Source organism: Acomys russatus, chromosome 29 (genome assembly GCF_903995435.1).
Source record: "Acomys russatus chromosome 29, mAcoRus1.1, whole genome shotgun sequence".
Taxonomy (NCBI): domain Eukaryota; kingdom Metazoa; phylum Chordata; class Mammalia; order Rodentia; family Muridae; genus Acomys; species Acomys russatus.
Genome location: NC_067165.1, coordinates 17,408,308 through 17,478,737, shown reverse-complemented (window position 1 = coordinate 17,478,737; position 70,430 = coordinate 17,408,308). Strand labels below are relative to the sequence as shown.

The 70,430-nt window shown below is 49.8% G+C and overlaps 2 protein-coding genes across 2 annotated transcripts; both read right to left on the bottom strand.

Annotated features, from left to right (window-relative positions):
* Positions 1 to 16,920: 16,920 nt before the first annotated feature.
* Nt5c1a (5'-nucleotidase, cytosolic IA) lies at positions 16,921 to 34,526 on the bottom strand. Its single transcript, XM_051171369.1, has 6 exons — positions 34,035 to 34,526; positions 26,678 to 26,845; positions 26,207 to 26,336; positions 22,328 to 22,450; positions 19,379 to 19,563; positions 16,921 to 17,772 (listed from the first exon to the last, which is right to left on the bottom strand). The coding sequence occupies exons 1-6, from the start codon at positions 34,158 to 34,160 to the stop codon at positions 17,383 to 17,385; spliced, it is 1,122 nt and encodes a 373-aa protein (XP_051027326.1). The 5' UTR covers positions 34,161 to 34,526; the 3' UTR covers positions 16,921 to 17,382.
* A 9,685-nt stretch (positions 34,527 to 44,211) lies between these two features.
* On the bottom strand, positions 44,212 to 53,127 carry Hpcal4 (hippocalcin like 4). The gene is made up of 4 exons (XM_051171383.1): positions 52,972 to 53,127; positions 47,409 to 47,577; positions 47,062 to 47,277; positions 44,212 to 44,835 (listed from the first exon to the last, which is right to left on the bottom strand). Exons 2-4 carry the CDS (start codon positions 47,568 to 47,570, stop codon positions 44,638 to 44,640), a joined length of 576 nt encoding a protein of 191 aa, XP_051027340.1. The 5' UTR covers positions 47,571 to 47,577; positions 52,972 to 53,127; the 3' UTR covers positions 44,212 to 44,637.
* Positions 53,128 to 70,430: the final 17,303 nt, after the last annotated feature.

Sequence of the window (70,430 nt, the reverse complement as noted above, 5' to 3'; positions counted from 1 at the left end):
TCAGTATGTTGAACTGATGTTGAACTCAGGAGCCTCTTTCTTTAGCTTCCTGAGAGCCAAGAGTACAGGTGTGAGCCACTGTACTTATACCTGGCTTTTTCCTACCCTCATGGTGGCTACCAGAACATCTTTAATTGTATCTGCAGCTCCCATGATGCTCTTGTTGGCTAGTGCTAACCCACCACAGGCCTTCACAACCTTTATACTACCAACGTTTGGGGCTGTGTAACTGCTGCGTGGGGGGGGGGGGCTATTCTGTGGCCTATAGAATGTTAAGCACTGGCCACTTCCCACAAGATGTGAGTAGTATATTCCAGAAAAATCTGCAGATAATACAAATGGGAGACATTGCCCCCAGCTGAGATGTGCTCATCGAGGAATCCCCATTCAGGCACGTACATCCTGCAGATCATGGGCCGTTTGCATCCAACGCAAAACTGAACACTTACTTAAAACATTGGATTTCTCTCTGTGTGTTTAAACAACTCTATTGCACGGTTCTTGAGTGTTAGCTTTGTAGAAGACAGTGTCATGTGTAATGTAAAAGACTGGGTGCAACTGAAAGGCTCTGGAGACGAGTCACCAGAGCAGATTGCAAGCCTTGGGAGGGGAAGACAGTCAGAAGGCTAGGAGAACCAAGAAGGCACAGCTGGAGCCCAAGGAATGCTGCCAGGACTTGGCTGTAATCCTTTAAAATGTCGTCAGAGCGTGTCACCTCCTGCTCAGTATCGCCCGCAGGCACCATAAACCACATCACACCTTAAGCCAACTGCTAGCTGCTCCCCATGCTTCTACACGGGGTAAGTGTGTAACTGATGCCCTAAAGCTCAGCATCTTTAGAATCGAAGGGAGACAATCCTAGTATTGATTCCCGAACGGTCCAGAGTACAGCAGAGGTGTGGCCACCGAGTTAGTACTTAACTGTCCAGCCATCCCCGGTCTATTTCTGATTCACCCCTGCAGCGACCTCAGCCTTCCTGCCTTCCTCTCCCTGGTGCTCTGAGCCTTGAATATGCCGACTTTTCTTCCCAGAATCTCCCCTTGCGTCAGATCTTATCAGATCTCACTCTATCCAGTTCCTTTTGTTTGTTTGTTTGTTTTTTGTTTTTGTTTGTTTGTTTGTTTTTTGAGACAGGGTTTCTCTGTGTGGCCTTGGCTGTCCTGGACTCACTTTGTAGACCAGGCGGGCCTCGAACTCAGAGATCCGCCTGCCTCTGCCTCCCGAGTGCTGGGATTAAAGGCGTGCACCACCACGCCCGGCCTCTATCCAGTTCTTTGCTGTCACATCCCCAGAGAGGACTCCCCTGGCTGTCCAAAAGTAGCCATCAGCCCTGCCTCAGTCTATGCCTTCTACCTTCTACCTCTCCATATTATTTTTCACAGCGTACATCAACATAATTTACATCATATATGTATTGTCCCTGTCCCTTAAGAAGGTAAACTGGACCCAAGGGAGCCTGCACAAACTGATGCGCCAGTCAAGGACAGTGCAAGCAGAGAACCTAGACCCCGTGTTCACGTTTAGCCAATAGACAGCTCATTCTCCACATGGAGAAGGCAGGGAGCCGGGTACTACCTCTGACAAAATCTCAGGGGCGGGGCATGATTGGATCACTGCCCTTTAGCGGAGAGGTCCCGTGGGAACACAGAGGAAGGGGATGCAGGCGATCCAGATGAGAGCTGATAGGCCGCGGTCAGGTGGTGGAGGAAGAGGACCCCACTGGTCAGAGGTCCAGGGGAGGGGAATAGGGCAGAAGAGGGAGGCAGGGTGAGAACAGGAAGATAGGAGCGAGGAGATTACAATCTGGATGTAATGTGAATAAAATTACAATGATAATAAAAATTTAAATAAATATATATATTTTTAAAAGAAGGTAAACTGACTGACGACAGAGACATGTGTCTTGTGCCTACTACTGAGTGTCCAGCACCTGCAGCCATGTTTGGCAGGTAACAGGTATGTAATAAATATGTGCTTTCTGAACACTAGTGTGAGAAGCTTGACTGGGACAGTACACTAAGCCAGGGGGAAGAGAAGGATGGAGTGTCAAGCAGCCCCGGTCTAAGAGAAAGGAGACAGGAAAAGGACTGCCATTCTCCCCACTTCCCTTGTCACTATACTCTGGCCCCGAGCAAGTAGGAGCTATTCAGGGACAAGTTTCAGCTCTGACTGTACTTTCTCAATCCCCGAGGCCATACTAGGTCAGTCCCATCTCCTCTCAGATCGCCAAACAGCTGTGGCCCAGGCTCCAAATGGTTAGCCTCCATGTGTGCTACACACAGGACCAGCAGCGTTCCAGAGCCCTCTGCTGAGCTGACCACGGGGCCTCTCATGCTGTGGAGGAAATGGCTCTCAGGGTGGGGTGTGAGAGATGCTCTGGCAGCAGCTGGTAAGCTAAGAATTGTGCAATAATTTATGTCTGTCTTGGGGACAGCTTTGGAATCCCCATAAAAGCAGGAACTGTGTCAGGCTTGTCACTGTTAACTCCTGCCGTCTGGCAGAGTCTGACACGTAGTAGGTGTTTGGTACAGGCTGCCTGAATTGTCTAGTGATAAGACAGAAGTGGGGGGTGTCCCTGAAGGTCTCCACCTTTTCCGTGGAACAGCGTAACCACAACCAGGGTTGTTCCTTTGTCGGGAGCATCTTAGGGCCATGTGGCCTCTTTGCAGCGCCTTGCTGCTGCTCCCTTTGTGTCTGAGGCACTGGCATCCACAGAGGGTCAGGAGCCTTCCCAGTGCACACAGTGAAACTTTGATTTTCACATCTATAGAATGGGCAAATGATGAAGTGCTTGTTGCCATGGGCTTGTGAGGGTGAAATGACTGAGACACAAGGCAGTGCCTGGTGTAGAGAGGGTACACCTTCCGGTCAGCCTTTGTCTCTCTGTCTTCTCCGTAGGTGATTCGTTCATACCCATGGCTTCACCTCCTACAAGGCAGTCATCCCCAAATCTGTGCCTCTTGTGAGGCTTGAGATTCAGGCCCACATAGCTCTTTGCACTCTCATGCCAAGCACGAGTTAGGGCATTCTTGGGCTGCCCTGACCTCTCTAGACTCTCTGCGTCAGGGCCCAGATGTGAGTTCCCTAGCAGCTGCTTTTCTGCTGTGTCCCGGCCTGAGAACACGATGGGCTTCTTAGTCTCACTCCCTGACCCCTGCTCATCTCAAGCCCTTCCTGTCCACCGCCTCCCTCCTGGGACCCATCAGAGCTCACTCCCCACCTCCACACCTGCCACCACAGCTGGTCACTGATGGAATGTGCAGCTGCTGGGAGCCACATGTGTGGAACAGGCGGTGCACAGCTTCCCCTGGGGCTGGTGGGGTTGAGAGTGAGACCATCTGTCTTTGTCTGTTTGTCTGTCTGGACACATGCACATGAACAAAGACAAACACACTCTCTGCTTATTTTCCCTGTAATGTGGGTGACAATATGGGCTTGATCACTTTTTCTAAGCCCTGGACTTTAGAGGTCACCAGGGTCCTATTGTCCCTTGGGAGGGTTCCTGAGAGTGACCTGCAGCCCTGCTGCTGGATGCTCACCCATCCCTACTCCCATGTTGAGATAACACAAGACTTGAAATGGCTGCTTGGAGCTGCAATGGCTCTCAGAACCTCCTCAGCTTTCCCAGGCCCTTGGGGACAGCCTTCTGTGGAGGAAGCCAGAGGTTGCAGACACATTCCAGAGCCCCCTTGGCAGCACCCAGGGGCTCTGGAGTAGTCTCGGCCTGGGGCAGTGCCAGTAGCATCTGTCCTGGTTCCCACACTCTGGCCCCACTGGAATCTCACAGATTTCTCTTCCTTGTGTGCATGATGTCAGCAGGACCGGGATGCTGTGGGAGGCTGGGAAGGGCTTAGCTTCCTGAAGCCAGATGGCTATGGAAGGGGGTCAGGGATAGAGGGACAAACCGGGTCCTTGCCATGCTCGTACACAAGGACAGGGTGGTTTATTCCCCGGCTCTCCGACCCAACTGGGTCCCAGAAAGTTGCCCTCAGATCTGAGCCTTACTGGATGGGGCACAGGAGGAGAGAAGCTTTCCGTGTGTGGACATCTCTCTGGTCTGGTCCTTTCTTGTTTGTTTGTTTTTGTTTTGTTTTTTCTCACACAGGATTTTGCTGTATAGCTCAGGGCCGGCTTCACACTCGTCATCCCTCCTTCTCAGCATCCCCGAGAGCTGGGATTGTAGGTGTGCATCACCACAATAATTAAGTCCTGCCACCATAATTAAATCCTCTTTCTTTCCTTTTTTTTTTTTTTTTGGGTGGTGGTGATGGTAGAAGGAACAGGGTCTCAGGTAACCCAGGCTGGTCTCTAACTCACTGTGTAGCTGAAGATGACCTTGAATTTGTGATCCTCCTGCCTCCACCTCAAAAGTAACGAAATTAAAGGCATGTACCACCAGACCTTGTTTTATGCCTGTGACCAAACACAGGGCTTTGGGCACATCTGTTAAGTACAAACTGAGCTCCATCCCCAGACCACTAAGGAACCTTCCTTCCTTCCTTTCTTACTTTTCATGGTGTATGTGGGTATGTGGGTGGGTGGGTGCATGTGCAAGTGCACAGTGTGTGGGGGTGAAAGAACAACTTGCAGTTGATTCTTTTCACCATGTGAGTTCCGGGGCTCGAACTCAGGCCATCAGGCTTGGCAGCAAGTGCCTTTGCTTGCTAAGCCATCTTACTGGCCCCCAAATTAAACCATTCCTTAAAGCCCCAAAATATTTATTTCTGCCTTTCCCCTCCAGGGTTAAGATCCACTGTGCAGACAGAGTAAAAACAGCCCAGAGCAGGAAAAGCCAGCAGCAGAGACTGGGACAGCCAGAGGCCCTTTCCTCTGCCTCCAAACTCCCTCTCTGATTATTTCATATGGAGCCCAACAGTGGTGAGAGTTGAGTGAGGCCTTAGAAAGTAGCCAGTGTGACCGAAATTGGAGCCCAATGAGTCGTCTGTGTTGTCATGGGAACCACACTTCTGCTCTTCACCTCTTAGTGATGATGGAGACCTTTAAGGCCCCAGTGATGTGTTCTCCTGAGTGTAGACAGACATGGGTCAATGGCCTAGGAAGGCTGTGCCATGTTAGCTCTTCTAGGAGACAGAGGCTGAGCCCAGTTAGAGGGACAAGAGATTTCCTGGAGCACCAGCTTGGAAGGCTAGATGGGAGGAAGGGGGAGGGAGCAGAGGGGCCCTGAAACTGTGGTGGGGTGCCCTGGAGCAGCTTCCTGGAGAGTAAAACCTTCCATCCTGGAGGGAAGCTTGCTCAGACACAGGATGCTCCAAGGGGAGGTGAAGCAGTCCGCTCTACAGGGGAGCACTCCTTAGACAAGATGAACTGCCTAGAAGAGGTCCAGATGGGCTGAGCCGCCTGGAAGAAACACACAGCATCCGAGCTGCCTGGAAGTAACCCACAGCACTTGAGCTACTTGGAAGAGACAGAGTCTAGCCCAGCTGCCTGGCAGATAGTCAGACCAGACCAGCTGCCTGAAAACAATCTTCCCTCCCCTTGCTGAGCTGCATGCGCAGTGGGCAGTGAGCTCCAGGTCTCCCACTTTCATGAGCCATCACCCAAGCTGGGCTGGGCTTTGGCTGTGCTGCTGTCTTTGAGTCATTTCTGCTCCTGTAAGTAACCCCTCACCCATACTCCTGTGGGTAACTCCTCACCCATATGCCTGTAAACAACCCCAATAAAACTCACTGCTTCACCAAGACAGACTCTCTTTGGGATCCTGACTTGTTGGCCTGGCATTGCTCGTTCCTGTCTCCCTGGGGATTGTGTGGCACACCGTGGGGCTCTGGCCTATGAATGAAAGGAAAGAGGAAGGAGGCTTGCAGAGTAAGAGCCACTGGCAATCTTTCGGGTCCCGAGGAGCCTCGATCTGGCCTAGAGTAGACAGAAGGGTCTTCTTTAGTGCAGAAAGTGCATTGTGGCCGGGAGGTGGCTCAGTAGGAAAGTATTCTTGGTATATATATGAGACTCTGGGTTACAATAGCCAGCACCCATGTGAAAAGCTGGGCACAGTCACACAGACACTGGTAACCCTGGCACTGGAAAGGTTCTGTCTTCAGGGAATAAGGCCGAGTGCGATAGAGAGCGACCCTTGATGACTTCCTCTGACTTATGTGTATGCTTGCACAAATGTGCGCACACACAGTTATTTTACGAAGAAAAGAAAGAAAGAAACGCCTGGTCTTTGTGTCCCTAGCATGCCCAGTCACTCCTGGCAATATCTCAGGAGAAAAGATTCAGCTGTGCCAGGAAGCTGCAGATCTGAAAGTGTGTCCCCTGCAGCCTATGGGCGGGGTCACTCCAGGAGCAGGCTCTTCAGGAAGGGCGATCCCTGGAGCATCTCTTCTTGGCAGCCGCTGCAGAGGTGTGCTTTACAAGCCCACCCAACAAGCAGGTGACAAGTTCACACCCCTGATGTGGCTGCATTAGCCTCACAGGTGTGTGTGTGTGTGTGTGTGTGTGTGTGTGTGTGTGTGTGCACTTCACACCACCTGGAACTTCCAAGGCTTCAAAATAGGACTCTGCTGGACCAGAGAAAGAATGAAGGTTCAGACTGCTGTCGTCTGAATGTCGGTGTCCCCACCACCACCCATTCCTATGGTGACACTCAGTCAGCAGTGGATAATATTAGAACGTGTGGCCTGTGAGAGGAAATTAGCTCATGAGGGTCTGCATGAATGTGGTCAGTGTCTTTTGAGAAGAGGCCCAGACAGCCTCTTTGTCCCTTCTACCACACAGCGAGGTGGCCATCTCTGAGACAGGAAAGGGCACTTAGCAGACACTCAGTCGGTCTGATCCTTCATCTTGGATTTCAGCCTCCCGGATTTTGAGGTTTCTTTTTTGTTGTTTGCTCATTTGTTTCTTGGTTGGTTGGGTTTTTGCTTTGTTTTGTTTTTCCTGAGACAGTCTCTCATATGGACAGTCATGGCCATCTTAGAACTTGCTATATAGACCAGGCTGGCCTTGAACTCATGGAATTCCTCCTGCCTCTGCCTCCCAAGTGCTGAGATGAAAGGTGTGGGCCACCTAAGCGTCCCAGTTTATGGTAGTATGTTGTAGCAGCTAGGGCAGACCAGCACACACATGAAGACGGGTGAAACATGGCATTTCGGAGAGAATGGCCCTGAATTTGGAGCAACAGTTTAGTGTTCAGTTTCCTTTCTGTATCTGACAAATGTTTTCCTTGGTTCAGCAAAACGTGAATAGAAAACCCCACTAGTGTCTCCAACTCAGGAAAAAAATATACTGAGGGAAAGGCACTAATATTTTTGACCCTATACAGAGGACCCTGGCTTCTCCCCAAAGTACCCGTAGGACAGCACTCCACACACTGCTGCCCAGAGTCACTCAGATGAAGAGGCCGGTACCACTCTCAAGGTTTTGAGACACATAGTTCAAAACTAACTTAATGGCAGCTCAAAACTTCTGAGAGAGTTAAAATTCGTTTTTGAAGCCAGGCATAGTGACCCACACCTTTAATCTCAGGACTCAGGAGGGAAAGGCAGATGGAGCTCAACATGAGCCTGCTCTGTGTAGAGAGTTCCAGGCCAGCCAGGGCTGTGTAGTAAGAACCTGTCAAGATGAAATAAACAAAGAACGGAAGGAAGGAAGGAAGAAAAGCAGGTGAAAGGGAGGGAAGGAGGGAGGAAGAAATTTGCTGTTGTGCATTTAACATGTATATGAGGGACTGGTGAAAGCTCACTGACTGCTCTTCTAGAGGACCCAGGTTCAATCCCCAGCACCCGCAGAGTAGCTCACAACTTAAATCCAGTCCCAGGGGAATTCAAGGCCTTCTTGGGTACTGTGTGAGAGTGGTGCACAGACACACACGCAGGCAAAACACTCACATATAGAAAACAAAACAAAACAATATATAAATAAATGTATATAAGACCTATGTGTGGCGGCACAGCACTCAGAAAGCAGAGGCAGGGGGATTGATGTGAGTTTGAAGCCAGCCTGGTCTACAAAGGGAGTCCAGGACATCCAGGGCTATCCAGAGAAACCCTGTCTTGAAAAACAAAACAGAACAAAAAACAAACAAACAACAACAACAAAAAAGTGTTGCTGCATTTTGGGGGGGGCAGGGAGGTTGTTTGTTTTTTGTTTTTAGAAGCATGTAAGAGTCAGGATAATGTAACACTTAAGAGATATTCTTTTGTCTATTGGCAAGTTGACAAGTTGATTTTTGTGGTTATGTGTGTTTTTAGTCTGGCATGCTTGCCTTTAAAAAAAGATTTATTTAGTATGTATACAGCGTTCTACCTGCATGGTTCTTTTTTTTTTTTTTTTCTACCTGCATGGTTTTTGTTTTGTTTTTTTTTAAATATATTTTATTAATCTACCTGCTTGTTTACCTGCCCGCCAGAAAAGGGCGCCAGATCTCATTATAGATGGTTATGAGCCACCATGTGGTTGCTGGGAATTGAACTCAGGACCTCTGGAAGAGAAGCCAGTGCTCTCAACCTCTGAGCCATCTCTCCAGCCCATTTCTGCCTTTTTTTTCTCCCTCCTTTTCCTTTCCTTTCTTCCTTCCCTCTTTCTTTCCTTCATGCCCCCCTTTCTTTGAGATGGGGGTCTCTCTGTGTAAACTAGGCTGCCTTTAAATTCTGGTTTTTTCCTGCCTTAGCCTACGAGTGTCAAGACCGCAGGTTGGAGATTCAGGGAGGCACATTTGGGTCTAGTCTTAGGTGTCAGAGGAAGGCTAGGATAGTCTTAGGGGCTTCCTGCGATACCAGGCCAACCTCCAAAGTGAGACGTGGTAGCCACCTCTTAAAATGGCCCCAGATTGCTTCACTTCTGTTATTCACACCCTTGTGTAGGATCATCCCACGCTGAATTGGGGCCGTGACTCCTAGAAGATGTCTAATAATGTGCTGCTCCCGGGGCGAGGTCCTAAACAGTAATGTGGCTTTTGCCTTGTTCCACCTTCAACTTTTCGTTTTACAACAGTCACGTCTTGAGGACACTTGGGCAACTGTGACAGGCTGTGAGTACCTGCCATGGCCCTGTGAACGTGTCATCTTGGGAGCAGACCCCCCTGCCCCCCACAACCCTAGTGGAGTTTTCAGATGACCTTAGCCCCACCTGACAGGTGATCACAGCCTGGTAAGAAAGACTGATCGGTAACTGCTCCATGAAGCCTTTCCTGGACTCCTGCTCGGCCATTGTGTTGAGATGCAGGGAGAGGCTAAGGTACCAGAGGAAGGACTGCGTGTGGCTGAGGTGCCAGTCAGGTTACCCTCCCTTCTCAGTCTCATATCCTTTCAGTCTACCTCCTCCTCTTCCTCCCCCTTCATCTATACCCTTGGTAGCTCCCAGCGGAAATAGAGTCCACATCAGGAACTCCACTGGGGTCTGCTAGTTTCTTCTCCTGTTGCTGTGATAAAACCCTGACAAAAGCAAGTTAAGGGAGAAAGGGCTTCCTTTAGCTGACGGCTCAAGGGTAAGAAAGGCGAGAGCAAGGCAGCCATCATGGTAAGAAAGCCATGGCCGCAGAGCATTAAGCAGCTGGTCACATCAAATCAGCAGTCAGAAAGCGGAGTGATGGAGGTTTGGGTTCGGCTTCCTTTTTTCTTTTTAGACGGTCTAGGACCCAAGCCTAGGGAATGGCACCACTCACTTCCGTGTGGGTCTTCCCACCTTGCCTTGATCAGCTAATTCCACACAAGCAAGTCTTCCCAGAGACAGCATGAGCCCTCTAGAGCTTGCTGCCTACGTGATTATAGGTCCTGGCACATTGACAAGGAGAAGCCTGTGGTTTTGGGGCCTCAGCTCAGTCTAGGTCCTATTATCCACCCTGCACTCTCCGCTCATGAAACAGGGGTCTATAGAGAGACCTCAGTGTCACTGGATTTTTGAGCCAGGCTTGGCTCTGAAATTCCAGAGCTTGGGAAATTTGAGGCAGAAGGATTTTGAGTTTGAGGCTTGCTGGAGCTAAAGGGTTCCCTTTCTGAAGTCTTTAGGATCTAAGAGAAAAGCGACAGGGCAAGCAAGGTGTAAATCCAGACAACTGGTAGAAGACAGAAGACGAAGAGAGAAAACTGAAAACCATGCCATTTGTAGGAGGCCTCATGGTGGAAGGGTGGGGGGAGTTTCAGTTAGAGCGAGGGCGCCCAGAGCATCAGGGAAAGCATGCTGAGGCTTTTTATTTTTTGAGACAGGGTCTCTCTGTATAGCCCTGACTGGCCTTGAACCTGCCTTGTAAACCAGGCTGGCCTCAAACTCACAAAGATCCAGTTGCAAAGATTCAAGGCACAGTGGCTCAACCTATATCTAAGCTTTGGGAAAAAGGGTAGAAAGAAAAAGAAAGAGCTTGTGTATGTGGGGGGGGGGGTGCACACCATTAATTCCAGCACTCAGGAGGCAGAGGCAGGAGGGTCTCTGAGTTGGAGGCCAGCTGGGTCTACAGAGCAAGTTCCAAAGCAAATGTTGGGGCTGGAGAGATGGCTCAGAAGTTAAGCTCGCTCCTCCAGACAACCCCAGTTTCAATTCCCAGCACCTACATGGCAGCTCACAACTACCTGTAACCTCAGTTCCAGGGGGGACTCAGAAAACTGGAGTAACTCTGAGAAGCAGGCCAGCCCCACAGTGCTGGGACAGAAGAAACCTGGCAATCTGTAAGGCTTGTCTCAAAATAATGAGAGAGCTAAATTTCTTACGACTTATTTCAGCTTCTGGATTCATTTGTAACACCTTTTTTTAAGGGAAGGAAGAAAACAAGACAATATAAATATATTTGAATGGCTATTTATTTGAATGGCTTTTAAGAAGGAGAAGGCCCTGTAAAAAACTAAGTCATAGGGTGAGCAGGAGGGGAGGGACTCACAGTAACACCCATGCAGCGCCCTTTGTCATGTGACCAGGAAATGAGGGGACAGAGCAGGGGCTCCCGTATACTGAGAGAAAGAGGCTAAGGAGAGGCGCTAAGACAGGTGTGCGCCCACTCTTGTCCCAGGTAAGGGGATCACACAGACAAAGGAGGCACTTGGGGGTTTATGCTAAACAGCAAGGCAGCAAGGAATGGGGGCAAGCAGGAGGCTACCACTAGGGGGCGCCAGCACACTATACGGGAGGGCTTTGCTTTTGATCTTGTTCTAAATAGAGGGTACTCAAGACACTATTGAAAGAGGAATTTGGAAGTTAAAGTTACAGGTGTGTTGATTTAAAAATAAAGTTTGTGTCCATTTATTCATGCATTTGTTTGGTTTTTGTTTTAGACAGGCTTTCCTCTGTGTTGCCCTGGCTGTCCTGGAACTCACTCTGTAGACCAGAATGCCCTGGCTGGTATTGAACTCAGAGATTTGACTGCCTCTGCCTCTCAAGTACTGGGATTAAAAGTGCAGGCCACCACTGTCCAGCTTGTTTTGTTTTTGAAGTGGGTCTCACTATGTAGCACTGACTATCCTGGAGCTTACTAAGTGGACTAGGCTGGCCTTGAACTCACAGAGATCCACCTACCTCTGTGTCTTGAGTGCTGGGATTAAAGGTGTGCACCACAATACCCAGTGTTGCAAGGTGGTGGTGGCACACGCCTTTAATCCCAGCACTAGGGAGGCAGAGGCAGGTGGATCTCTGTGAGTTCAATACCAGCCTGGTCTACAAAGTGAGCCCAGGAAATCCAAGGCTACACAGAGAAACCCTATCTTGAAAAACAAACAAACAAACAAACACAATACCCAATGTCATTCATTCCAGTTTTGTTTGGGTTTTTCTCCTTCTTTCTTTTTTCCTTTCTTTCTTTTTTTGTTTTTTCGAGACAGGGTTTCTCTGTAGCCCTAGCTGTCCTGGACTAGACTGGCCTCGAACTACAATGATCTGCCGGCCTCTTCTGGGATTACAGGCATGTGTCACCACGCCTGGATTTTTTTCTTTCTTTTTTTCTTCTTTTAAAATTTTTTTCTTTCCTTCCTTCCTTCTTTTTCTTTTTGGTAGAGTCTTGATATGAAGGCCAGGCTGGCCCTAAATTTAGCACCCTCCGATCTCAGTTTCCTTAGTGCTGGGATAAGAGGTGCCCATCTTATACCCAAACATTTAGGACACGCTGGGGGATGTTTAGCATCATCTCCAAGATCTCTTGAAGACCCCAAGCTGTGGTTATGACAGTAATGTCCTTCCATTCTCAGTTACTTGGGTCTAGAATCGTACTTCACTGGCCTGGGGCCAGCTGGAGCAAACTGGAGACCAGAGGGGTGGATTTAGCTGACAGCGTAGGCTTCCTTTGGCCTGTACAATGTTTTCTAACATTGAAATGGTTGTTAATAATTGTAAGTTCAGATGTCTAATTTCTCAGAAAACAAACAAACAAACAAACAGGGTGGAACACCAGGCCCCATCAACCCAGATTACTACATGCACTCTTAATGCTATTTTTATTTTCAAAACCTAGCCCAGTGCTCCTGTCTGCTGTGTGGCTCCTATAGACATAGGGTTTGTGGCCCCTCACCCACACAGTATGTTTGTGAGGACCTTGACAACTTTCTGATCAGTCTCAGCTACAAGCCTAGACTTGAGAACTGGCAGGCAGCTGTGAGGGCATATTCAGCCTGGGCCAGTTTTCCTAGTTGTGGCTGTAAGATAGCTCCTAATCAAACCATATTAACCCTGGCACTATCCGGGGGAGGCGGATTCTGCCATTTCCTCCCCAAAGCTGCAGAGCCACAGGGGTAGGAGACAGAGAGGTCAGACAACAGAAGAGGAACGGAAGCAGAAAGCTAGAGAAGACTGAGAGATCTGGCCTCAGAGGGTGAGATGTACATGTAACACCCATGAGATGAGAGTAGTTAGGATTAGTCCCCAGGAGTGATGCTGGACCAGCCCCCAGGAGTGATGCCAGACCAGTCCCCAGGAGTGATGCCAGACCAGTCCCCAGGAGTGATGTTGGACAAGTCCCCAGGAGTGATGCTGGACCAGTCCCCAGGAGTGATGCTGGACCAGTCTCCTGAAGTGATGCTGGACCAGTCCCCAGGAGTGATGCTGGACCAGTCTCCTGAAGGGATGCTGGACCAGTCCCCAGGAGTGATGCTGGACCAATCTCCTGAAGTGATGCTGGACCAGTCTCCTGGAATGATGCTGTCATTAGTCTGTGGGGCCCGGATCCTCAAATAACAGAGACAACCATCTTTACACACTCCAATCTTGCAAGCGTTGTCTGATACATACAGAGCCACAGACACACATACATGAGCACGCACACAGGGTCATCAGCAGAAAAATCTAAGCCATTACTCACACTGACCCATAAACACACTCAGTCTGTACAGGGGCACACATTCACAGGTGTTTCTCCATACACGCCATCACAGTGGTTTTCGGTGAGAGCCATCAGCTCATCACCCGGAGATGTTTCACAAACGTTGTCAGAGCACCAGAAGCCCTTTTCTTGGCTGCTAGAGTGGCTCCCTGTGAGAGTCTAGTACAGTGATCAGTAGCAAGGAAGGAGACAAAAGTAAGTCACGCACTACAGGCACAGCTGAGTGCCAGCCTGCAGTGCCACCTACTGGCAGGAGAGGTTCCTGCACCTTTGTCTCAGATACCCTTTCCACTGAAGCTTCCAGACATGGGGCCAATAGTCCTCCTCCTCCTTCTCCTCCACTGATTCTCCTAGAGACAGGTGAGAGGCTGGCCTCCTTGAAGCTACACCAGCATCAGAGAAGGAACATCAAAGACTGTATGCCTGATGGAAAGCAACGGTCCTCAAAGGCAGTTAGTAAACTAGGTTCCATCTTTCATGCCACCGCCAGCTGGGGGACCGGCTGCCCGTAATGCTGGACGAAGGAAGACTCCAAGGCCAAGTCCAGCCTTTGTAAGCGGGATTATGATGATGGGATGGTGACATCCACCGTGGCAGTAGATGGGGCAGCTTGCCATGTTTGTAGTGCATTTCTGGAGCCTTCCACTGTGAGGGTAGCTCTGACATCTACTAGTTGGATGGTTTGGGTAAGTTATGGGAGCCTCCTGAATCTGTACGGCCAGGACCCCTCAAGAGAGCAGAGACAGTGCTGGTACATCCTCAGGCAGGCGGAATCACAGGAAGGTCCATTCCCAGTGGAGGAGCCAGGGCAGCTGAGGGTCTCAAGGGACACCCAGAGACTTGGGGGTAGAGCTATTTACCACATGTCACTGGGGCTGGGTTTGGATGGCGGTGGGGCTTTGATAATCTGACCATCACTTTGATTTATGACACACGCCGACTGAACAGAGGCATAACGTCAAGTCTGTTTGGGATCTGAACTTCTTGCTAGCTTCTATTTTCCTTCTAGGATATTCTGCTACATTCATACTAAGGGGTGTAGCTGGGCCATCATGTAGGGGAGGGATTGCTAGGTTTTTTGTTTGTTTGTTTTTTGTGATGAGGTCTCATGTCGCCCAGACTGGCCTTGGACTGGCTCTGCAGCTGAGGATGATCTTGGCCTTCTGATGGCTCCTCCTGCCTTCATCTCTCCAGTGTTGGAATTATAGGTGTGTACCATCATACTTAGCTTATGCAATGCTGTAACTTGAATCCAGGCTTTCGTATTCACTGGGCAAGCACTCTTCTGACTGAGCCAGATGTCCAGCTACATCTCCCTGCCCCCAAAGGGAGGTCTGTAGTAATCTTAGCAGTCTCCATGCTTAATAACAAACAGAGTTACTGCCCTACTGGGTGGCAGTTCCACTGGGCCTGGGACTGCCTAGGAGGAGTGTGCTGCCAGACCCAGAGATGCGGTACTTTCAGCTAAAGGGGTCCAGTGTTTTGTGAGCGGTGGTTCCTCTGCCCCAGTGGTGCAAGTCTGAGACTGGGCCTGAGGCTTTGATGCTCAGCTGGTTTTTAAATCTCCTGGTAACATAATAAACAGTGCTTCATGCTGCCAGGCTCCTCTCTGGCCCTTGAGACCATCAGGAGGACTGGCTGGCTGCAGCCAGAGCCAGCCCCCAGGACTTCTGGCCTGTTATTCCAGCTCCAAAAGCCTTTGTCCAGGCTTGAGATGCTTGTTTGTGGTTTCAAGTAATAGAATTTGGGTCTCTCTGCACTGCCCAGCAATGTCTGTATCTGCTAATGGTGGCTCCAGTGAAACACACAGCTCTTTACTGCATCCTATCTTCTTGCGTCTGCCATGGTACCATTCTTGTTTCCTGGGAAACCTGGGAAGATTTACAGGACTCATGACCATGTCATGGGCACTAGACTTTATGTATTCCCAGAATCCAAATTTGTTAACATCTGGTGCTGTCTTCACAGTACACCGGTCTTTTCTGACTGGGCAGCCTGAGGACACTCTGTGAGCCTGTGCTCTGCACATCCTTACAAGCTTCTTGTGACCACTGACTGTGAGCCTTGGGGTGGGGGTGGGGGTGGGGGTCCTCAAGGGGGTACTGTGTGAGGCAGTAAAGATGGAAAGCACCCCAAGGCCGAGCTTACCCCCTTGCCCCCTTGCCTTTTTCATGTCCTTGCAGCTGTTTTTAGGTCACAAGGCATCTCTGGAGGAAGCCCCTTACACACTTTGCTCTACCCGCAGGCCTCCTCTGCGGGCTGGAAGGCTCCTGGCTACAACAACGGAAATGACCCCGTGCAAAGCCACCTTCACTTTATGCCATTCTAGGTGCAATAATATAGAGCCAGTGACTCCATAAAGCATCTGTGGTTGGTGTCTACCTCACATCCATCTCTGCCTTCCAGGAACAGCGACTGCATGCCAGAGACACTGACGCACAAGACCAGCCCAGCCCAGCGTTTCTCTTCTGGCTCAAGCTGGTGCCCCTTTCTTCCTTGCAGATGTCACCCCGAAACACAGTCTAGACCACGTAGTCGTTCAGATCCTGAGTCCCTGCTTGCCATCCATCCCACCTCCAGGCTCCTCTCTCGACCCTCTGATGATGCTTCCGGGTTTCGGTCACTGATGAAATCCCCGTGGGAGCCAGGCAATCAATGCGTACATGTGTGCTCACCCCTTCTCGTCTTCACAGGGGACCGACTATCCACTCTTCCGCCCTTCCTCTGAGTGTCAGGGATGCTTAGTCAAGAAGGAGGTGGACCATCACTCATCATGTGGAGAAGAAAGGGCTGCAGAGATTTGTGCAAATATGGAGTAATCACTGGTACCTCCCAAGGAGGTCAGCTCGTCCCAGAATCCTTTGCACAGTCATCACCTCCAGGGTAGCTCTGACGGGCTTTTACTCACTACCCGCAACAGAAGCATGTCGGTGCATGTTCAGATCAATCCTCTCTAAGCCACCACTTCCTCAGCATCTTGGGTCTCAGGTCAGACCTGACTCTTCCCACATTCTCTCGGCAGCATCTTGCCCTCAGGCTCAGCCTGGACAAGTACTCACTTTAGAGCCTATGCTTTTTCCAAATCTGGGGCGAGAGCTCTCTTTCTCTGCTGAGAGAACATCCTTATAGCATGGCGGGTGCAAGGGACTGGGAGACCCCGGAGGAAGGTGACGGGGTTGGCAAGCAGAACTTTGCCTAAATGCTGAAGGCAAAGGAAACCCAGAGTCGGTAAGGGGCTGAAGCCCTTTCCAGGGAAGAGCCTGCAGTGCCCCCTGCTGGCTAGAAGAGGATTTGCATGTGGGCTACATTCCTCCCCTCGTTTCTTCACACAAACCTTCCACCTAGCAGCTCAGGTTAGCAAATCACAGGAAGCAACAGGCCGTCCTGTGCAGTGGTTTCCAAACACTGGAAGATATAGATAGAACTGCTGTGCATCCCTGTGCATCGAATACTGTGCATTCGATGGGCCTCGGGCTGAGGGGCGAAGGGCTGGAATCTGGCCTATGTCCTGGCTCAGGCCAGACGAAGGCCCATCAGTTTTGTAATTCATTCACTTAGAGTGTCCTCTTGTCATCTACACAGGTGCCAGAGGCACTAGCAGTCCCAGCACAGAATGATTAATTTAGCACACAATCTTATAAAAGCAAGCTTCTTTGGTTAAAAAACAAAACAAAACAACAACAACAACAAAACAGCTTGAAAACCACCTAAGAGATGGGGGTAAACAGAGGTTTCTGAAAAAGAGGGACTTGCGTCATGCAGTCCATGCCAGACCTGCTTTGGACGTCAAGTCCACGCCTTTCCACACAGTATTCTTTGCACTACATGAGACCGTTTTCATCCCAAGCCCTTTGCCTTCCTTGGCTTCTCTGACTGTAGCACTCTCAGTCCCACCGATTTCTCCCCGACAGCCATGCGACCTTGCAGAGTCCTGCTTTTCCAGCTAGGATCGTGGCAGTGCTTGTCCAGGAGGGTCTGTGAGAATGCTGGCCTTGTCTTCGTAACTTTCTAAGAGACTTGGCACAGGGGGCTGAGGGTGGCATGCAGGAGGGTGGACGGAGAGGAGCCAGAAAAGCTCACCAGATGAGGTTCAGAAGTGTGCCAGGAAGACTAGAGCAGGGTGCTTCAGCTACTGTGCACCTAGGGCCTGCTTTGCAGCAGCAGCAGCAGCAGCAGCAGCAGCAGTGGCCCGACGGGGGGCCTGGGCCACACCGTAAGGCACATGGGCAGCCACCGTGCCCATTTCCTGAGCCCCAGCCACATGGAACATCTGGTCATCAAAGAAGATGTGTGGGCGGATCTTCTCCAGAAGAGGGCCCTTGGGTGCTCCGGCTAGGAATAAGGCTTCATCCATCTCCAGGCCCCAGCTGCGCAGAGTCTTGAGGACCCGGGCCCCAGAACTGGCTGCACTTCGTGCTGTCACCAAGTAAGTGCGAATAGGGCACTCCAGTCGAAGGCCTTTGGAGTAGAATTTCTTTTGCAGTCTTCCCAGTGCTTCCAGAAAGCCCTTTAGGGGGCCCTGTGGAGGAAACCAGAGACGCTTGTTAACTCACCTCTTCTAAATGCCACCCTCCCTCACCCAGTGACCAATGGTTGGGGTGGGAAGTCCTTAAGTCCTTTGGAAGTTTTGCTCTGCCTGTTGTGGCTCCTGGGTGCATACAGGGCTGTCTCGGTACCTAAAGTCTGGGGTCTGTCTTAATGTGACCGGGGCCGTGTCAGAATCACCATAACCAGGGGCAACTGTTGCTATGCATATCCACTATGTCTCCTGCGTTGATCTCTCCTGCAGCTCTGTAAGAGTAGTGTCTGTGCTCATCAGCAAAGAAGGAATTAAAACTAGCTAATGATGATGACATGGACACTTGCCAATCACAACAGACTCTATTCTCTCTGTGAACATCTGGGCCAGATGGGCCAGTGTATAAACAATGAGCATGAGCCTGCCTGTGGACAGACACATGTGTGGCTCAGGGTGTTGGGCTCAAGCTTTCTGGGGTCAGGGGAAGTGCCCACAGTGATGAAGCTACTGAGGGCATGTGAATAACGAACTAGATGGTTAAGAATGTAGCTCATTTTCAAAGCGATTGGAAGCAAGGAAAGTGGTAGGCAAATCCTGGGGATTGTCCTACTGGCTAACCTGGAGTAAGCAGTGTTCTGGGTCTCTATTACCCACATAGTGGGGGAAGTGTCCTGCCCTGGGCACCTAGATTTCTATAAAAGCACAAGTTGGGAGTTCCCAGAAGGACTGGAGAATCCCTTTGCTCCACCCACGGGGAATTTCTACCAAGCTCCAAGACACATTCTGTTCTCAGAGAGCCACTGAGACATATGAGGGCAGGTCAGATTCCCGGAGCCACTTAATCAAGGCATGGCAAGAAGTTGTCCCATGGACCCCACAGCTCTGGCTCCCCGAGCTGTGTGAAGTAGGGAACCCTTCTTGTCTCACCGTGAAGGAAACAAGGGCTACTCAGAAGGGGATCTCAAGAGAGGAGCCGAGGGTGACAGGAGGGAAAAAAAAAAAAAAAACCAGTGGATTCAGGTGTGTGTGTGTGTGTGTGTGTGTGTGTGTGTGTGTGTGTGTGTGTGTGTCAGAATTTTTGGAAGGAGTGGGAACTTCAGAGAGGGTTGAAAACCCAGGACGGGTGATGGAGGAGCAAAGCAGAGAAGCTTCAGCCAGGCTCTCGGAGAGATTCTAGAGGCCCCAGGAGATGAGGAATGACATTTAAATGAGGATGTGGGACTCAGTGAAGGGTTGGAGAGGAGCCAGGGGCTAAGAGATGAGGTTTAGAACTCAGGAGGCAAAAGCAGGCAGAACTCTTAAATCCAAGGCCAGTTTGGTCTACACAGCAAGTTCCAGGACAGCCAGGGCTACACGGAGAAACGCTGACTTGAAGAGAGAGAGAGAGAGACAGAGAGACAGAGACAGACAGAGAGAGACAGATAGACAGAGACAGAGAGAGAAAGAGAGGGGGGGAGGCTTGGGTCTTGGTTAGAGGGTCTGGTGGGGATGTGGGCTTATCTTGGGTTTGGCCCTGCGTTCAGGAGTGCAGGTCAGGCGAGGCTGTGGAGAGCGAGGGGTCACTGGGGGGGGGGCGTCGCTCAGGGGTTCTGGGAATGTGGAGCACCTGTGCCAAAGGTTTGTTCTCATACGTCTTCTCATGCTCAAAGAATCTGTCCAGCCCGTGGGCCTTGACAATGCGCTCCGACTCATCCGAGAAGAGTACTGCGTCCCCATCGAAGGCCACTCGGAGCTGACTCTGGGACACAACCACGTCCTTGCTGGGGCTGAAGATGGTGGCAGCGGCAATCCCTGGTCAGAGAGAGGTGAATGATGTCTGCCTGGGCACAGGAAATGGTATCTCACGCTGTTCTCGTTCCAGCGGCTTCTAAGACTGGTCCTACCAGGACCAAAGGCAAGCCTATCAAGGACTCATATTGGAAGCATTTAAAAACTGGTAGTACAGAAGCTGGAGAGATGGCTCAGCGGTTAAGAGCACGGTCTGCTCTCCCGGAGGTCCTGAGTTCAGTTCCCAGCAAACCATACGGTGGCCTTCATCTGTAATGAGATCTGGTGCCCTCTTCTGGTGTCAGGCACACATGCCAGCAGAATGCTGTATACATAATTAAAAAAAAAAAAAAAGTACGTGGATACTGGCCATAACAGGCTATAGCTTTGAGGCAGCACTGTGAGGGCCCCATCAGCGTCCAAAGGCTACCTCACTAATGTCATCTTTGTGGAGAGCTCTGGAGGCATCCTTGGGCAGGACATTGAAGAGCTCTTTATCAGCCAGCATGAAGGAATGTGAAATCTTTAACCCTGAAGACCATGCTGGTGTGGACGGTCTTGGCTGGAAGCACAGGACCCCTATGTCACTGTTCTGTTTGGGGGTCCCTCTGTGGACAGCAGACAAGGAAATACACTTTAAGGTGCAGTCACACCCTCACAATTGATTCCAAGTTACTTATCTTCTCTGGGCCAAGGTAAAATTAAGGTTCTTTTAGGTCCATATGAGGCTGAGCTCTCAGGCTGCAGCAGAGATGGGTGGCTGTGGACACCCTGTCTATGACCACCAAACACGCAGGTACATTGAAGTCACTGTGGTTCAGTCTGTGAGATGGTGCGCGTGGTCCCGGGACGCAGCAGGAGCTCCCTATGATGTTTATAGACTTTCTGCAGCCAGGGGTTCCTCTGGGATGCAAGGATGCCCACCAGGGACCACGGCTTCAGGTTAGAGTCAGCAGGACCCTTCAATAGTCTTATGTCTCCAAAGGCCGCTCCTGCCATTCCCAGAGCTAGCAGTTCAGGCCTCATGGTAGCTTTACTGGCCCAAGGTCCTGAGAATCAGGCTACATACCTTCTCAGCTCTGTCAACCAGGTAACCACTCTTCTGTCCCTAGACCAGAGGCCAAATTCCAGTTGCACAGAGGCGCGCGCCCACACACACACACACACACACACACACACACACACACACACACACACACATATTAGGTAGGCCGGGCATGGTGGCGCACGCCTTTAATCCCAGCACTCGGGAGGCAGAGGCAGGCGGATCCCTGTGAGTTCGAGGCCAGCCTGGTCTACAAAGCGAGTCCAGGATGGCCAAGGCTACACAGAGAAACCCTGTCTCGAAAAACAAAACACTCTCTCTCTCTCTCTCTCTCTCTCTCTCTCTCTCTCTCTCTCTCTCTCTCTATATATATATATATATATATATATATATATATATTGGTCCCCAGATCTCAACCAAAAGGTGCGGTGTGTCTAGGGGAATGCCCCATAGGTCCTGGTCCTGAGAATCAGGCTACATACCTTCTCAGCTCTGTCAACCAGGTAACCACTCTTCTGTCCCTAGACCAGAGGCCAAATTCCAGTTGCACAGAGGCGCGCGCCCACACACACACACACACACACACACACACACACACACACACACACACATATTAGGTAGGCCGGGCATGGTGGCGCACGCCTTTAATCCCAGCACTCGGGAGGCAGAGGCAGGCGGATCCCTGTGAGTTCAAGGCCAGCCTGGTCTACAAAGTGAGTCCAGGATGGCCAAGGCTACACAGAGAAACCCTGTCTCGAAAAACAAAACACTCTCTCTCTCTCTCTCTCTCTCTCTCTCTCTCTCTCTCTATATATTATATATATATATATATATATATATATATATATATATATATATATGTCCCCAGATCTCAACCAAAAGGTGCGGTGTGTCTAGGGGAATGCCCCATAGGTCCTGGTTAAAGAAAGCCTCATAAGGGGCTGGAGATGTGGTTCAGAGGTCCTGAGTTCAATTCCCAGAAACCATATGTTGGCTCACAACCAACCATAATGAGATCTGGTGCCCTCGTCTGACCTGCAAGAGTTACATGCAGATAGAACACTGTGTACATAATAAATAAATCTTTAAAAAAGAAAAGAAAAGAAAGCTTCACAAACAAAGGGACAACACAGAAGGGACAGAGGGACTCTGAGTGTTCAGCCTGAGTCCACATCCGGGCAAACGGACAGTCCGTCTTTCCTCTTCTATGGATTCCTGTTGGGAGGACTGAGACTGTGGCTGTCACACCAAACTGCCCCTTGCATGGGGCACATGGGCTGGGTTTTACAGCTGAGTCCCCTAGTGTCACCTTAGCACTGGCCCGCCCCGCTGTTTTTGAAAGTCTCCCTCTGAGGCTGGCTAAACACGGATCTCCTTATTGGCTCAGGGATGAAACATGGATCTCCTTATTGGCTCAGGGATGGGTAGAAGCTTCCTGGCCACACAGGATTCAGAACTCCTGTCAGCCCAGAGAATCTTAAAAGGCAGTAGCTTTCTGGGTTGGAGGGAAAGTTCCCATGGAAACAGAAGCCTAGGTGATGCTGGTGAATCTGCAGGGCAGGAGGAGGGGAAGGGGATGGGGCAGGACATGGTTTTCACGGTGCAAGACAGGTCATAGCGATGCGTGCACAGTTCCCCCACACAGTTACCTTGGTAACTGTTTCAGGACCAGGCTTCTCACCACCAGGACCCCTTTACATGTGGGGGAGTGTCTCAATATTCTCCCTCCTCATTCTGACTTACCCTGGTCAATGGCTTCTCTCACTTTGTCTGCATCAGCTGACAAGTAGAGGTTGGTGTGATAGGCCTTGAGGTAGCAGATGGGGCTGTTCCCTCCTGTCATGCAGAATCGCTCAATGAACAGGTCTGTGGAGGTAGAGAGTCCCAGATGAGGCCAGGGTCAAACTTGATACCCCGTCATGGTCTCTCTGTGCCTGGTCGGAGCGGTGAAGGGCGCAGAGTGGCTCTGTTTCAGCCTAATATTACCCCCTCCAGGCCTCTCTGTCCTCATCAAAGGCCTGGCTTGTGGCATCCCCACCTAGTCAGCCTCAAAAGGCAGCCTGGAGACCCTGTCTTCCTGGTCGTAGCTGATTGGATAGGGGCGGACTCTTTGGACCCAGCTGAGCCAATCAGAGTGAACCTGGGTAGCTTGGTCCCACAGCTGCAAAAGCTGTGAAATAGTTGCTGGCTGACAAGCCTATTGACTTACCATTACCACCTAGGTCTCTTATGCACGACTGCTATTCTCCTTACAGTCCAAAAGGGGGGGCAGGGGGGGGAGAGTTAACATCTGACACCGCAGGGATCCTCCAGGGCCCTGGTTCAAGCACTGAGTGCTGCCTCTTCTGACTGCTCAGCATCGATCGATCACACAGGTGGTTGAATACTGTCATCAACACCCTCGTACTCAGTGACTCGGACATCGGTGTTAAAAAATGCCAGCAGGAGGCTAACACGCACATAGCTTATAGAGGCCCTGGTTTCATTCCCCAGAACCCAAAATAAATTTAAAAAAATTTTTTTTTCTTTTAAAGTAGTGACTAGGATCTGGAAAGATGGCTCAGTGGTTAAGGACGCTTGCTTGCTCTTCCAGAGGACCCGGGTTCAGTTCCCAGCACCCACATGGCAACTCACAACTGTCTGTAGCTCCAGCTCCAAGGAATCTGATACCTCTATTGACCTTCAAAGTTGCCCTTGCACAGGCATTTACTCACGTACACACATACGTACATATGCATACAAGTTAATTTTTCTCTTTTTTTAAAGAAAGGAAGTGGGGCTGGGGAGTTGGCTCAGTGGTTAAGAGCACTGTCTGCTCTTCCAAAGGTCCTGGGTTCAATTCCCAGCACCCACATGGCAGCTCACAACTGTCTGTAGCTCCAAGATCTGGCACTCTCACACTAATGCACATAAATTAAAATTAAATAAAAATATATTTAAAAAAAAAAGAAAGGAAGTGAAGCCAAGTAGAGTGGCACATGTATTTTTAATCCAAGCACTTGGGAGGCAGAGACAGGCAGAACTCTGTGAGTTCCAGGATAGCTAGAGTTAAATAGAGAGATCCTGTCTCCAAAAAAACATAACAAAAACACTGAAAAAACAAAACTGGAGAGAGAGCGAATGTGTCCAATGTCTGAAATTCCAGTACTGGTAAGGTTAAGGCAAGAGGCTCTCAAGTCTAAGGCCAGCCTGGAGTCCATAGTAAGATCTGTATCAAAATTAATTAAAACAAAATAAACACCTAACTGGGTTGTTGGCTGCTTGAAATGCTGTAAATATGGGGGGGTTGGTGTTGGTGGTAGCATCCCCCCGTTTTTTGTTTTTGCTTTTTTGAGACAGGGTTTCTTCTGTGTAGCCTTGGCTGTCCTGGACTCACTTTGTAGACGAGGCTAGCCTCAAACTCACAGTGATCCACCTGCCTTTGCCTCTGGAGTGCTGGGATGACAGGTGTGATCACTGCACCTGGCTCTCCCATTTTTAAAAAATGACTTATTTATTTTTATTTTTATTTTATGTGCATTGGTGATTTGCTTACATGTATGTCTGTGTGAAGCTGTCAAACTCCCTGGAACTAGAGTTACAGTCAGCTGTGAGCTGCCATATGGGTGCTGGGAATCGAACCCGGGACCATTAGAAGAGCATCCAGTGTTCTTAATCAATGAGCCATCTCTCCAGCCCCTGATTTTCCCTTTTTAAAAAACATTATGTAAGCTGGGCCTTTAATCCCAGCGCTTGGGAGGCAGATCGCTGCGAGTTCGAGGCCAGCCTGATCTACAAAGCGAGCCTAGGACAGCCAAGGCTACACAGAGAAACCCTGTCTCGAAAAGCAAACAAACAAACAAAACAAAAAAACACCCCGTTATGTGTTTGGGTGTTTCGCCTGCGCATGTATCTATGCACTGTGTGCCCGTGGAAGCCAGAAGACAGCCTGTAAGTGTTCAAATGTCCTTGAACTATAGTTACAGACGACAACAAAGGAATAAGCTGGCTAAGGAAGAGTAAAGGGCCTACATGGTCCAGGGAGAACCCAAGCCCAAGAGAGAATGCCAAGACTTGGGTTCTGGCCTTTCTAGGTCCACGTTTCCTTCCTGCTCTGTGGCTCAGAGTCCTGGAAAGGACAAAGTACTCACCTCGCTGGAAGCTTGCTCAGGGATCCAGTATTTGCAATCATAACTGGACCAAACAGACACTGCCCTCTCACTCTGAGCTGGCCCCGCTTCTCCGGTTAGCCTGGTGAGGCATGCTACTCCTACAGGAAGGGAAACTGAGGCATGGAGGCAGTAAACACCTTTCCCAGTCACACACGGAGTGGGGCCAGTGTGGGCTGAGGCTGGCTTGTGCCGGTTTTTAAGAGTCGGTTATTAAATATTCAGGGATTTTATGAGCCAGTTATGTTGGTCAACCAGATAGCCGGAAATCAGCCACAGAGGCTCCCCTGAAAACTGGCAGCGTTTCAAATCAGCTTGGTTCGGTTTGGTTTGTACAGGTTTTTGTTGCTGTTGTTGTTTTCTAGACAAGGTTTCTTTTTGTGTAGCCCTGGACTCTCCTGGAACTCACTTTGTAAGCCAAGCTGGCCTCAAACTCAGAGATCCACCTACCTTAGGCTTGCTGGGGTTAAAGGTGTCGGCCACCACACACAGCATTATTTTATTATTACATTTTATTTTGAGACAGGGTCACACATATCTGAAGTTGTGCTTGAACTACTGATCCTTCTGCCTCCATTTCACCGACGCCACAAGTGCTGGAATCGCAGGTTTGTATGCCAGGATAACTTTTTGTTGTTGGTTTTTCAAGACTATGTTTCTCTGTGTAGGCCTAGATATCTGGCCTTGAACTCGGAGATATGTCTGCCTCTACCTCCCAGTGCTAGGATTAAAGGAATAAGCTACCACCACCCAGCTTTTGTGTCTCTGTGTGGTTTTTTTTTGTTGCTGTTGTTGCTGTTTTTGTGGTTTTTTTGTTTTGTTTTTGTTTTTCGAGACAGGGTTTCTCTGTGTAGCCTTGGCTGTCCTGGACTCGCTTTGTAGACCAGGCTGGCCTGGAACTCACAGCAATGCGCCTGCCTCTGCCTCCTGAGTGGTGGGATTAAGGGAGTGGGACACTGTCCCTGGCTCTTGTTTGTGTTTTAATGTGGTGCTGGGGATCCAACCCAGTGCTCCATGTATGCCAGGCAAGCCCTCTGCCAATTAAGCCACACGTGCAGTTGTTTGTTTGTTTGTTTGTTTGTTTGTTTTGAAACGGGACCTCATGTATCTTAGGCTGGCCTTGAACTCACTATGCAGCATAGGAAGACTTTGACTTCTTTCCCCATCTCCTGAATGAAGGCATTATGTACATGTACCACCATAGTTTGGCTTATTCAATGCACTGTTGGAGAGTGAATCCAGGGCTTTTTGCCTGCTAGGCGGGCACTCTCACCAGCTGGACTACAGCCTCAGCCTTATTTGTTTTAAAAGAACAGGCTAAAAAATATGGTACAATGGAATACCAGGCTAGTAGCACATCGCTGGGTTTAGAACGGCAGAATAGCCTGACCCAGCCTGATCCCTGTGAAGGTGCGGCGTCCCACAGGGAGTGTGTGTGGTAGGGGCATCCCATGACCACCTGCCACATGCTTACCATAATGGTTGATACTGTTGATGAGACGAACTCCCACTTGAGCATGGTTGTTGGTGATGAGGACAATGTCAAAGATATCTTCGCTATCGGGGTAAAGCTCCCGAAGTCGCTTGTTCACAGCCTCCAGGGCCTGGAAGGGAGAGAGCAGACTCCAGAGTCCCAGGGACTGATGAGTGGAGCTGGTGGCCAGGGACCCAGTGAGAAAGGAGACGGGAGGCTAGGGACTGGCTGGCTTAGGAATGAGATCTGTGCACACCACCATCTTCTGATGCCATTTTCCACCATCACCACGGCTTGCTCACTACCCAGAGGCACTTCATTACAGGTGGGCGAAGGGGTTAGCTCCTCAAGCTGGTTACCCATCCTGGGGCCCCTTCCCACGAAGGCTCTGTCCGCTAGTGACGGGGTTGCCTCTACCAGGCAGAGCTTGTTACAACGGCATCGTGTGGGCTTCAGGAACTGCCCCCTCACCTTCACAAAGGGGAAGGCGGGCCCGGGACTGAAGGGTTCACTCTCGTGCTCCAGCTGGTAGCGCACGTATTCCTCCACACCCTGCTCTGTGTAGATCCGCCGCTCCTCATCCATGCGGAACAGGGCTCGTGAGGACACAGCGATGGTGACTGCATTCTGAGGCTTCGGCTGTAAGAGGGACAGTAAAGACAGGCCGGCACTCAGTCTCAGCCCGAGGCAGGGGTACTTGTGCAAGCTCTTTCTGGACCCAGGGATGTGGAGAAGGCGGAGGCTCTGCTCCTAAGAAAGTCAGCTTGGGGAAGAGGCAGACTCCAGGCTGGACCCTGCTGGAGACTGGCTCCCTATTTAGGAGTGTGATGGGAGGGAGGGGCGTGCCCTCCGGAAGCTTATAATATGGTTGGCCATCTGGACACCAGAGAAAAATGAGTACAGTGTATGTAGGCAACGTAGGACCACACTAAGATGACTCTCAAATGGTTTCCATTGTGAAAGAAGAGCTGCAGGCCCTCAGGAAGAAATTAGTGCCCAGAAACACAGTAATTATATAAGAATTTTTTTTTTTAAATCTTTTTTAAACCTCGGTCTGTTTCCTGACTCACATATCTAACTGCCCCAGTCAACCAACAGACAACCAACATACCAACAGACACTCCAACTTACAGTGCCCGAGGCTGAAATCCCCCCACCCTCACCCCAAAACCCAGCCTCTCTCCCCACTTGCCTCCTCTTGTGCTCAGCACTACCATCTGCTCTTCCAGCTCACCACTTTGTGATGCTCCGCCCTCTTTCCCCACTCCCTTCCCCCAATCCATTAACTGTCCAAGTTACCCATGCTTGGAATTCACCCACTTCTCTCTTCTCTTCCACAGCCCAGGCCAGGATCATCTCTCACGCTCTCCAAATGGACAGAGGATCTGTCTGAAGTGCAGACGTGATCACAGCTCACCTCTTCCGTGGCATACAGTCAAGCGGACAGCTCTATCTACAGAGCAGGATGTCTTTTGCCATGGACCTCCATTTCCTTTCTACTCTCGGCTTCCCCTTCCCGAGTCTTGCCCCATCTTACCTTCCTCGCATCTCCTCCGCACATCTTCCCTTGCCCTCCGATTCTTTTGTTTATTTGTTTGTTTGTTTTTTGAGACAAGGTTTCCCTGTGTAGCCTTGGCTGTCCTAGACTCGCTTTATAGACCAGGCTGGCCTCGAACTCACAGCAATCTGCCTGTCTCTGCCTCCGGAGTGCTGGGATTAAAGGTGTGCGCCACCACACCTGGATGCCCCCCGACTCTTGAACAAGAGGTTCCTTTGCTCACAGTGCTATTTCCCACACCCTCTGCTCAGTCAGCTCCTGCTCTCGCTCTGGGACTCCACTTCAGTTGGTTCCTCTGTGGAGTTTCCTCTCAGCCAGCTCTGCCAAGGAAGGCTTCTGGTAGGAGGACGTGACTCAGATCCTGCCCCTAGGGCTCATCAGGGGATAGGGGAGAAGCCAGGCAAACAGAACTAAGAGGCAAAGGGATGGGTACAAATGACAGAGGTGGGAGCAAGGTCTCAATGATTAGGCTGCAGGGGAAATCACTAGGGGGATTGGAGACCTTTGAGGAAGACCTTGAAGGAAGAGGCCACAAGGATTGGTGAACTCAAACTGGAAGCCTTGACTAAAGCGAACAGAGGCCAGGGCAGGAGAGAGTGTAGACGAGCCCAGAAGGATAGGGTAGGGGCTGGATACCAAGGGGGGTCTCCTCACTAGAGGGTCTTGGCACTGCTTCCCAGATGCTACATTTGAATGCATCACCCCCAAAGCTCATGTTGAACTGTAACCTTGAATGTCATAGTATTAAGGGGCAGAGCCTTTGAGTCGTTAGGGCTTTTCTTAGAAAAAAGACACGAGGATTTCCCTCCAACTGTTCTACCATGTGAAGACACAGTGAGAGGCTGCCCATCTTTAAATGAGAAAGATGACCCTAGTCTCTTTTGTTTTTTGTTTGTTTGTTTGTTTGTTTGTTTTTCGAGACAGGGTTTCTCTGTGTAGCCTCGGCTGTCCTAGGCTCACTTTGTAGACCAGGCTGGCCTCAAACTCACAGTGATCCGCCTGCCTCTGCCTCCTGAGGGCTGGGGTTAAAAGTGTGCACCATCACGCCCAGCTCGATGATCCTAGTCTTTTGGCTCCTTAATTTTGGACACCCAGCCTCCCAAAGTGCAAGGTCTGTGGCACTTTGACATAGCAACCCGAATGGACCAAGATGCCTGACTTTGATAGGATGAGGAGAGGAGCAAGGAGCAAGGCACCATGGACAGCAGCTGGGCCCTGATGGATTTCTGGGGAAGACCAGAATCTGGGTGTGCAGGAAACTCATGCACACCACTTCTCTGTGATTGGGACAGTCATAGGGTCATGATCCCTACTTTACAGGTGAGAAGGGGGAGCTCAGATTGAAGCCAAGACTTTTAGGTGGACATTGCTATCATTCCAGCTTGTTCATGGTCATCTTGGGAATGATTTACTCAACCCACAGCTGGGCTCCGGTTGTTTGGCAGCACTGAGTGATGCAAAGATGGCGACACATTAGGAAGCAAGACAGGCTTGATTTCTGTCCCCAAAGAGCTTCTGGCTCATCCATACAGATACTCCCTGCATCCGTTAGAACATGGGGGAGGGGAAAACCACCATGGGCAATCAGCATGCTGGACCCTTCTTAATCTCTGAGAAATACCCGAGTATGGGTGTGCAGGGAGCACATGGACACCTCTTCTCTGCGACCTGGAAAGCTCGAGAAGACTTCATGGAAATGCTCTGTAAACTGTGCAGTGTGATTCTGCAGCAACTTCAGATGTGACTGCTGATGATAAAGATTTGAGTTCTAGCTGGGCGGTGGTGGCGCACGCCTTTAATCCCAGCACACGGGAGGCAGAGGCAGGTGGATCACTGTGAGTTCAAGGCCAGCCTGGTCTACAAAGCGACTCCAGGACAGCCAAGGATAACACAGACTCTGTCTCAAAAAACTAAAAAAAAAAAAAAAAAAAAAAAAAAAAAAAGACTGGCACTGTGGCCTACACCTTTAGCCCCAGCACTCAGGGAGGCAGAGACAGTCAGATGGCTGTGAGTTCCAGGCCAGCCTGGTCTACAAAGCGAGTCCAGGACATCCAGGGCTACACAGAAAACTCTGCTTCAAAAAGCCAAAACCAACCAAACAAAAACAACAACAAAACAAGTGTATGCATATGTAAGTGCATGTTTGTGTGTTGAGGCCAGAAGTGGATGTCAGGTGTCTTTCTCCATTACTCTCCACTGTATTTTTTTGAGGCAGGATCTCTCACTAAGCCTGGAGCACACTGACTGAGGCACTGGCTGACCTACTCAGTGAGCTCTGAGCTTCAGAGTTCTGTCTCTACCCACTGACTCGGGCACACCGTCACACATGGCTTTTATGTTGCTGCTGAAGATGCAAACTCAGGTTCCTTGTGCTTTGTGCACCAGGCACTATACTGATGCAGCCATCTCCTTGGTTCCTAGATTCACTTAACTTTAAGGAATTTAAGCAGTTTCCCGTGGATAATGGCCAGTGAAGCCTCAAAGCCTCTCAAAAATGAGAATGGAAAAAACCAAAAAGTTCCACAAAGTTGTGTAGCTGACCACAGCTTGTATTTGTTTTGTTTTGTTTTTTTTTTGTTTTATTTTTCGAGATAGGGTTTCTCTGTGTAGCCCTGGCTGTCCTGGACTCCCTTTGTAGACCAGGCTGGCCTCAAACTCACAGTGATCTACCAGCCTCTGCCTCCCAAGAGCTGGGATTAAAGGTGTGCGCCACACAGCTTGTATTTGGCTTTTAACTTTAATCAAGATGGTGTTGGTGGGGGCTGCAGAGATGGCTTGGTGGTTGAGAGCACTGGCTGCTCTTTCAGAAGACCCAGGTTCAATTCCCAGGACCTACATGGCAGCTCACAACTGCCTGGAACTCCAATTCCAGAGAATCCAACATCCTAACACAAACATACACGCAAAACACCAATGTACATAAAAAAAAAATAAAAAATAAAAGATTGTGTAGATGGGCAGCAAGGCCAATGGAAGATGACAGTGGCGAAGGCATCCCTCTTCTGATGCTCAACCCAATGGTTTTGCCAGTTTCTGACCGCCTGTGTGTCAGCATGTTCTTGGGGTGGGCGTTTCTCAACCCCATCAACACTTGGGAACCTTGGGGCCAGAGCTGTTATTTCTGCGAAGACAGGGAGCCCATTTCCCTCCATCCACTCCGAGCAGGCTCTGAGTCTGGCTCCAGACCATGCAGCCAGCCAAAACCTCGTTCTTCACTTTCTGTCCCAGAGCTCCTGCCACGCTGCTGAGCCTCGAGGCTCCTTGCGGTAAGTTACCCAGAATCCCCGAGACCCCATTCCTAGCCATTGCAAGAGAAAGAAAAAAAATATATTGATTGCCTTGGCCCCTGTAGTGTCTACTTCCCTGTTGCAAATGAGGAAATAGGGCTAGAGAGGTTCAGGGCATCATTCACATAAAGTCAGGTTGAGATGTCAAGTATCTAGCCTCTGGTTTGGCCTCTGCCCATGTAATAGCCTCCCAGAAGACTTTACCTTTTGTTGCTTCAGCAACTTCCCTTTACACATCCCAGCCTTTCTACCCATGTTTGGAAGAAACATAAGGAGCCTTGTTTCCTCATCCTATGATGTTCCATGGTGGGATGCTCCTCCCCTGAAAAATGACAGTCCCCAGGACAGGACCCTGCCTCCTACTCACTCTGACACAACATAAATGAGGTGGCCCTTGGGAACACAAGCCCCTGTAGGTTGCCCAGCCTCCAAGTGGGTCTAAGATAAAACAGGTGACAAGGTCTGTCCAGAGCCAGGAGAAGCCGAGCCCTTGTAGAATTGACCCTCTATGCCTGGCCAGGTTTTTTTTTTTTTTTTTTTTTTAAACATCCAACTCATGTGTGCACCAGACTCAGAGAGGCCATTCCAGGGTAGGAACTGGGTCGGAACAACCCAGGGGCTCAGCTTGGAAGTACTGAGCTGTAGGGAGCAGTGGTCTTGCCAGCTCTCTGAGATGTAGGCTGATGGCTGCGGTGAGTTAGCAGAGGCCAGCCCAGCACCACTGTCCGGCCCGAGGAGCTCCCACTTAGATCTGTCTATTGCACTCAAGATAGGAATGTAGCCAAGGAAACTGTTATTTCTGGTGGAAGGACACAGGATGCTGGGAGTGAGGGGGACAGGATTGCTCCGGGTGAAGGCCTCTGCCCTCAAGAGGTGAGGACCTCTGATGGCCTTCACGAGGTTAAATATTTTACTCAAGCTCTTGGGAATGAAAACGAGTCTATCCAGGCCCCAATGGGGCCCATGAGGCTTACAGCCCCCAAAATAGCCTGTGGGAAGAGGGGCTCTGGACAGGAAGGATAGGATCTGGGAATGTCACCTAATCAGACTAGGGTTCAAGGGCATATGAGGGGGCCATGCCTGACCATGGCCTGGTTCTCTGATGCTTGGGGAGGAAATAAACTTTTGCACACTGAGGGTTCACTCCTGTTTTCCAGCATTCATCTCTTCCCTGTCCCTCAGGCTGGGGACGTTTAGTCCAGCTTTGCTATCTTGCTAGCGTAACTGCTACTAGACCCGCCCCTTCCAATCTACCTGATAAACGGCCCCAGTGTGAGCTTTATGAAATGAAAGTGGAAGCAAGTTAATCCCCGCTAAAGAATTTTCAAAAGGAGCCCTACAACAACGGTTCCATTATGATTTTCATATTTCTAAAGGTCGGCTGACCTTTTTAGTCAAATGAATTCTTAGGCAGAACCCCCAATATGGGTAAGCTCACAATATAACTGCTTTAAGTCTACTTTATGGTTCATATCTGATATCTACCCACCCACGTGAATGTATATGTCACAAAGCTAAGCAATGAAAACAACAGTTTGGATAGCAACACGTTCGAAAGCAGGAGATAGGGCGCGACCACAGACTAGCTTCCGTATCCAGCCAACAGTATGTTTCTGCACAGTCCTGAGAAAGTCCTGGTTTGCACCATTAAATACTTAAAGGTTTTTTGGTTTTGTTTTTGTTTTTAAGGAAGAATGAAATTGGATTCACAGGTCTGAAGAATTCCAGAGAACCCAGTGTCAAAGCCTCAACCCCACTAAATAAGGTCCAGGCTCCTTCTCAAAGTACTCAGTCAGAGCTGTCCATGAACTGGGAGCCTTGTGAATCCTTGTAACATGTACCCCCTCCCGCCCACCCCCAATGATCCTGCATTTCCCACTCAGTATGGATTCTGTACAAGGTCCTCGGCTTCAAAGACAGCACCTTGCTTTTCACCCATTCTTCCACCCCACCCCACCCCCGCCCCTAGGAAGCCCCATCCACAGAAGTTTTAAGATCAGCTCAAATGTCATTTCCCCAAAGTCATCCTGGTGGCTGCCACCCCCTCCCCAGTGCTCCCTCAGCATGCTGTGGGGGTTTACCTGAGCATCCACCTGCTCTAGAGTCTCCATGGGCGCGCTGCAAAACTCCTGAGACAGGCAGGGCACAGCTTACTCTATCGGTCACCAGGATGGAGTGAAGCAGTGGACTGCTTTAAGGTCAGACTGGAGGTCCTTGAGTAATGCCCCCGGGCCAGCTTCTATTCTCAATCCCTTATCCAAGCTCTCAGATCTGAGGTGGTGGCGAGAACAAGGCTAAGGTATCACGAACTTGCCCAATATAGGAAGAGGAATTCTTGCCTCTGTGTCAGGTTACAAAGGGCTGATGCCACCGCTGAGATTCCTGTTTGTTAGTGCCACCACGAATCAGAAGCAACGTCTAAGGTGCAAAGCCCAGCCTCAGGAGCTTAGAGCTTAGTAAGCAGCAGTTCCTTTAAGATGCAGAGAGAGAGAGAGAGAGCGGTCTGGTTCCCAGGGGCCTGGGTCTGCAGTTAGGGCCCAAGGGCCCAAGCTTGGGTTCGGAAGCCGAGCTGGCTGGCTGTAAGGTTGCTGAAGACCTGAGAGCACAGTGAACAGCCGAGGTTCCAGAGTCGAGTTACTGAGCTCAGAGCGCGGCTACCCTGGTTGCTGACCTGCTCTGCCAACAAGTGCGGTCCGCGCATGCAGGGCTGCCAGCGCAGGGAGGGGATAGGCCACTGATGACAGCATAGGGGCGGGGGATCCTGGCATGGAACCTGAGCCCAGGATTGGGGGGAAAATCCACCGCCACTAGAGCTGAGCTCCCAAAATAAAACTGGAGCCCGAGCCAACTGCCGGACACATTCTAGTGCGGAGAAACCATGTCCTCTCCGGGAGGGGTTCCAGAAATCCCTTCTCAGAGGGCTTGCGACCCCTTCCTGAAAGTGGCCATTCCCGTGTCCCCCAAACCCAAGCCCTGCTTTTACCGATTTAGGTTTCTTCTTGGGCGAGAGGTTTTCATAGAAAGTCTTGGCTTCCTCCCAGTGCGACACCGCGGCGGTCTCTGCCCCCGGCCCGGGTTCGCGGGCTTCTCGGGGCTGTCCGAGTTCCATGCTCCGGTTCGGATCCGATCCGGTCCTGCGGGAGAAGAGGCGGCGGAGACGCGGAGCTCGCTGGATTGGGTTGTGGATGGGAGGCGCGTCCCAGGCAGGAGAAATAAGCGGGCAGGGCCGGGAGGGACTGCAAGTGAGCCCGCCCCGCTCCGCCCGCCGGGGGTAGGGGACCGGCAGGTTCAAGCCGCCCCCAGGCGTTTAGGACAAGGCCGAACTCTGTTTCCCTGGCAGATGCACAGCTGAAGCAAATGGGTGGCAGGTGCCGGCTGCTTTCTGGAGCAGGCCGGCTGGAGCTGGGCTTGTAGGGTGCTGTGGATTCAGGGTTGTGGGGATGAAATTCAAGAGCACCGAGAGAGGAGGAAGCTCAATATCTTTCCCTCCTAACACGGTGATTCCCAAAGCAGAAAATGAATAGCTAAGCCCTCTCCCAAACTGACAGGCCTCCAACTCATCGGATGCCAGCCAGCACCCTGGGACCCTGCGCGATCAGTCACCTCTCTCCAAATACCAGTCCATCCTTGGACCCGGAGAAGTGGTGAATGGACAGCTCCGTTCATGATCAGAGAGTCTCATTACACGTAGGGGGAAGTGTAGGGCCTAGATCTTTCATACACAGGCGAAGGGTCTTTTGAATCCAAGGAGACTGCATCTTCGCCTCTTTAGCGATGCAGTCAAGAGCGAATCCTAGGGACTCTGAAACTGGGTTTGTGTCAGCTCCTCTGTTGGCCAGCAGAGGGCGTGCCTTTCTAAGTCCTGCGTGATGAACTTCGGGGTGGTTGTGAGGTAGGGAGAGGAAGTGGGTTGGGGAGATCCTTTTCCTGGGATCTAGGACAGGGTGGAACTCTGTCCAGCCTCCACCGTGTCCTAGAAGGAATCAAGCAAACTTTGTTTCTGTAGAGGTTTCCTCCTGGGAGGCTCAGGGGCCCAAGAAATTTACAAGACCCAGGAAGCCCAAGGAATTTAAAATACTTGGGGTCCCCTCCCGATTATATAAATAGCAAAGTAAACCTCTTCCGGGAGAGGAGAGCACCTTTGGTGGTGTAGCTGCCTGCAAGTTGCACTAAAGTTGCAGCTTTCCTGAGTCATCACCTGTGCTGGGCTTTTTGGTGATACAATTTCCAGAGTTGCCCAGATTCCTGTACATAAAAACCCTCACCCACACACCGGTAGATAACCCCAGTGAACTCACCAGCTCAGTAAGCTGGGCTTGGATGGGATCCTTTGGGTGCCGCCCTTTATCTAGAGTAAATAAAGATTTCTCCCCTGGAAAAGCAGTAGCATAGATTTGGAGGAGGAAAAGAAAAAGATCGGGGGGAAATAGATTCAGATGTATCCTTTTCCAGACTGGGATATGGATAGAGGGTTGGGGGGCGGGGGTGTTTTATTACAAAAAGGTAATCCATCCCCAGTAATTTGGATCTTTGTGACTGGCTTGAAAAGACAGATGACCTGGGCCTGCCAAAATTTCCCTTTCTTTAGAATGTGGGGTTGGGTGGTCAGCCTCAGGCAGGACAGAGGATGCTGTGAAACATAGCCACATCCCTCCCAAAAGATCTGGATGAGCCTCTGCAGCATGGTTATACAGTGGGGATGTGGACAGGCTGAGGTGACCCCCAGGTAAATATGAGGAAGGATGGACAGAGGGACCCCTGACAGAAACCTGATGCTCCGAGAGGAAGCTGTGTCTGGTCCTGTGTCCTTAAGTCCTGGCTGCCATGGCTATTTCCAGACTTTCATAGTATTCTCTGTTAAAAGGTCCATTAAGGCAGGGCTAGGCCGAGAGGTGGGCAGTGATTCCCTGCGTCAGGCCTGGGGTCCTAAAAATGGGTTATCTCAATTTCCCACGGGCTTTTCCTGTTGTTCAACAAATGTCCCGGAGAAGAAAGCTGGGAGCTGTTGGGTTGTTGTTGTGGTGGTCATTGTTGTCATTGTTGTTTGTTTGTTTTTTGAGACAGGGTTTCTCTGTGTAGCCTTGACTATTCTGGACTTGCTTTGTAGACCACCAGGCTGGCCTCAAACTCACAGCGATCCACCTGCCTCTGCCTCCCAAGTGCTGGGATTAAAGGTGTGCGCCACCACTGCCCAGGTGGGAACTGTTGGTTTTTTGATGCAACAACTTTCCTCAGCCTTTTCTCTAATAACAACCTCTGTCTCTGCAGTGCTCAAGGATCAGCACGTGCTGAGACTGACTCAACTCATTCCCTGGCCCAACTCATCCAGGACTGAGTGTATTGCCCCCTTCTGGGCAGTCGTATGGATGCTGAGAGACTTGTTTTGTATTTTGAATTAGTGTCTATCTATGTAGTCCTTCCTGACCGTCCTGGAACTCCTATGTACACCAGGCTGGTCTCAAACTCACAGGCATCCTCCTGCCTCTGTCCTCTAAGTGCTGGGGTTAAAGGCATGCGCTACTATGCCCAGCTAACCTCTTGGGGTTTTAGCCTTGGCTAGTGTGAGCCAGAGATCCCTCGTTCCCTGTGGCAGATGAAAGAATACAGACAAGCCTGTCTCCGTCAAAGACGTTAGAGAGGGGGAAGGGAGGGAGGAAGAGCAGGTGGTGGGAAAGGGTGCCACGCTGAGCCTCCACATCCAGTGGGACCTGAACGTCTAATTATGTGAGCCAGAACGCCTTGTTTGTGGAAGTGTGTTTAACTCGTCTTTTTGTTCATGTGTTCTTTCTGTTGTTTGGAGACTTACACTGTAACTAAAGCTGTCCTAGAACTCACTCTGTAGCCAAAGCTGGCCTCACACTCAAGACAATCCTCTTGCCTCAGACCCCTGAGTACTGAGACTGCAGGGGATACTTCATGCCCTGTGCCCTGTACACCTTACAGCAGAGGTCCTACCCAATTCATGACTCTCTACTCATCCGACAGGACTAGGTGTCTGTCCCATGCCATCAAAGAATCCTGCTCTGACTTATGTTCGGTTCCTTCCAGAGCTTTGCCTAGACCCTGTGAGAAGAGTTAGAGGACTGATCCTCAACTGTCCTTTGGACCCTCTCGGTTTCTGAGGATCCCTCTGGGTTGCGCGGTTCTCCCTAAGGGCTGGCTGTGGGGGTTCTCTGGCTTTGCCTTCCTGTGCCCCAGCTGGCACTTTCTCTTGACGTCCTGCACATCTTCAGATGATAAACTACCAACAGACCTTCCAGGGCGGGGGTTCTCAACCTTTCTGATGCTGCGGCCCTTTAATACAGTTCCTCCTGTCGTGGTGGCCCCCTTCCCCCAACCATACCATCATTTTTGTTGCTACTTCATAACTGTAATTTTGCTATTATGAATTATAACGTAAGTATCTGTGTTTTCTAATGATCTTATGCAATCCTATGAAAGGGATGCTAAACACCAAAGAGGTTGAAACCCACAGGTTGAGAACCAGGTTCTATGACATTCACATAACTGATCTGCTCTCCTGGGCATCCTGCCTCAGCAGGCCTGGCCCCACGTTGGCTGGGATCTAGTGGTTCCCACGGCGCGTACGTCACTTCATGTAGCCATCATTCCTCTTGGCTCTTTTTTGTTTTTGTTTTTGTTTTTGTTTTTTGTTTTGTTTTGTTTTTGAGACAGGGTTTCCCTGTGGAGCCCTGGCTGGCCTGGCTGGCCTGAAACCTCTGCCTCCTGAGTGCTGGGATTAAAGGCGTGCGCCACCTCAGACCAGCACTCCCTCTGACCCTTTACTTCCCCCTGTCTCCCCCAGGCAGGACCCTTGGCTTGTTACCCCCTTCACACTCTGATTTCGGTTTGCTCCCAGAGCTGAGAAAGCGCAAGCAGCGCCGGCCTTGACGTCAGCGCCGCTGACTCAGGCCGCCGGTATGACTTTGTGTAGCTGTGACAAGATAGCCACCAGAAACAAGTTAAAAGGTCTTAAGATTTTACTTCGGTTTATAGTTGTTGTTGTTTTTCTCCAGGTCTCAGTCAAGCAAAGCTGGAACAAACACCTGCTGTTTCTGGTTCCACCAAGAGGCAGGGTGTCCTAGTAGAGGGAGCACTCCTCATGTGGACCAGAGGGGCAGGGAAGTTGACTAAGGACACTATATCCACAAGGATGCTCCCCTAGTGACTTTCTTCACCTAGGTCCCTACTTCACATCCACATCATGAGAGAGACTGAAATGTGCCCCGCCTAGCTTCCGGGGAGCCACACAGGAAGGGTCAATCACTTGACAGACCGCGTAGACATGAGGCACTGTTGCTGGGGCATTGTGAGTCTTCACAAAGACCCAAACAAGGGGAGAGGGGAACCAGTGGCCTTTGGCCTATTAGAGTATACGGGCCTGAGAGATGCTAGGGAAGGGACTCAGGGTGGCTCCAGAGCAGGGTGCAGGAGGAAAATGTGAGCTTAAGATGTGAGCTTCTGAGGTCACTGGGTGCCAGATCATGCAGGGCCTTGAGGGATATTTAGCAACAGGTCATAATGCAGGAGAAGCGCCCTTGAAGAGCTGGCGCAATAAGATGTGTGCTTTTAACAGGTCACCCTGGATGCCGGGCGTGGTGGCGCACCCCTTTAATCCCAGCACTCGGGAGGCAGAGGCAGGCAGATCACTGTGAGTTCGAGGCCAGCCTGGCCTACAAAGTGAGTCCAGGACAGCCAAGGGCTACACAGAGAAACCCTGTCTCACAAAACCAGGTAGGTGAGGTGGAAGGCAAGTGAGGTGTATCCACCTGCTTGGGAAGAGATTATGTGAGGGAGTTGACAAGAAGGCCACCCGACCTTTTACGTCTCCAGGCAGCCAGGGGACGGGACTTCCTATCCCTGTGGTGTGGCTTCTACTGGGAGCAGCAACTTCAGGCTGCTGAGCTGCCTCCTGTAGTTCACGGCTACCCTGAGGCAGGTCAGCCGCCTTCCTCTGTCCTAATTACTTCCTGCCAGGAAGATTGCCTTCTCCAGACGTCCTTGAGGAAACCCTTGTAGAAAGCAGTGGAGCGTCTCAGAAGGAAGCCAGCACCTCCACCTGTCGTTGCCACCTCAGCCCCTCTGGCTTGTTGAAGGGACTTTCTGGAAAGAGCCTTTCACTATTTCCTCCATGTTGCTCCTACCACATCTGAGTCAGTTTAGGAGGTCTCCGGGATTTTAGGCCGGGATCCTGTGTATGGTGGAACAGGTTTATACCACAGTGATTCTGACTAGCAGGGCGGGTGAGGCCTGAAATCCATCATGTGCTCTACTTGTTAAGCTGAGCATACCGGTAATGCAGCTTTCTTAGTGTAAAGGGGGGGGGGGGTGTTCTCTCTCTCTCTCTCTCTCTCTCTCTCTCTCTCTCTCTCTCTCTCTCTCTCTCTCACCTCTCCTCCCCTCTCTCTCCTCCCTCCTCCTCTCTCTCTCTCCTCCTCTCGTCCTCTCTCTCTCTCTCTCTCTCTGGTTTTTTGAGACAGGGTTTCTGGGTGTAGCCTTGGCTGTCCTAGACTCACTTTGTAGACCAGGCTGGCCTCGAACTCACGGAGATCTACCTGCCTCTGCCTCCCGAGTGCTGGGATTAAAGGCATGCACCACCACGCCCAGCTGTGTCTCTCTCTTTTCTGTTTGTCTGTCTGTCTCTCTCTGTTGTCTGTCTCTGTCTCTGTCTCTCTCTCACCGGAGTCTCACTAATGAGCTCACTATGAGCACCAAGTTGCTCTCTTAACTCACACAGATCTGCCTACCTCTGCCTCCTGGGTGCTGGGATTAAAGGTGTGCATCACCACACCTCGCCATATTTCTCGAATGAACCCAAGGGCGCTGTTCACTGCTTAGCTGAATGCTTGCTTCTGCTCAGAGGAAAGACTTTTCTTGATTCGCACAGAAACAACATACAGATCATTGCACGGCTTGTTTCCATCAGTTACTTTCCGCTCACGGGATCTCGGGATGCCTTCTACCAGTGTCACCTGCCATCAGCACCCTTCTAGGCATGGCGGGACACTCCCTATAATCTCAGCATCCAGGAGGCTAGAGGGTTAGGAGAGGAGGGCCAGCCTGAGCTACACAGTGGGACCCTGTCTTAACAAACAAATCACAAAGCAACCATTACCCAGAGCTTCAGAGTCCATGACCACAGGCTTGAAATAGAGAGGGGCCCGGTTGTCAGATCTTTCTTCTTGTTTTGTTGTTTAAGATTTGTTATTTACTTTATATATGTGAGTGCTCTATTTACAAGTATGCCTACATGGACAGCAGAGAGCACCAGAGAGAAGAGGGCATCAGATTCCATTATAGAAACTGAGCTCAGGACCTCTGGAAGAACATCCAAGTGTTCTTAACCGCTGAGCCACCTCTCCATATCCAAGCTTTTTTTCTTTTTTAGATATTTTTATTTTTGGAAAAGGACTCATGTATGCCAGGCTGGGCTTGAACTCACTAATATAGCTAGAATGACCTAGAAATCTTGACCCTTCCTCCTGCCTCTTCCTCCCAATTACTCGGATTATGGGCACGTGCCACCACATCCATTTTATGCAGTGCAAAAGATGGCCCCATCCTTTTGTGCATACTGAGCAAATACTCTACCAAGTGAGCTATATTCCCGGCCTGTCCCACATGTCCTGAGTTGTCTGGACCTGGGTTCCTTTGTGATGCTTCTTTGGGTTCCTATGCTGTGTGACTAGAGTCCCTGCCAGACCAAAGATCTAGCTTGGCCCCAACGAGGCTCCAGAGTTGCTCTGTGATCTCCCCTGGCTTCGTCTCCTTTGCCCCACCCTAGCCCCACCCAGCCCAGCTTAGGGAAGAACAGGAGGCCTTGCACAGTCACACCTTTTATTCATTGTCAGTGGGAAAAACACACAGCACATGGCACAGGATTGATCAGTGAAGACGGTTGCTGTGAGCACACACTAAAGGCAGCAAATGTCTGGAGGGGGTAGGGCTACACTGGGGCGCTCATAGTGAGTTGGGATTCACTCCACTTCCCTAGGCTTCCTCACTGCTTAGAAGACCTCGGACCTGGCCAGCCTCCACCAAGCAGAGGGACCCAAGCATCCCGAGAGGCCCTGTCTTACCCCACGCTCTGACAACGCTAAGAAGAAAAAACCCTGAAAAGTCTAGGGGAAGAAAAAAAAAAATCCCATGTTTTTCTGAGACTTTTAAATTGCGCATGTGAATTATTTTCTTCAAGAACAATGAAGGAGCTATGTAAGAAATGTATTCTTAACCCCAAGATGGTTTCTAAAGTCAACAGAAAGCCTCACCCAGGGTGGATCTTCAGGAAATCACTTTTGCCTTAATAAACTTTTGCGTAAAAATATTTACAGTGTCAGCTTACTGCCCTGCCTAGGAAGCTCAACTTGTGATCTCCTTTTCTTCCCTTGCTCCCAATGACCTCCTGCGTAAAATGGATCCTGAGGCTCTGCCGTTGCCAGGGCAGAAAAGAACCAGTGCCTTTGCTAATGGGCTTGGTTTTCTCCTAATTTTAAAGGTATGTCAGTAATGACGCAGCTGCATAGACTGCAGTGAGCACCCGAAGTGGCCTACGCTGATGATTTTCAGGGGGTGAGAAAGAGGGGGCTCATCGCTTAGCCAGAATGGATGACTGAGGCTAGCAGGCATGAGGAGGCTGAACCTGGAGCTACCAGAGCCACAGAACTTTTGTTAGGAGGATACGGAACCTCAAAGGACACCTTGATACAGCAGTGTTCTAACTGCCTGTACGTTTTCATGTCTGTGCAAGTCACACACAGAGCTCTGCTCATCTTGTGCTCTGTGGTAAGTGTTTCTCAAGCTGGAGGAGAGACTGAAGACCTATCTCTCTTCTCAAGGCAGGGATAGGCGCTCTACCACGCCATCTTCTGGGCACATCAAGCTCTAGACGCCCGAGAGAATGTGGGAGCAGGGCCTAACCTGCCTGTGGCTCCTCCCATCAGCAAGAGGGCAGACTCAGTTTGGGGTCTGTCCAGACACCCTTGGCCTAAGTAGCAAACATTGCCCATGAGTGGATGGCCAGAAGCCTGGAGTGACCAGTCTCATGGGTAGAGAACTTGCCTACCAGCTTTGGAAGAACAAAAGCAATTCTCTTAAGAAGGAAAATCGTGGGGAAGACAATTCAAGATGCTTCCAGGATTTGGTTAGCAGCCCCCCCAAGGACTGCACTGGTCCATGAATAGCAGCCCAGAAGCAGAAAAGAAGATGCTTGAAAATGGAGAGACCTCAAGCTCCTCCTCCTTTTTGGAAGACCATAGCCTCAGAAACTTCTTGACAGGAAGCTTCTGAAAGGCAAAAGTCAATTTGTCCTGTGGTCAACATCAGGACAAACCAGACATGGAAGTGAATGGGGCAGAGGAGAGTCTTTTACAGAGAGCCCTACGTTCAAGTCTTGGCATCATGCGTCTCCTGACTGCTTACTCTCATGCAAGAGACCTCCCCACCCTCAACCCTTAACCTTGGCTTCCAAGCCTGGGCAAAGGTACTGAAAACCCCTATCTCACTGGGCCATGGAGACAAAATGAGACGCCTTTGAACGCCAAGAGATTCGGTGTCATTGTCAGTTAGGACAGATTAAATATCTGCAGGGAGGGGAGAGACGAAGTTTTTCGCCAGAAGATTCTGGTCCCAGCTGAGCTAAGCTGCTGAGCATTTATGCATCTAGGGTGCTGATGACAGCACAAGACATACTTTTAACAGGCAGCCTCGTGAGAGCTATGGAAAATCCCCATGGAGCACCACTAGATAAACACCTGCTAGCATCACTTGAGGCTATGAATCCCTCAGCCTCACCACATGACCTGAACAAGCAGGACAGAAAGAAGGTGGCCTGCTACGTCTGACTGCCACAAGAAGGAAGGTCTGACAAAATTCTGGACCACAGGTCTGAATCTCCAAAAATTTCTACCAGCGTGGAGGTGAGCACTTGGAAGTAATTGGCAAATAGCATGTCTCCTACAGGGTAACCTCCACCACCACACGCCCCCGGCTGGCTTCACAAGCGCTCTCTACTCCTACCCTGGCTGACAGCATCTCTGTACTAGACTGTTTCCACAGCAGTTCAAGAGGAAGCCAACTGTCACTGCGCATCACCGCTAACTTCTGATCACAAGCGCAGGTGGAAGTAAAGTGAAGAACTGGAGGAACAGAGATGGATTTTTCTGGAAGGCATGCAGCAAAATAGTTAACTCACAGACCCTGAAAATCAGAAAGCAAAGCTGGTGAGCTTGGAAGGTGACGGATTCAACTTCCTGGCAGAACTAGGATGGAGGGGTTAGGGAAAGCCTTTTGTATGGAGTATGCCCAGCACATTTTTAGGCATTTGGTCCATAAATGCAGCCCAGAAGCCTGAACAGTGACCCGGATGATCCTTTTCTTCTAGCTCCTTCCATCTGAGGCTGTGAAGGAACGAGCCAATCCCTGGAACCAACCCAAACTCAGAAACAAGCTCCTGAGAAGCGGGGTTTGAACTGCTCTTGTTCTCGGTAAGCTTTTCATCTCTGATGCCAGCACCCAAAGTGTGTGACAGAAAGTCACTTGTGAAACTGAAAAAAAGGGTAATAAAAGGAAGTAGCAGAAGCAGCAGGAGCTGGTGGTGGTGAGAGAGCAGCTTCTCCGAGTCTGGTGGTAGCCCCACCCTTCTGCCTAAACATTTTCCCCCTTGAACATTATCTTTTGTATATTCACTTAAATCGTTTTTTTATAAGAAACCAAGTAATATAGAGTATGTTTTAATAGTCTAATAAAGTGATCTTTAGCTCTTTGAAAGGGCACTAAAAAAATAAATATTACACAAATTTTATTTTTCTTAAAACTTCCACCCATGAGGCACGCCGACCTCCACAGACTTTCCACTCCATCTTTCTGTAGCTAACTGGAGGACACACTAGTTCTGACAACTTGCCAGCTGTCTCACAGCCTCATCTCAGTTGTGTTCCACATCCCTGTCTGAGATCGAAACCCTTGGAAATCGTCTCATTACCCTGTGAACTTCCAGAGGGCATGGGATGTGCTTTTGTAAACAACCATATTCTTAGCACCTTTAGGTGCCTGGCATTGAATGAGTGCTCAACACGCATTAGCTGAAGAAAGGACCCAGTGAACATTCTAAAGGCCGGGGGCCAGAGGAGCCAGGTAGGGTCAAAGGGGCAGAGCAGAGGAATCTGTAAAGGACAGACCCAGCTTGGCCCTCTCTGACTGGGGGCCTGTGAGACCACACTGTTTACTTAGGCATCACCCTGGGAACAACAGGATTGCAAAGAAAGTCCTCAGCCCCTCCTTAACCTCGCCTTTTGGGTCAAAAGCCAACTCTCCTAAGCCCAAAGGATGTTGGTTCTAGTCCCAGGCTAGAGGTGGAGCTAGTGACAGGCTATCTGAGGACAGGCTCCTTGAGGAGACCTGTCTCTTCTGCAGGATGAGGTGGTCCCTCACGGAACTCGACTTCGAAGAGAAAGGCTTGGGCAGAGGAGAGGGTGAGCTAGAGAGTGAGGCTGGAATGCCCCTCCCCCTGGGGATGGGCCAGCAGAGAGGACATCACATTGGGAGGTGCCATGCCTGTCCTGGCCAGGGGCCCCGCCCCTCACCAGCCTCTACTTCTGCATGTCACACTGTAGCAGCAACACAATGGACGGGTCGCTCTTGGCTGCCTCCTTGAACTCCTCCAGTGTGATCTGGTCGTCTTTATCCTGGTCCATCTTCTTGAAGATCTTGTCCACACGCTGCTGGGGTGTGAGCCCATCCTGGTTCATACGCATCATGATCACGGTGCCCACCATCTTATAGATAGCCTGACCGAATAAAGATGGAGGCGTGAATGCCCAGTTGGCAGGGAGGGCTGAGGATAAATAAAAGGGATCTGGGGGTGGGCTGAGAGGCTCCTGGAGGAAGGCAAGACACTCGAAGGAGACATGTGGCCATTAAGGCTGGCTTTTTAGGGCTGCAGGCCTAATGACCTGAATTTGAACCCACATAACGATGGAAGGAAAGAACTCCACAAAGCTGTTCTCACACATACACTGTGATAATGCACCCCTCCCCATCATGTACCACCACCAACACACACACACACACACACACAAACACACACATGCACACACACACGCGCACACACACAAATCATGTAACTCTAAGTGACCTAGAACTTGTTGTGGAGACAAGGCTAGCTTTGAACTCACTATGTACAACATGCCAGCTTTGAATTCACAGGGATCTACATGCCTCTGCCTACTGAGTGCTGGGACTAAAGGCATGCACTATCACACCCAATCAATATTTAAATCAAGTCAGGGATGGTGGTGCATACCTTTAATCCCAGCACTCAGCGAGGCAGAGGCAGGCGAGTTTCTATGAACCCGAGGCCAGTCTGGTCTACAAAGAGAGTCCAGGATAGCCAGGGCTACACAAAGAAACCTTGTCTCGAAAAACCAAACAAACTAAATAAATGAAAATTTAAAACAAAATAACAGAGCTGAGCATGGTGGCGCACACCTTTAATCCCAGCACTCCAGAGGCAGAGGCAAGTGGATCGCTGTGAGTTTGAGGCCAGCCTGGTCTACAAAGCAAGTCCAGGACAGCTAAGGATACACAAAGAAACCCTGTCTTGAAAAACCAAAAATAAAATAAAATAAGACAAAATAACAACAAAAAAGGCTGTCTCCCTAATGAGCACCTTAAATGAAATCGTGCCCCAAACACAACTCTTTAACACACTCCCCACCTGTTGTGTCTCTGGAATTCTCTGTCGCAACAAGTAAGGGCTTCATTCTGCCAGACTTAAAAATAAACAAAAGCCAGCACTCGGGAGGCAGAAGCAGGTGGATCCCTATGAGTTGGAGGCTAACCTGGTCTACAAAGGGAGTCCAGGGACAGCCAAGGCTACGCACAGAGAAACTCTGTCTCAAACAAAAACCCAAACCAAACAAACAAAACCCTCAAGTCGCTCTTTGAGACAACATTTCGTCTGTAGCCCAGGCTGGCTTGGAACTCATTCTGTTGCACAGCCTAGCATTGAACTCACACCCTTCTGCCTTAGCTTCCTGAGTCCTGGGATTACAGGAGTGTGCCACCATGCTGAGTTCTCTTCCCTCCTCCCCCCACACATACACCCAGTCCTTCAGCAAAACACGTCAACCCTAACTCTGTAACAGACCCTATGTCGACTTGCTTTCTACCATTTCGACCACTCATGTGCGAAGGCAGCCTCCGCCAGCTCCTCACTGGATCTCTGTGGAATCTCTTCACTGCTCTCTCTGTCTCTGCTGTCCCCCCTGGCTCCCCTCTCATCATCAAACTCAGATTACCTTCAAGGCCTCCACCCTAGCCTGAGCCACTGCTGGGACTCCCGGCTCCCTCAGACCATTTTCCCAGCATCCTCTTCTCCCCTCACATCTCCACTATTGCCCTGGCCTCCTACCACACTGTGAGCCATTCACACAGAGCTGCACCTGCACGAGCGGCTCACTCTACAGACTTCAGAATCAGCCCCTCCCCACTGCCCTCCACCACTCTCCCGTTTGCTTAACTTTTCCATACCATTCACTGCCTGGCATGACCCAGATTTATTTACTGATTTACTATGGGGGGAGGGAAGACGTGTGTGTGTGTGTGTGTGTGTGTGTGTGTGTGTGTGTGTGTGTATGTGCATGCATGCACACACCAGAGCAAGGACTGAGGTCAGAGGACAAGTAGGAATTGGTTCTTTCCTTCCATTGGGGTCCCAGAGTCAAACTTGGGGACTAAGACTTGGCAGCAAGCATCGTAACATGCTGAGCCATCTCTCCAGACCTCAGTACTTATTTTTTTGAAAAGCCAAATGAATTAGCTTGGCTACCCTAGACTTGATTCATCGCTGGCTGCCACATGCTACCTTTTGTTCACCTGGGGAAATGGGGTATCACCGCAGGTTAAACTTTACACAAGGGGCCCGAAGAACTGTGATGGGGGAATGTTGGGGAGCAGCGAGGGGACTCCGGAGGCTCAAAGACATTGGACGCCCCGACCTGGCCCTGCCTCACCTCAATGATCTCCAGCATCTCCAGGCGAGTGATGCGCCCATCGCCGTCCAGGTCATACATTTCAAACGCCCAGTTGAGCTTCTGCTCGAAGCTGCCCCGGGAGGTGACCGAGAGGGCGCAGATGAACTCCCGGAAGTCGATGGTGCCGTCACCGTTCTTGTCGAATGTGCGGAAGGCATGCTGCGCAAACTTGGAGGCGTCTCCATACGGGAAGAACTGAGGCAGGGGTGCGGGTTATTGAGGCGCAGCGACAACCCCACTCTCCCTGCCTACCCCAACCTGCTGAGTTTCCAGCAGCTTTCAGGTCCCCAGTACCCATCCCCGCCCCTACCCCGCCACACCCTCACCTTGATGTAGAGTTGCTGAAACTCTTCCAGGTTGAGGATGCCGCTGGGGCAGTCCTTCAGGAAACCCTTATACCACTGCTTTAGCTCGTGCTCGCTGAACTCCGTGTTCTGGACCAGGTCTTCCAGCACCTCGGGGGCCAGTTTGCTGTTGTTCTTCCCCATGGTGGGCCTGGAACACCGAGATCTCCCTCAACGTGGCCCAGGCTAGGACTTCACCTAGGCGAGGTGACTCTCCACTCTTCGCCCGACTGGGACCCTTCCTCACACTCCACATGCCATAAGGAGCCCTTCTTCTGAAAGCCAGTATCCCTCCTTCCACAACGGGGTCCCTCACTTCCATGGCCACCCACCTTCCTGCGATGTGTTCAGCCTTCAACTCACCCTTTCTCATAGAGAGCCTATTTTACTGGGGAGTGGTCTTTCCCCGCCCACAACAGGACTTCCTCTCCTCTCACAACAACACCCTGTACCCCAGAGCAGACCTCTCCTGTAAGGACATGTACAGCCTTTCCAGGTGGCAGCTGATCCCCTAGTGATTTGTGGTGGAGTACAGCCCAATCTTCATCCCGGCCTCCCCCAAAGCCTCAACTTCCTGCTAGTAAGGGCCCTCCCTCCTGGGTAGGGTAGGCTCCCCTCCTATCAATGTCCCCCAGGAACCATTTCCCAAGTTCTTCCTCCAGGCCTTCCTGGGAGCCCCACACAGGAAGCATCTCTCCTTCCTTCCAGTGTACAATACAAGTCCTAGCCTGGAGCAGTGATGGCCCTGATTACACTTTGCTTTTCATTAACCCATTCACTCCTGAGCAGTTGTTGAGGGGCGGGGTTTGACATGAAGATAAAGCTAAGACAAGCCAGGCACCAGTAGCTCAGAAGAAGTTTCTAGAGATAGATGACTGCCTACTAAGGGCCTTCAACCCATGCCAACCTGGAGGCGTTAGAGCAAGGGTTTGCAAAGCCAACACTCATTCCATAACAACAGGATGCTTACAACATGCCAAGCCTGGAAATCCAGAAATTTTTGAAAATTTCCTTTGGCTGCAATGTATAAAATGACCTGAAGGTGGAGCTGCAAAGATGGCTTAGTGGTTAAGAACACTTGCTGCACTTCCAGAGGACCCAAGCTCGGTTTTAGGCACCCATGTCAAGTGTCTCACAACCATGTCTCGCTCCAGCTCCAGGGCATCTGACATCCCTGGCCTCCAAGGGCACCTGCACTCATGTGTACATGCCCACAGGCAGAAACACACATCATTACAAATAATAAGGACAGATCTCTAATTAAAAAAAAAAAAAATGGCTTGGTTGGGCGTGGTGGTTGGGCGTGGTGGTTGGGCGTGATGGCGCATGCCTTCAATCCCAGCACTTGGGAGGCAGAGGCAGGTGGATCGCTGTTAGTTCGAGGACAGCCTGGTCTACAAAGCGAGTCCAGGACAGCCAAGGCTACACAGAGAGATCCTGTCTTGGGGGGAAAAAAGATGGCTTGAAGTGAAAAGGGGCAAGAAGACAGGGAAGGGCTTGGCATACAGTTCAAATGGAGAGATCTGGATGGATTGAAAGGTACTGAGGGGCACTGGTAGCTCTTGCTGACTGCATTTAGGACTGAGACCAACACAGAAATCAAGGCATGTGGCCCCCAGGCTGGTTACAGGATATCTCTGGACCTCAGGATCCCAGCCCCCTCTTGCCATGAGAACAAGGGGAGCAGGCAGTGTACGTGGCAACACCCTTCCCTCGCTGCTAACCTCCCAGCCTCAGAAGACGAAGGAGGTGGGGAGCATGCTATCTTTGGGAGCTTGGACCTGCATCAAGGCTAGAGTCAAGGGTGCCTCTCGACCACCTACTGGCAGAAGTGAGGGGCCATCCTCAGCTGCTCCCTCCCCCAAAGACTGTGTAAGCTCAAGGCATACCTAAGGAAGCAAAGGTGTCTAATGGGGGAGGCAGAACCTTTTCCCGTGGCTCTTGTAGGCTGTGCCTGAGTGTCTGCACGAGGGGCTGGGTCTATGTGTAGGAGGGTGTCAATGTATGAGGCTGCAAATCTGTCAGAGCACACGCATCTCTATGTATCATGGTATCTGTGTGGTCCTCACCTTCTGCTCCTTTCTTTTCACTCCCGCGCTACCTTCCTCACCTTCTGTCTTCAGTGCCCTTACCTACGCCTAGCTCTTGGCCCTAGACCCAGTAAGGACCGGAAAACATCTCCTCATTTTTCTTAAGGTTGTCAGAAAGGCAAAGTAGGCAGCACCCTTTGAGATTACCCCTCCCCCCTTACTTTAGTAAAAACAAGACAAAATTGAGAGAGAGAGAGAGAGAGAGAGAGAGAGAGAGAGAGAGAGAGAGAGAGAGAGGGGTGGGTTGGGTGGGAGTGGCAGTCGGAGGGGTTCCAGTGAGCATCCAGGCTGAGTCTACACCACCTGCTTGAGCCATCCTCTCTACATTGTGGCTGTTCTTTCTCAACATAGACCTTCTCCATCCCTATATGCCTTTTGGGAAAAACAGCTCTGATCCTGAGGTCTCTGTGGGATCACGTTTGCCTGAGCTGCAGCCCATAGTCTATGATGGGCAGAAACTATGTCCATCCTAGTGGGTTGCCCCATAAGCACCTCAGCCTCAGCCAGATTTGCCTTCAACTTGAACAACTGTTTTTCTCCACCCCCCGCCCCTCCTCTCTCTCTTTCACCCCTGGGGTTTAAGGAGAAGGGAAAAGACCCTATGGTCTGTTTCAGACTTCTCCCTTTTCTTCGGGTCCGGCTTGCCATCAGGGCTGTGGTGGCCCATGCTCACAGGGTTTACCTGCACCACAGGAAGGGCCCTCTGTCGACACCTCTATTCCACGGGATGATTTCTCCTAGTTATGACGTAGGGCATTGGTGACCCTCCGAAACTCCAGGATCTTCTAGAATCTCATCTCAAGGTTAGGGTAGAGATAGCCATTCACACAGTCATGGCTAGGGCCTCAGAAACTCAAAAATCACCTAGAATTTTGTTTCAGGCTGCCCACTTGCTCATTTTTAGCCTCCACGGCTCCACCCATCACCACAGGCACTCGCCTGAGCCAGGCATCTTTCAGCTAGATCCCACCTCACTTATGTGCTTAAATAGTTTCTCTGCTTTTCTCCCTTCTCAGGGCAGGAGGGAGCCTTCTGCAAGCCATTCCTTCACTGGAACCTTCTTTAAAGATTTAGTTATTATTATGTATACATTATAGATGGTTGTGAGCCACCATGTGGTTGCTGGGAATTGAACTCAGGACCTCTGGAAGCACAGTCAGTGCTCTTAACCACTGAGCCATCTCTCTAGCCCCATTGGAGCCTTCTTTACAATCAGCCCTCTCAAGACAGGCAGTGGTCAGACAGCAGTGTGGGGGGCTCAGCACTGTGGGCACAGGCAGACCTTGTGAGGCTATGGTGTGGAACCCTCATACAGATACCGCCCCTGACCCTTAGCTAATGAGCTGGGACTCCAAGGGAGGCTGGTGTATTGTCTGAAACAGGGAGAGTTCCCACGTCTTTCTGCTCAACAGTAAGCTTTCCCCCCCTTCCAACAGGACTTATACTATTTCTGGGCATGTTAGACAAGGAAAGGGGTGCCTTTTTTCTTTTTTTTTCTTTTTTTTTTTTCTTTTTTTATTTTTTTTTGGGGGGGGTGCCTTTTTTCTTTTTCTTTTCTTTTTTTGTTTTGTTTTGTTTTGTTTTGTTTTTTGAGACAGTTTCTCTGTGTAGCCTTGGCTGTCCTGGACTCTCTTTGTAGATCAGGCTGGCCTCGAACTCACAGAGATCCGCCTGCCTCTGCCTCCCTAGTGCTGGGATTAAAGGCGTGCGCCACCATGCCCAGTTTTTCCTACTGTTTTTAAATCTGTCTTCTGGAAGCTTTCTCTCTGAACACCCTGCAGAAACTTGAAGGCAGGGTCTAGGATGTAATCATGCTCAGTGACTGTCACTTAGATTATGAGAGAAGAGTAACATCCCTTCCTCTTAGTACCATGTCGCATTGTTTTGTTTATATCTGTGATCTCCTATCAAGCCTACTTCAGAGACATGGAAGCCAGAGTCAGGGAAAGGAAAGGTTCACCCGAGGTCAACTGGAGCCCATCAGCTGCAAAGCAAAGACCAGAGCCTAGCTGGGGGCGTGTCCTGTTGGACTGGTGGCTTCTGGAAGGCTGTTGTCCGCTTTAGAAGGTACTCCTTGCTCAAAACCTCTGCCCCTCTGTGCTTAAGAGGTTTTTTTCTAGAGGGTCCAGGGTTAGGGTTCAACTGGAGAGGTGGCAGTGAAGGTAGGAGGGACTGAAGGAGGCAATAATCCCACACCCCCGCCTAGCTTCAGAGGAGCTGGTGCTGAGGCGGTTGCCATGGTGACAACAGCTCCCTGGTCAGGAGATTTTCTCTTTCCCTCTCCTCCCTTTGCTCTTCTTTAGTAGCAGCAATGGCAGTTAACACCCAGGTCTTGTTCCCCACCCCCCTTCATAATAAGAGGCAAAAGTGACACATGCAAGGTGAGCTGTGATGGCCACCTCCAATTTGGAGCTCTCATGTTAGGGTGGTCTCATGGTCCCGAAAAGCCCCCTAAGGCGAATGAGCCTACGATGTGTAGGAGGGACTCGCCTGTACCTAGGCCAGAGAGAAAAAGACGTCCTTACAGTGATGGCTGGGGCCTCTCAAGTCTCCTCTGAGAAACACCCTAATGGTTTTCGCAGGACTTTGTTTTTCTATAATCACCTGTGGAGCCAGAATATGCCAGAGTTCAAAGGTTGAACAAGACCGTCTCATCTAACCACCCTCTCTCTGCCTTGCTGTTTTCCTCATCCCCTGAAGAATCTGAGAGGGAAACGATGTGACTAAAGTCAAGCAGCGACAGAGGCAAAGACAAGGTTTACACCAGACTCAGCTTCCACAGTCAGACTTAGGGAGAGGAGAAAATGAGTCCGTGTGGATCTTTGACCTTGTCTCTAGATATAGGAAGCTAAAAGAGGGAGCAAGTGGGCACAAAAAGGGCAGAGAAGAACCAATTACAAAGAAAGGACTCAGTGCATTTGGGTGTGAGGGGTGATGAGGTATAGAGAGATTGGAGCTATGGGGTGGTCTCCTGGGGGGAGCATCCCTGCTTCATTCTCCAGACAAGATAAAAGATGCAGAATATGGGGTCTCTGTCTAGCTTGGGGGCTACTAGAGGGGAGCTGCTGAAAGTGCTTGGGGTAGGACAGAGGGGGTGCTGGGGGGGGTGTCTTCACCCTTCCCCTAGGTATGCTGTGAGCTGTCAGCATAAGGGGCAGAGAGTGTGATCAGAGACTGTTTTTGCTATGGAGGTCTCTTTGGGAACAGGACCCTGATGGGTGAATGACAGTGAACTGTTGTTATGGGTGTGGGCTACCTCCAGGTACAGGTTTCCATGAGGCTTTCGATGGGGCTTGGTAAGCTATCGTCTCCAGAGGAAGTAGGGTGACAGGAGCCTCACCTCCAGCATCAGTGACAGCACACCTCCAGGTGTGTGTGTATGTGTGTGTGGTGTGTGTGTGTGTGTGTGCGTGCGTGTGCGTTTGCACTGGGGACAGAGCAAAGGTTATTCTTACCTGAGCTGGGGGGTAAGAAAGTAACCGTACCTCCTTCCTTGAATTAGGGACCCGGCTTGAAGTGAAAGTCCCTTGCCCAAGGCGGGCTCTCCAGATAGCTGTCCACCTATGACAGACCCAGGGTCAGGAAGATGGATCAGAGCAGATGAGGATGGGAGGGGAAACGCGGAGGAGGAGAGGCTCAAGGCCTCCGCCCCAACGGGTTGCTCCGAGGGCCCGGCCCTATCCGCATTACCTGAGGCCGCTTGCTCGCCGAGTCGTTGGAAGGCTCCGAGCCTGGGCGGCCGCGGGGACTAGGCAGGCTAGCAGGCGGACGCTGGGCTCTCTAAGGTCCGCGTCGGAGCCTCCTCCCCAGCTCTTGTATCACTATGCGCTTCTCGAAGACGACACGATTTGCATAAGGGCCGCCCCCTCTCAGGAACCTTGCATATCGATTGGTTCAGCTGGCACCGAGTGACAGGCGGGGTTTCAGGTGGGGATGGGGTGGCCTGTGAGTCTGGGCCACTACAAGAGCGCGCCCCGCCCGCCTGTCCGCGCTGACCTTCCCTGAGTCGCCAGGATTGTAGAAGGCTGTACCCCCATCTGTCCCTCAACCCGGAGGCTCAGAGCCTGGGTTACAGTTTGGAGCGAAAAGTACCGATGATTAAAGTGGATTCGCAAAAACAACCGCACGGTTGCTATGGGAACAGAAGAACCACAGTAGAATCTCTAAGCCTTCTCTTCCTGGGCCCCAGCGGGGGTGGGGGTAGAAGAAAGGGTGATTCATAAGATGCGACCCCGTCCCGTGTCCCGCCCGAAACTGAAAGGGGTCAACGAGGAGCTGCGGAGTGGCAGGGTGGGGGGTGGGAAAAGATGGGGTGGTCAAAAACTCGCACCTTTGCACCAGTGCCCCCACCCACCTACTCCCCTCTCGCCATGAAGCTGAGGGGAGCGCGGATGCAGCAAGAGCTGGGTGGTTGTAGAAGTACCCTCTACCTAGATGCATGAGGGCGTGGGCTCCAGTCAGCCATCCCTACAACCTAAATTCAGAAACTCTTATCGGTCTCTATCCTTATTTCTCGAGGACCCTCCAGAAGACTCGTTGGTTCTCCTACAGAAAGTCTTCTACGTCTCTATCCCCAAGGGCCGCTCCATTCCCCACCCTCCCGCATTCCCGATGGAGTCGGTTCCCAGCCGCCGCCAGTCTCCGGCCTCGGATGTTGACACAAACCGGAGGCGGTTTACACTGAGCGGGTCTGGAAGGTTTCAGGGAGGCAAAAACACCTCCTTCCCGCACTTAGGGGGTCTCCTCACAAGCCCGCCCAGCCGCCGGGGATGTACTGGTGTCTGAGAGATCATAACCCAAGGTGGTGGAAAAGAGCTCTCTAACGCCAAACTCGGGGCGAAAGGAGTGCAGAGATCCCTGGGCTGGGCCACGTGCGGAGGAGGGACTTTAAGGGATCTATCAAAAGTAGGGGTGGGACGTGTGGGGATTGGTTAAATGGGATTGCCGAACCTAAAGAGCCTCGGTGAAGAGGCAGGCTTTCTGTCCAAGCTACAAAAACAGAGGTATAGATAGATTGGGGGATGGGGACAGGCCTGCCACCAATAAAGGTCTGGCTTTTGGGACTGCTCGTAGCACCTCCCAAAGCAAGCACACTAAGGGGAAACCAGTGGGACCTCCATCTTCTTTATGAGCCAGCCATCTCATTTCCTCTTAAGCCAGTTTGCCCGCGATCCTATTCTCCTAGCAGCTTGGTATGTCTCCTCTCTGCGGCTGTAGCACAGGGCCAGGGACTCCATAGTGCGTGCCAGAGAGGAGATACATCCCTGGCACCTTTGGTTGGTGACTCATGAAGGTGTTTAAAAGCCTCAGTTCACTTCCCAGGCCCTGGAGTAGCAGGCAAGGGTGCTTTGCTACAGTTAACTATAACCCTCTGTACAAGAAAGTCGGGAGAAGCATGGGATGCTGAAAACCTAAAATGGAGTGTGGCTGTTTCTAGGGCCCCTCGTATGACCCCAATCATCCCCTTTCACACCCAGGACCTCCCAGTCTATAAAATGGAGGAGCTGGTACCAGAGACTCCGTGGAGTAGTGGAAGAATTGAGCAGGAGGATGACGAAAGTGCTTTGTTTTAGAATTATAGGGACATGAATCTGAGGGCTTTACTTGGACTCCTAACGATAGATTACTCTGTTGAAAGCTTACTTTGTGCTAGAACTTTCCAGAAGTCCATCCTTATGTGTGGTTTTAGTTTCTATAATTCCTGTTACCTGGAACCAATCACAGCCCAAAACACCAAAATGGAAAATTCCAGGAAAAAACTGACTCCATAAGTCTGAAGTTGTGGGCTACTGCAATTACCATAATGAAATCTCCTGCCGTTCTTTTCTAGTTTTCTGTGCTGTTGGACCATCCTCTTGTTCAGCGGATGCACTCTGTACACACCATCTGCCCCTTAGTCACTGAGGTCAGGTATGGCAGTGAGGACATTAAGTAGCCCTTCTTTTACTTAATAGCCCCAACCAGAATAGTAATGCTGGCCATTTGTTTCAAGGAGAAGCTGTAAAAATCTTCCTGCAAGTGAAAAAGTGTAAGTTCTTGACTTAGTGAGGCAAGTATGTGCTGATGGCTAAGAGCTACTGTAAGAGGGAATCCAACTATGAAGAAGGAAAAAGAACCATGTGCTAGCTCTTGTTCTCCCCTGCTCCCCCCCCCCAGGTGTCCCTCCCCCTTTCCTGCTTTCCCACGATTCTACAGTACACGTCTCCATATCATTAAAAAAAAAAAAAAAAATCATGTGCTAGTGTAGCTTTTGTACACCACACTGCAAAAGTCATGATTTGGTTAGAATGTTAAATTACAGGGGTTGAGCCAGGTGTGGTGTACTGGCCTGTAATCACTGTACTCAGGAGGATAGTTGTAATGGTGGCCTGGTTTTCTTACTGAGTTCTCAGAGTTACTTAGCACAAAACAAAAACCAACCAACCAACCAACCAACCAACCAACACCACCATCAACAACAAATTACAGTTTGGGATTGTGTTAGCTAAGGTGTCCACTGGGTGCCTTGCTACATATGCCCTAAGGACAAAGGAAAAATGCTACACATGTATCACTCACTTCCTCCCCCTAAGAACTCCACAGGCAGGCGTTATTGTTACTCACACTTGAGAAATGAGGAAACGGAGGTGCAGGGTAAAGTAATGGGCAGCAGTTCACATAGCAAATACATCTACAGTGCTGGCCCTTAGCAGTCTGGCTCTGGGGCCCATTCCTTACCAGGTGAGTTCGCTTTCCATTGCTGTGGCAAGATGACCGAGACAAACAACTTAAACGGAGGAAAAGATCTGTTTTGTCTCACGGCTCCAGAGGTCTCCGGTCGATGATCCCGTGACCCCGTTGTTTGAAGTCTGTGCAAGGCAGAGAACTGTGGTGAGCATCACGGTAAAGCAAAGCTGCTTAGTGCACGGTAGCCAGGAAGCAGCAAGAAGAGGCCGCCCACTCTTTAACAAAGCCTTGCCTTGGAAACCCACCAAGTTGTGGATCCATGAATGAATGGATCCACCTGTGAGGTCAAAGCCATTCCCTTCCAAAGGCTCCACCTGTGAGCACGGCTGCACTGGGGACGATGTCTGCACCCCAAAGCTTTTGTGGGACATTTTAAATCCAAACTATAACACTAGTATACAGCCCTGGCCCTCCCTAAAGTCCTTCAAGTCCTTAAGGGACTCAACCTAGTTTTTTTTGTTTGTTTGTTTGTTTTGTATTTTTATTTTTGCTTTGTTTTGCTTTTTAATGCTGGGTCAAAACACCTGACATAAACAACCTCAAAGAAGGGATGGTTTTTAGTTTGGTTCAATGTTTCAGTCCACAGCCACTTGCCCCATTTCTCTGGACCTGGGATATGTGTGAATATTATGGCAGACAGGGCATGATGGAACAAAGCAGATCACCTCCCAGCAGCCAAGAAGCAGAGAGAGGTGAGAGGGAGGATCTGGGGACTAGATACACACTTCAAAGGCACTTTTCCAGGGACAATTCCCGTCTTCTCTCAATAGACCATTCAGTCATGAATCTATCCCTGGGCTGGGAAGATGGCTCAGTAACAGAGAGCATTGGCTGCTTTTCCAATCTACCCAGGTTCAGTTCCCATCATACACATGACAGCTTGCAACTGCCTGTAACTCCAGTTCCAGGGGTTCTGACGCCCTCTTCTGGTCTCCTCAGGCACTGCATACACGTGGCGCACAGACGTGCTCAGGCACACACACATACACAGGAAATAAACCTTTTTTTTTTTTTAAAGTAAAACACAAATGAACAAACAAACAAAAAACCTAACACCATAATCCATTGATAGACCCATTAATTAGGTTAAAACCATTAAGATACAATTACTTCCCCAAAGTCCTACCTCTGGGTAGCAAGCCTTCAATACATAACCCTTTTGGAAGATATTTCATGTGCAGATATAATGCAAACTTAGATTTGAATTTTGCTTGTTGAAAGGCAACATCTACTTGGAGAAACTTCTATGTCTTAGAGAAATGAGACACACCCCAGCATCACAATCACACAGAGATGGCAGTAGTGAGGTCTTCTCAACTGTGAAGGGGCCAGTACGTGACTGTCCTGACTATACGTATTTCCAGATCAAACTGCCCAGACAGCCTTGCTCTAGAACCATCTCTGGCATTGTACTGTTCCTGAACTGCCAGTCCCAACCCACCTCCATCTGCTCACGGTGCTCAACCGTGAGCTCTTGTCCCCAAAGTTTGATGTTTATCGTAGTGATGACTGATGTGGACTGAGTTGTTTCATTGCATTCCAGACTGTGATGTTCTTTACCCGTGTCATCTCAAACACAAAGATGACCACTCATAGGTGATATTAAAAACAAAGAACAACTCGCTTAGGGGTTTGCATTACCAGTGTGCTGGCTGCTGTTTTACTAACTTGACACAAGCTGGAGTCATTTGGAAGAGGGAACCTCCACTGGGGGGAAAAATGCACCCACCAGATAGGTCTTTGTTGTTGTTTGTTTTTTGAGACAGGATCTCTCTGTGTAGCCTTGGTTGTCCTGGACTCACTTTGTAAACCAGGCTGGCCTCAAATTCACAGCAGTCTGCCTGCCTCTGCCTTCTGAGTGCTGGGATTACAGGCGTGCACCACCACACCCAGCCAGATGGGTCTTTTCACAAGCTTTTAAGGAGCATTTCCTTGAGGACTGATGTGGGAAGGTCCAGCTTACTGTTGATAGTGCTATTCCTAGGCAGATGTCCTGGGTGGTGTAAGAAAGTACACTGAGCAAGCCTCAGATGGCTTCTGTTTCAGTTCCTGCCTCCAGGTTCCTGACCTGGCCTCAGTGATGGAGTGTGACCTGAAAGTTATAAACTGAAAAAAACTTTTCCTCTCCATGGGTTTTTTTGTTTTGTTTTTGTTTTTGTTTTTTCAAGACATGGTTTCTCTGGGTAGCCTTGGCTGTCCTAGACTCACTTTGTCGACCAAGCTGGCCTCACAGTGAGCCGTCTGCCTCTGCCTCCCGAGTGCTGGGGTTAAAGGTGTGCCCCACCACGCCCTGCTAGGCTTTTTAAAAAAGATGTATTTATTTATTATGTATACACATGTTCTGCCTGCACGTATACCTGCATGCCAGAAGAGGGCACCAGATCACATTACAGATGGTTGTGAGCCACCATGTGGTTGCTGGGAATTGAACTCAGGACTTTTGGTAGAACAGCCAGTGCGCTTAACTGCTGAGCCATCTCTCCAGCCCTTGTTTTTGTTTTTGTTTCGTTTGGTCATAGTATTTTATTACAGCAATAGAAACCCCAGCAACCAACAATGATGGATGCTGGCCTTAGGTTTAGATTAAAGTCTTAATTCTTTGTTCCGCCAAGAGCTAACACTTGATTTATTGAACTGAATGGGAACAGGCCAGGGAGAAGTAAACATGATAGGATGCCAGAGGCTATGGTTTTCTGTTTACTAATTGGTTCGGAAGTATTTTGATGTTTTCTACAACTACTTGAGCTATACTGGTGCATAGGCAAAGGAGGTTCAGCCAGGATGTCATCCCTTCATGGTAGTGAATGGAGGCTCAAAGGCATGGGGAGAGTTAGACAGCGTGTCCATGATCACATAGCTTATCAGCAACTAAATTAGGATCCCAACCTTTGTTTGAGTTCAGACTCCTCACTGGCCACCATTGGATGTCCTGTGTACCTAGAAGGAGTGCAGTCCACTGCTGGGTTGGGGGTCTATCTACTGTTAAGCAGCTGTAGACCAATCAAAGAGAATTTCAATTTAAATTCTGGAGCAGAGGACTACGAAGATGGATCAGTCAGTAAAGTGCCATGTGTCTGTGATTTCAGGGCTGAGCAGGCAGAGATGAGTGGCTCCTGGAGGCTCACTAGCTGGCTAGCGAAGACTACTAGGCTAGGGCTAGACCAGTAAGAGACACCGCAGTATACATACATACATACATAAATACATACATACATACATACATACATACACACGCATACAAAAGAAAGCCTGAGGGGGCCAGAGGGAAAGCCCGGCAATTAAGAACTTGTCATTTTCATCTGAAGGACCTGAGCTTGGTTCCCATGCCCATGTAGGTGGACATGGACTCACTGACATGACTGCCTCTATCTTCAGACCCCTCCGTAGGCACTTGCACTCATGTGCACATACTCACGTGCATGCCCATATTAAATGCAATAAAAACCGCTGTGTATGGTGGCTCACACCTGTAATCCCAACACCCAGGAAACAGGGGCAGGTGGATCTCTGAGTTCTTTGCCAGCCTGGTCTACACAGCATGTTCTAGGCCAGCCAGAGCTATATAGTGAGACCTTGTCGGTGATAACAACAATAATAATACAATTAAAGCAGATTGGCAGGGCTGGAGAGATGGTTCAATGGTTAAGAGCGCCACCTGCTCTTCCAAAGGTCCTGAGTTCAATTCCCAGCAACCACATGGTGGTTCACAATCATCTGTAATGTGATCTTTTGCCCTTTTCTGGCATGCAGGTAGAACACTGTATACATAATAATAAAAAATAAATTAAAAAAAAAAAAGGTTGGCATGATCTGAAGGAGGAGGCACTCACCAATGACTTCTGGGCTCTACACACAAAGCATACACGCATACGTACACCTGTATACACACCTGTATACATACACAAATAAGTACACACACACACACTCAAAAATTCTGGAGCTCTATCATAGCTCTGCTGCTCTCAGCCTTGCAATTTGGCAAACACCTGCTCTGTGTAGAAGGAGGAGAGGGTGGAACAAGCCATGTGGAAGAACAGAATGGCTGTATAGGAAGCTCTCAAATGGGCTGCGGAGCCCGTAAGCTTCCGGTGAGAAGAGAGCCATGACCTCTCCAATTTGCTTCACTGCCGAGCTATCACTCCTCTCCCTTTAGGTCCTGAGCAGTGTCCATGTGATGGACAATGGCTCTCTGATTCCCTGGGCTTTCTCCACCGCGGCCAGTGCAACCTGGTGACAGCTGGAATTCCCCTGGGCCCGAGATATTTCACTGTCTCTTTGTGTCTGGGAGAGAATGAGGTCACCAGAGCTGAGTTCCTTCCTCCCCTCATATTTGCTAAGCATGGCTTTGTTTTTAATTTCTCAAGTAAATCGATTATTCTGGGTCTCTGTCTCTTGTCTGTGTCCCTCCCTCCTCCTGCTTACCTATCCCATCCCTCCCGATTTCAAACTAATGTGAATCCTGAGCAAAGTGTCTCTAGGTGGCAGTGGCTTCTTCCAGAGCAGTGCCCTAATGCCACTGTCTATTCGTCCCTGTTATCTGAACCCTCAGGAACCACTGTGGCATTGTCCTTTCCCAAGCCTGCCCTTTCTACCTGTGCTGTAATTATTTTAAGGCTATCCGACATCACTTGCAAACTAACTAACTAACTAAATAAATAAAATCCTCCTCTTCCCCCACCATGGATTAAAAAGAGGTGGTTTCTGTTTTCTTGCAAAGGACATGTATGAGTTTGACATGTTTCTCTATGTGTTATCAGGCTTGGTTGCAAGTGACAGAAAACCTAGATCACCACGGGCCAGACAAAGGGGGACTGTAATAGCTTGGGTGGGAGAAATCTAGGAGCAGATTGGAGGTTGGGGACTGCTGGAACCAGGGGCTTACTCCATAGGAATAGCACGTAACTGAGACTTGGCTTTGTCTCCTGAGTGCTGCTTTCTCTCTTTGGACTCACCATACAGATACAACACTTGCCAGCAGCATCTCAGGCTGGAATCCTACAGAAACCAAGGGTGCTTCTCGTGCCCAATTTTGTCACTCCACATCCTGACCGGGACCCGTTCTAACCTCAGAGTCGATCTGCGGGGGGGGGGGGGGGGTGGCTGAAGTTTCTAAAAACATAGATATGCTGTACTATCGAGGTGCTGACTGCAAACGGCACTCAAAAGGATCTGCCAGTTGCTTCTCTTACTGCTGTGATAGAACACCCTGACAAAAGCAACCTAGAAGAGAAAAGGCAGGGCTGGAAAGATGGCTCAGTAGTCAAGAGCACTAGCTGCTCTTCCAGAGGACCAGGGTTCAATTCCCAACACCTACGCTCACAACTATCTGGAGCTCTAGTTCCAGGGGATCTGACGCCCTCACACAAACATACATACAGGCAAAACACCAATGCACATAAAATGATGATGATGATGATAAAATGAAATGAAAAGAAATAAGAAATGAAAAGAGAATAGGTTTATTGTGGCTCACAGTACCGGGCAGGGAATGGGTGGAGCTTGAGGCATCAGGCCACACTGCGTATGCAGTCAAGAAGCACAGAACAATGAATTCAATGCCGTGTTCAGCCAGCTTCTTCCTTTTCCTGCATTCCAGGACCCCAGCCCAGGGAATGGTGCTGCTCCACTTCAATTAACTTAGTCAAGAAAACCTCACAGACATGCCCCCAAAGCTAACTTAATGCAAAGAGTCCATGCCTAGGTGTGCCTGCAAGCTTGTCTCTCCTAGGTGAACTTGGAGCAGGGGGTCTCAGCCTTCCTAATGTTGCAACTCTTTGAAACAGTTCCTCACGCTGTGGCAAAAATCCCCGGCCATAACATTGCTTCACTGCTACTTCATAACTATAATTTTGCTACTGTTATGAATCATAATGTAAATGTCTGTGTTTCCCAGTGACCTTAGGTGACCCCTGTGAAAGGGTCATGTGACACCACTCACAAAGGGTCAAGGCCCACAGCTGACAAGCAACCCTAGCCATTGCAGGGACCAGTGAAGATTAAGTCAGCGGGGAATTCTCTACACAGGGCCATTGGGTTGAGAGAAATTAACAAACTATTGTCAAGCACCCCTAGAGCTAAGACAGTGGAAAGCCAGTACCAGTGAGCCGCTACCATCCCACATGGCTTTCCAACTGGAGCCGTGGCCTGTGGCAAAGGAATACAGCCAGTTCTATCATGCAGTCTGATGGAGAGCTTAGAGCGGGTGGAATAAAGCCCCCTTCTTCTCCGTTCACATGTGCCTCACTCACTCCACCTTGTCTCCTACTGGCTGAACCTAAGGGGAAATCAGAGTGCAGAGCAGCCCAGGCGATGCAGTTCAGTCAGCTTACTGAGAGCGGGGTAAAGCAGAGTGGAGATGAGCACCGCCGAGCATGTCCGACTCAGACAAACCTTGGACAAGGTTCCTAATCTTTCTGCAATTTTGTGTCCTAGTCTATAAGCGAGTAATGGGAACCACTAGCTGTGTGAAGAGTCCGTGAGGATAAAGTGTCTAGCAGAGCCTGCCATTAGGACGCGCCACATTCCCGTGGATGTATTCATCTGGGTTGTCACCCTGCAGCGGCTCAGTCGCTATAACAAATAGACCCGCAGAGGCAGTCCATTGGCATTAATTCTCATTTGTGTGCAGTCTACAGTCAGCGCCAGGTTGATAAAGGGTTCTCCATCCTTTTGGGGATTTAGAGACCTCAGCTCCCGCTCTCTTGTAGTTGTACCATCCCCTAGGGGCTCCAGCCAGTGAAAACAGGGCAGGGTGGAAGAGGCACACCTGCCACTAAAGGCTTTGCTGGGGGAAGTATCACCACCATGTCCCCTTGCGTTCCGAAGAAAACCATTCTAGAGCTTTGGAGAAGGGACATAACACTAGGGACTGGATACAAGTGTTGGAAGAGCTGGGGGAGGAAGGGCAGACCGTGAGTATTGGGAAGCCACCACCACCTCGAGGCTGGAGGGACAAAGAAAGAAACAAACAAACAAATGATGCTCTCCAGAGCCCACATGTTAACTTTGTGCATGCAGCTCTGGCTACTGCCACCTTTAGAATTGCTTCTGCCCTGCAGGAACCCAGGCGTTCACACTCTCTTTGAAGCTGCAGTCTCCTCCCCCTCTTCCTCCTCCTCTTTCTCCTCCTCTTCCTCTTTCTCCTCCTGCTGCTGCTGCTGCTGTCACAGCCATAGCTAGGGTCCAGGAACGCCATGCTGCTAGGCCTGCCTTCAGTTACCCTCACTGCTGAAAGAGCCTGCATCTATATTAGTAGTTTTGCTGCTGTGGCAAAATGTTTCTCCTTCCATTGCTGTGAAAAGAAATAAAGGTGTTCTCTCTCTCTCTTGCCATGCAGACCCTACCAGCATCACTCATTGCTATAACCTAACAGGGACACAGCTGATAAAGGCTTCCAGCCGTGTAAGGGGGAAAAAAAAACCTGTGTTGAATGTGAAGATGCCATCTAATAGGTTGAGTATATGGATGGGGGAAAAAATAAAGAGAAGAAAGGAAGAAACTAGCTAACACAGGCAAGCTCTCTGCTTCTTGGCCACCATGAGGTGAGCAGCTTCTGTCATATGCTTCCACTGTCATCGAGTTCTGCCTGGTCTTAGGGTCAAAGCAGTGGATTCAGTCAGACCTTTGAGGTCATGATGCAAAATAAATCTCTCCTTTAATTGTTTCTCTCAGGTATTTGTCATAGCAACAAAAAGTCCAAGACGAGAGCCATCAAAGGATGAGCTCACGGTGTTTTGACATATCCTCAAAAAGAGCAGTGTAACTCATTTCCCAGTTCTGTCTCAGCTGACCCATGAGATGTCTGCCATGGCAATTCTAATCCAGGCATATCAACAATTAAAAGTAGCCATCACAGCCGAGTGTGGTGGTGCATGCCTGTAAGCCTAGCACTCTGGAGGGAGAGGCAGGTGGATCTCTGTGAGTTCGAGGCCAGCCTGGTCTACAAAGTGAGTCCAGGACAGCCAGGGCTACACAGAAAAACCCTATCTCAAAAAGCAAAACAAAAACAAAAAACCAAACCAAACCAAACCAAAAGAGTAGCCATCACACTAGCCATTCAGGGACAAAGCCTTCGCTCTCTCTCTAGTTGACTCTGCCACCACATCTGTTGTCCCCAACTCTTCTTCATACCTGACCCCGCCACTGCCCTTGCCGATGTGCCTGGGGAAGGAAGTCATTGCTTACCAGGTGGTTCAGAAGTCTTCAGTGTCTTAACAGGCAGCGTGGCTCTTCGAATATGAATGTCAACCCACGGAATCACTGTGGAATCACACATCTAGGCTACTCTGTGAGGATGTTCCCAGGAAAATCTAACTGAGCAGGGAAGGCTCATCCTGAGTGTAGGTAGCATCATTTCATGGGCTGGGATCCTGGACCCGATGAACAAAAGGGAAAGGGGGAGGCCGAGCAGCAGCGTTCATCTCTTGGCTTCCTGCCCGCGGATGCAATGATAACCGGGGTAGCCAGCTGCCTGTTGCTCCTGCTACTGGGATTTCCTTGTCATGATGTTCTGTACCCTTGAATTATGAGCCCAAGTAAATCCTTTCTTCCATAACTTGATTTTTGTTGGGTATTTTGTCATAGCAAGGAAATCAATAACGAATATAGTTAATTCCTGGGAGTTACAGGAGACAGGGTCTATAGCCCAAGCTCTGAAATAGTCTATGTCCATCCCATCCAGCAATGTAGCCACTGGGCATGTGTGGCTAGTGAGCCCTTGAACTTTGGCTAGTGCAAATAAGTGACTGGATTTTAAACTCTACTTAATTAGAATTTGATTGAGCACACATAGGCTGCAGTCATTAGGTTAGAGAGTGTGTTTATAAGCCTTAAATTTAGGCTTATGAGATGATGCCGTGGGTAAAGACACCTGCCACCAAGCCTGGCGACATGACTTCCATCCCTAGAACCCAGGAGGTGGGAGGAGAAAACCGACTTCCATAAATCGTCCTCTGACCGGCGCACACCCACACCATGCCATATGCATACACACATGTACACACACACACACACAGCACACTAAACAAACAAATAAATAAATGTAAGTAAACATTCTAGGGGTACAGAAATTAAAGATTAGAAGCCGCAAGCTTACTGGGGCCCTTGTTAAGAACCATGTTGTGCTGCTAGCTGGTCATCTGCAGAAAAATATAGCTGTGTTTCATAGACCACCAATACCTGAGAGGATGGCTTGGCATGGTACCCTTCATCCACACCTTCACTGGTGATGAGAGTAGAGATGTGAGCTGGGTTAGTACAGGGCGGGAAGGGCTGAGTCCATATCAGAACAGCCACAGACAGTTAACTCACAGAAGCATTTCAGCATCCCTTGGTATGTACAGAGCCACTTCCTACACTTCCTGTATTTTAGGACACTGCTTAGAGACTGGTCAGTGACTTCTGATGGGTCTTTGCCAGTGCCGTTCTGGCTGTTCAGCGTTGGTAACAGCATCCTTGGCCACAGAGACTTCCATGGCCCCCTAAGAGCCTATGACACAGGGTCCAGTGTGGCTCAAATTATTCCAAGCTATGTCCCAGTTGTCTGGAACTTTGAATAGAGAGATGCAGGGATCTCTTGTGAGACTTGAGTCACCTGGAGAAGGATGCTGTCCTATAGTCATGTGATCTCTAGCTGTGGTGGGCTGGGACCTGTCCTTTGCTTCTGTGACAATGGTTTTTTTTTTTTTTTTTGGCTGTTCGACCCTTTCTCTGAGACCCTGATATATCTCATAACCCTTCTAACCCCAGGCTGTCTCCACCTCCCCTCCCATCTTCATCCTCTAGCCCTGCCCGTTCCCCTTAAGATAACTAGAGCAGGCTGCTTTGGCTTGCAGCCAGAGGCATTGCAACTAATAGAGGCCATTCAAGGTCAGAGACCGCCTGCAGTGAAAAGCAGTTGCCAGCAGAGGGGACTGTGGGTTCACTTGGTTGGGATTTTGAGTGGCCCTAAAGGGTTTTTGAAGGTGGGTGGAAGAGCCAGGAAGTGAGTGACAAAAGGTTTTCCCTTGCAGCATTTTAGACCAGCAAGGGCAGGGAAGGGACAAAGGAAGATAAGTCCCCTCACGGCTGCTTCAATGACTCCTCCCACTGTGTGACCTCCCTTGGTCGAGTCATCCAACCTTCCTATTTTGCTCATCTATAACTAGAACCTCACAAGAGCACACTCCTTTAATCCCAGCACCCAGGAGGCAGAGGCAGGCCAATCTCTTGAGTTCTAGAACAGCTTGGTCTACATAGTGAGTTTCAGCACAGCCAGGGCTACACAGAGAAACCCTGTCTCAAACAAAGCAAAACAAGGATGCTGAAAGGATTGTATGTAATAATACATCTTAAGTACTGCTGAGAACTTGGCCTAGCATATATACTGATAATACATTTTTCCATCTCTTTTTGTGATGTTGGGGCTAGAACCCAGGGCCTCGTGTATCCTAGGCAAGTACTCTACCGCTGAGCTGCAACTCCAGCCCTTGTTTTTGTTGTTATTAGTCTCATGTCACTTGAGCATGGGATCAAAACATAGATAGAGACTTTGGGAGTTTGTGTTAGTCTTGGAAGTAGATTATCTTAAGACCAGAACAGGAGAATAGCTCATGCCTGAAACTTAGGGTGGCCTGATGGGATCCAGGCCCCATGTGTGAGGCATACACCTCTAGGCATTTATAGCCTCCAGGGAAGGGCTCTTTGCTATGAAGACCCAGTGATAGTCTGATTGACAAACAGGAGTCAGGGCCAGAGGGGAAAGGTACTTAGATACATGTGTTGGTAACCATGGAAACACTAAAAGGTGGTACCCAAGCAGGAGAACTGGTCTTTGTGGAGGCTGTTTAGAGATCATAATACCCACACTGGGGATTGTCACACACTGCGTTGTGGGTCTGCAGGATTAGAATAGGGGCTGAAATCAAGGATCCAGGTGGTCGAACAGCATGTTCTGTGTTCGCTAGCCATGTGACCTTAGGTAAGTCATTGGACCTCTTTGATCCTGTTTCTTCAATATTAAAAGTAGTTCTATTGTAGTTTCTTCACTATGAAGCTATTGTTAGCATTTTGTTTTGTTTTGTTTTGTTTTTGAGACAGTGTCTCTCTGTGATAGCCTTGGCTGTTCTAGAGTTGCTTTGTAGACCAGGCTGGCCTCGAACTCACAGTGATCCGCCTGCCTCTGCCTCCCAAGTGCTGGGATTAAAGGTACGCGCCACCACGCCCGGCTTATTGTGAGGATTTTGAAAGCATTAGTTATGAAGATGGTTAAAACCTGGTACCTAGATGTTGGACCCTAGAGTCCACTTCGGGAAGGGGGGTCGTTGCGAGAGACCACTCAAACACCACAGCGGTGATGCAAAGAGCAAAGGTTTATTGCTGGCGAGTCACGGTACCTCAGCACTCAAGAGGCCAAGAGACCCCAGTAGCTCTTACAGACTGCTTATAAAGACTAAAACTGCAAGCCAGGGGGAGGAGCTAACCTTTAAACTGATTGGCTGAGCTGCTGTATCTAGGTATGTGAGCAGGATGATTGGCTCGGGCCGGGTTAACGGGGGGGGGGGGGGGGGGGGGGGGGGGGGGGGGGGGGGGGGCGCGTTTAGAGAGCCGTGTAGGGGCTTTCCGCACGGGGTGTTTTTCCTAAGGTTGCAGGTGGTGGTTTCTTGGAACTAGGTCAGGGGTCAGCTTGGCCTTGTTTTTCAGGCCTTTCATAGACAAGGTTCAAAACACAGTGGGTGTCACACTGCTCATCACTATTAGTTCCATAGGACCGCGGGTAAGATTCTTTCAATTTTCAAGATGGAGATTTGGTCTAGGGGTACCTGGTGGGAATCATAGTCCAGATGTCAGCTTCCTTCCTTCTCACTAGATTGGACCAGAGCTGACATTTCCCCTCAGGGCTCAGACAGACCTCTGCACAGGGCTGGCTTCATGGGTATAGGAACTGCAGTCACACAGGCTCCCTTCCCACCCTTGGTTCAGGGTTAGGCAGTTACCATTTTGAATTTTTTGTTGTTGATTTTTTTGAGACAGTGTTTCTCTGTGTTAACAGTCCTGGCTGTCCTGGATCTCGTTTTGTAGACCAGGCTGGCCTTAAACTCACAGAGATCCACCTGCCTCCCTCTCCCCAGTGCTGAGATTAAAGGCGTGCATGATCACACCTGGTGCCATTTTGAAATTCCCAATTTTTTTTTTTTTTTAAACAAGTTCTGTTTTCACTGGGCTCTTGATGTTGGGAAACATGTCCTCGTCTAAGTTCAGTGTGTGGTTATTATTATTATTTTGTTGTTGTTTTGGTTTTTAGTGACAGGGTTTCTCCATGCAATAGCTCTGGCTGTCCTGGACTCATTTTGTAGACCAGGGGGCCTCGAATTTACAGAGATCCACCAGCCTCTGCCTCTGGAGTGCTGCGATTAAAGGTGTTTGCCTTAGTTTTGTTTGGTTTTTTTTTTTTTTTTTTTTTTTTTTAAAGACAAATTTTCTCTGTTACACAGAGCCCTGGCTGTCCTGGACTCTCTTCGCAGACCAGGCCAGCCTCGAACTTATAGAGATCTGCCATCTGCCTCCTGAGTGCTGAGATTGAAGGTGTGTGCCACCATGCCCAGCTAAAGATGTCTAAGCTTTGTTTTGTTTGGTGCGCCTTAGTTTTTGAATGAAGGTCTCTTGCTCAACCTGGAGCTCCCTGATTCCACTCCGCTGGCTGGTTCATGAGCTCCAGGAATCGGCTCTGTCTGCTCTCCCAGTGCTGCCATTACAGTCTGCACCACCACCGTGTTTGTGGGACGCTGACTTAGGGCCTCGGGCTTGCACAGCAGGCGCTTTGCTGATTGAGCGACCCCTCCCACGCCCAGTTTTTCATGCACTGTACATCATTCAGGCAGTTTGCTCTTGTTAGATTTTGAAGTATTGCTTACAGCTTTCCATTATTATAAATCATGGTGCAAAGAGCATCCTTATGGCATTAGCTAATGTCTACGATTTATCATCAGGGCAAAGCCTAGAAACATGAAATATTGCCATGAAATATATCCTCACAGTTAAAATTTAAAAAAGGAGCAAACAGTGACATAGATTTGGTTTCTTGCATAAATCCCAGCCATCCACTTTACATGCTCAAGTGTAATCAGTTCCTAAGATCAGAAGCCATCAAATTGCTCTCCAGAGCCCGAGTCTGTGGGTCTCACCACAGCATTGTTACAGTATATTTACATTTAAATGTTTATTAAAATTTTAAAGTCAGTTTCTCCTTTTCCATCTTTTAAAATGATTTATTTATTTGTATACGTTTTGAGTGTTTTGTTCAAATGTGTACACTGCATGCATACAATGTCTAGAGATGCGAGAAGAGGGCATCAGAATCCTTGGAACTGGAATTAGAGATGGTTGTGGGCACTTTTTGGGAGCTGGAAACTGGTACCCAGGTCTCACAAAAACGGCATGTGCTCTTAAGCACTGAGCTATCTCTCCAACCCTTTGTTTTGTTTTGTTTTTTTTTGGTCAGAGTCCCTAGCCCAGGCTATGCTAGAACACATTAGATAGCCCAGGCTGACCCCAAACTCATTTTAATCTTTCTGCCTCAGGCTTCTGAGTTCTGGGATCACAAGCATGAGACACCGTACCCAGATGTTTGTCTCTGTTCCTCAGTTACAAGAGTAATTCATGATTGAAGTGTGGTGGTACATCCCTGTAATTGTAGCATTTGGAGGTTGAGGCAGGAAGATTATATGTTTGAAACCAATTTATACTTCAAAATGAGATCTGAAGCCACAACCAAAAGAGAGAGAGAGAGAGAGAGAGAAGTTAAGGTTCATTGTAATAAGTTCAAACATAAAAGAGGACACAGAACAAAAGATGAAAGTCTTCCCTTCCTACCCCATCCTGCTGCTTCTACAGGGCATCCTTAGTAAGTAAGTGTGACATCTTTACTTCTTTTTGTCATTATTTCACTTGCAAACCACCCTCTACGTCACACACACACACACACACACACACACACACACACACACACACACACCAAATACCACGCACACATCACACACATCCTGAACAACATTGCTCATAATTCATTTAATCATTTCTTCTATTAATGGATATTGCTATGGTTTTAGAGTGTGTCCCCAAGGGTTCGTGTTTTGATATTTAATTCTCATTGTGAGCCATTAGGAGGGTAGAGATTGAATCTGGCTGATGTTTAGAAGTAGGGCTTTGGGAG

Coding starts and splice junctions, on each gene's coding strand:
- Hpcal4 (XM_051171383.1), bottom strand. CDS start 47,570: ATGGGGAAGAACAACAGCAAACTGGCCCCCGAGGTGCTGGAAGACCTG. Junction 47,278..47,408: donor TTCAGCAACTCTACATCAAG/GTGAGGGTGTGG, acceptor CCCCTGCCTCAG/TTCTTCCCGTATGGAGACGC. Junction 44,836..47,061: donor AGATGCTGGAGATCATTGAG/GTGAGGCAGGGC, acceptor TTATTCGGTCAG/GCTATCTATAAGATGGTGGG.
- Nt5c1a (XM_051171369.1), bottom strand. CDS start 34,160: ATGGAACTCGGACAGCCCCGAGAAGCCCGCGAACCCGGGCCGGGGGCA. Junction 26,846..34,034: donor CCAAGAAGAAACCTAAATCG/GTAAAAGCAGGG, acceptor TCCCTCTTACAG/CCGAAGCCTCAGAATGCAGT. Junction 19,564..22,327: donor GAGAGAAGCCATTGACCAGG/GTAAGTCAGAAT, acceptor CTCTCTGACCAG/GGATTGCCGCTGCCACCATC.